Source organism: Canis aureus, chromosome 38, assembly GCF_053574225.1.
Source record: "Canis aureus isolate CA01 chromosome 38, VMU_Caureus_v.1.0, whole genome shotgun sequence".
Classification (NCBI taxonomy): domain Eukaryota; kingdom Metazoa; phylum Chordata; class Mammalia; order Carnivora; family Canidae; genus Canis; species Canis aureus.
In genome coordinates, this window is record NC_135648.1 from 557,493 (window position 1) to 628,281 (window position 70,789).

The following is a 70,789-nucleotide window of genomic DNA, read 5'->3' on the forward strand; positions in this document are numbered from 1 at the left end:
GACAAAATACAACATCCATTATGATAAAATCTCTCAACCAAATATATTTAGAGGTAACATACTCAATATAATAAAGGTCACATATAAAAACCCCACAGCTATCATCATATTTAATGGCTAAAAACAGAGAAGTTTTGGGGTTCTTGGGTGGCTTAGTTGATTAATTGCCTGACTTTTGGTTTTGGCTCACGTTGTGATATTGTGGTCATGGGCCTGAGCCCTGTATCAGGCTCTGTGCTCAGCATGCAGGCTGCTTCAGTTTCTCTCTCCCTCTCTTTCCCATTCATTCTCACACTATCTCTCTCTCTCATAAATAAATAAGTAAACAAACAAACAAATCAAATCTTAAAAAAAGAACAGTGAACTTTCCCCTGAAGGTTAGCAATAAAACACGGATGTCCACTCTCACCACTTTGGCCCCAGTCAACATAGTATTGAAGTCCCAGACACAGCAATCAGACAAGAAAAGAGAATAAAAGTCATCTTTGGTAAGGAAGATAAGGAAAGAAGCAAAACTGGTAAGGAAGAAGCAAAATATTCTTCTGCAAAAAATATTTGCAGAAAACCCTAAAGACTCTCCCCAAACTACTACAACTGATAAATGAATTCAGTAAGTCTAAGGGTACAAAATTAATATAGAGAAACCCTTTATATTTCTATACACTAATAATTAAGCAGCAGAAAGAGAAATTAAGAAAACCATTCCATTTACAATTGCACTAAAAATAATAAAATACCTAGGAATACACTTAACCAAATAGGTTAAAGGCCTATACTTGGAATCTATGAAAACACTGATGAAAAATGTTGAAGGTAACACAAAGAAATGGAAAGATATCCCATGCTCCTTGATGGGAAGAATTAATACTGTTAACATATCCATACTACCCAAACCAATCTGCAGATTTAATTCAATTCCTTCAAAATACAAAAGCATTTTTCACAGATTGAGAGTAAGTAATCTTAACCACAGACGATTGAATGGCCAAAGCGAACTTGAAAAAGAAAAACAAAGCTGGATGTATCACAATTACAGATTTCAAGTTACCCTACAAAACTGCAGTAATCAAAAGACTACGGAACTGGCACAAAGTAGACACATACATCAATGAAACAGAGTTCAGAGACGAGGGAAAAATAAACCACGATTTCCTGTTCAATTAATCTTTGACAAAGGAGGCAAGAATACGCAATGGGAAATAGTCTTTTCAATAAATGGTACAGTGAAAACTGGACCACTACATGTGAAAGAAAGAAAGTTGACCACTTTCTTTTTATTTTATTTTATTTTTTTAAATAAATTTATTTTTTATTGGTGTTCAATTTGTCAACATACAGAATAACACCCAGTGAGTTGACCACTTTCTTATACCACAGACAAAAGTAAACTCAAAGTCTATAAAAGACCTAAATGTAAGGCTTGAAATAATAAAAATCCTAAAAGAGAGCAAAGACAGTAAGGTCTCTGATGTTGGCCCCAGTAACATTTTTTCCAGATATGTATCCACAGGTAACGGAAACAAAAGGAAAATCAAACTGTTGGGACTACATGAAAATGAAAAGCTTTTGGACAATGAAGGAACCAGTCAAGAAAGGTAAAAGACAACCTATGGAACGGGAATATTAATTTGCAAGTAACATATTCCATACGGGGTTAGTATCCAAAATATAAAAGGAATGTGGACAATTCAACATGTCAAAAATCAAATAATCCAATTAAACAATAGACAGAAGACATGAACAGACATTTCTCCAAAGAAGACACCTAGATGGCCAACAGACACATGAAAAGGTGCTCAACATCACTCATCAGGGAAATGCAAATCAAATCTCAATGAGATATCACCTCACATCTGTCAGATTGGTGTTATATATATAATATATATATATATATATATATATATATATATATATATATATAAAGAAACACATACAAGAAACAAGTGTTGGAGACGATGGAGAGAAAAAAAGAACCGTTGCACACTGTTGGTGGGAATGCACACTGGCGCAGCCACTGTGGAAAAGAGCATGGAGGTTCCTCAAAACGTTAAAAACAGAGTTACTTTATGATCCAGTGTTTGTACTACTTGCTATTTACCCAAAGAATGTGAAAACACTAAAATGAAAAGATATGTGCATTCTGATGTTCACAGCAGCATTACATTCGACAGCCCAATGTCCATAGACAGACGAACCAAGAAAAAAAGGTGTGGTGTGTATGCACAATGGACTGTTAGCCATAAAAATGGATGAAATCCTGTCAAGTGCAACAACCTGGATGGAGCTAGAGAGTATGATGGGAAGTGAAGTAAGACAGCCAGAGAAAGATAAATCCCATATGGTCTCACTCATATGTGGAATTCATAAACAAAATGAAGAAAGAAAAAAGAAACAAAGGATAAAACAGGCTCTTGTGTATAGAGAACACATGGCTGGTTCTCAGACGGGAGGTTGGTGGGGGAAGGTAAGCAGGTGATGGGATTAGCATTACACTTAGGTTCATGAGCACTAAGTAATGTGGGGAATTACTGAATCACTATATTGTACACCAGAAACTAATTTAATGTGGCATGCTAACTATAGCAGAAAAACCAACCAAACAAAGAAGAACTAACAGAGCACACAAAACTGTATAGTTTTTGGTTTATGCGTTTTTCTTCCCAGATAGACTCAATGCTCCTTGAATACAGTGCCTGCCCTGCGCACACTGTACTTTCATGAGTGCTTGGGTCCAGGCAGGTGCTAAGTGGCTGGTGGTGAGTGAATATGTATTAATGCCAGTCAGATGGAGGGGGGACTCTTCAGATGTTTCCATGTCCTGTGGTCTCTGTGATGCCTGCTGGTTCCTCCCAAAGAATAATGGAGGACTGGGGGTTGCTGAGGCTGCTACAATCATCGGGAATCTGGACAAGCAAATAGAGCATCTGTTGAAAAGAAACCCTTCCCTTGGGCCCAAATGGCACTTTGGTCCAGACCAAGTCCCCAGATCTGGCTTAATCCCTAACCAACTGCAGTTCCCACCTCCCCCAGAGAGGGAAGTCTTCACCATCAGTGAGGGATTCTCTGGTTTGGCCCAGGGAGGTTCTCTGTCACATGCGCCCTCTCCATCAACACAGAGGGGAGGTCATCCGCATGGTTAGACCCCCTGCTCTCCCAGTTGAGGGTAAGGGACCTTCCCTGGAACACTCCTTTCTCTTCTCTCACCAACTTCCTTCCTATGAAACCCTCCATTTGCGCCACAGATCAGAGCTCCCCTTACCTGCCAGGTGGGAGGCTGCCCCATTCTTGAATCACTTAATAAAACCAGATAGATCTTCAGATTTTCCTGGCTGATTAGTTTTTTGGCACAAGCAGTGAGAAGTCAGAGATGTGAAGGAGCTGGGGTGGGGGTGGGACAGGGAAGGAAATACCTGGGTTGGGGGATCACAAGGCAGGAGGGACAGAGGGACAGCAGGTCCAGGGCTGGTGCTGGGAGCTGGGTGTTTTCCTGGGTTACTGTCTGGGTGAGAAGAAAGGGCTGAGAGGTGGGGCCACTTTTCCAGGCCACACAGGACTTGTTCTGTAGCATCTGAATCAGGGGGCGGGGGCGGGATGGACGCTGGTGACAGGGAGAAGCTGGAGGCCAGAGGGGAGGCAGAGCAGGAGGGGAAGTGAGACTGAGTAGGTGTCCAGGAGCACATTTGCGTTGTCGCAGAGACTCAGGGAAGGGTTGTGTGTGGAGAGGAAGTCAGAGGAGAGGGGCTGGGAGGGGGTAGGTGTGTGAGGACAGACGTCAAAGAGTGACTTTGCAAGAGAAAGAACATCTGCAAACACGATGCTGTTCCTGCAACTTGTGCTGTTGGCGGTTCTCCTCCCGGGGGGTGACAGAGAAGATGGTGAGAGCTCGGGTCCGGCCCAGTGACTTCAGTTGTGTATATGAGTGTGTGTGTGTGTATGTGTATGTTTTTAAGTGCTTTTGTGCATCTGTGTGTTTGTGCATGTGAGGAACTGGGAGTATGCATGTTTGTATATCTGTGTTTGTATATGCATATGGGTGTGCTTGTCTGTGTGTGGGTGTGTGTGCTTGTGGCATGTGTTTCCACACATACCTGAGGATGAGAGAGTCAGCCTGCTTCCTCCCCGAGCATCCCCTGCCCCAGGGCCCTGTGCTCTCCTGAAGGATGGGTGCGAGGCTCAGGCTCTGGGGCAGCACGTGTCTCCTGAGATGACTATGGCTTCTCTGTCCTCCAGATTCTGGGTCCCGTCCCAAGCACCTACCCATTCCCTCTCCTTCCCAATGTCCTCCTCTTCCTCAGTCTATCTGTCCTTTCCCACATACTTCCAGGAGCCAATCTCCTTCCAGATCATCCTGACCACATCCTTTTACAGCCTTTCCTGGACACAAAATCTTGCCTCAGCTTGGCTGGATGAACTGCAGACTCACAGCTGGGACAGTGACTCTGGCACTTTCACATGCATGTGGCCTTGGTCCAGGGGCAATTTCAGCAACAAGGAACTGATGGAAGAACAAAGATCATTCCATACATTCTCCATTAGATTTCCTCTGATATTTCAGGATCATTTCAGTGAATGGCAGCTTGAATGTGAGTTCAGTTCCCTCCAGGGTGAGATGGAAGAGGCTGGTTATATGTCTTTTGTGTCCTGTCTTCCTGAAGGAAAGAGCCTCCACTGCCTTCTGAACCTCATATCTCTCCATTTTGAAACTGAGTTACACCTTTTAGGGGAGGAGGTGGAAGCCAGACCCCGATTCTTGAAAAGCTTCACATCTTCTGCTCCATCCCACTCCTCTCATTGACCACAGGCTGGGCTCTCCTGTCCCACTAGTGTCTCCCATGAACACTCCTTTCCCTGGCCTCCAACCAAGCACCTCTGGTCCTCACTCTGTGACTGACTCCTTGAACTGTACTTTTCTCCCCATTCTATCCCACCAGCATGTCTACCTATGTGTTCCCTATACCCCATTGTTCCTTGACCGTAGATTGTTTTACCCCAATTTGTTGATGAGCCCTTCCATATTTTCTGCCCATACCTTTCATGCCCCTCCTCCAGCATTAACTCCTTCCTCAATTATTGACCTCTTCCTCTGCTTCCAGTGACTACCACTTCCCCTTTGTGTGAGCCTCTACTAAAACCAAGCTTTGTTCCATTCTCTAAAATCCCCTGAACTTCTCTCTCTGCTCCCATCATCCTTGGCTTCCACTCATTCAATTCATCTCTTTCAATCCCGCTGTGCTAAAACTCACAGTCTCTTTTCCCCAGATCCCTTTCAGGTACAAGCAGCAAAAGGCTGTGAGCTGCACATTGGAGAAACATCAGTAGGATTTATGTGAATTGCCTATCAAGGGGAAGATCTTGTGAGTTTCCAGAACAAGTCAGGGTGGCCATCTCCAAACGGAGGAAGGAGGGCTTAGCAGGTGTCCAGACTATTCAATCAATACCATGTGATCAATGTAAGACTGCAAACACACATCAGTGACTCCTGCCCCCCGTTCCTGTTGGGTCTTCTTGATGCAGGGAAGACACATCTGCAGCGACAAGGTCAGTCCTGCTTCCTCCCCCAAGAACTCTACAATCATAAATTTGCATCATTCCCTCAAAGTCAAGGTAAGAAGAGAGTTGGGGGAGAGAGACAATGATGGTGGCAGATTTCTAGAGGCAGAAAGGTATGTCTGTCTAAAGTGATAGGAGGACCTTCCCTCACTCTGTGAATTCCTGTCTTGTCTCCACAGTGAGGCCCGAGGCCTGGCTGTCCGCTGGCCCCAGCCCCGGGCCTGGCCGGCTGCAGCTGGTGTGCCACGTCTCCGGGTTCTACCCCAAGCCTGTGTGGGTGACTTGGATGCGGAGTGAGCAGGAGCAACAGGGCACCCAGCTGCCCCATGCTGATGGGATGTGGTACCGTCAGGTGTCCTTGGATGTGAAAGTCAAAGAGACAGCTGGCCTGTCCTGCTGGGTGACACACAGCAGTCTAGGAGGCCATGGTCCTCCACTGGGGTGAGAAAGAGCTGGGCCCGGCTGGGAAAGGGGGTGAGTGGTGCTATAGCAGAGCAGGAGCCTGATGAAAAATTTGGGAATCTAGGAAATCTACACCAAAAGGACAAAATATGAGTAATCCATGAAATGAAAGATCTGAGGGTGAAGGCCCTGTAAATGTGGGAGGATGCATAGGGTTAGGTGAAGTGTCCATCTCTGAGGAGGGATGGGAGAAGAGAGAGTTGGAAGGGTGGCAGGTGAGGCAGAGGTTTTCAGGAACATAGAGGATCAGGGTGGTGCAGTTCAAGCCGGGGTGGATGGGAAATGACACCCTCTGTGCCCAACCCCACAGAGCAGCCCCCCTCGGTGGGCTTGGTCTTCCTGGCAGTTATTGTGCTCCTGGTGTTCCTGGCAGGCCTGGCGTGGTGGCTCTGGAAGCGCTGTGAGTCTCTGGGGCCCCCTTCCTGCTCTTTCCCACGTGTCTCCCCACCTTTCAGTGTGTCCTCAGCCCTCCTGCCACCTGTGCCCTTCCCCCCTGAAGCCCTCCCCTCCACCTGCTGCAGAAAGATTCCTCCTCTCTTCCTCCCAGGAAAGCCCACTGGAGACCATAGTGCACTGGCTTCCATTTAGAGTGAGAATCCAGGAGCCCATGGACCAAAATATACCTAAACTCAGCTCAGTGGTGATGTCCTCGCAATCTTCTGTGTGTAACTTTATCTTTCATTTGTGCTTAATGATTAGTCGACAATAAAAACTAAGTGTAATTTAGCTGGATTTGTTGTTCAACTTCATTTGCAACTTAAATCTCAAAATTGAACTTAGGGTAAAATGAATTCTCAGCAACTTCCATGGTTTGCAAGCATCAAATATCATTTCCTCCAGTGACAATTCCCTGTTTCACAAATAGAATCAGTGTATTTTTTTAAATTTATTTTTTATTGGTGTTCAATTTGCTGACATATAGAATAAAACCCAGTGCTCATCCCATCAAGTGCCCCCCTCAGTGCCCGTCACCCAGTCACCCCCACCCCCCTCCCACCTCCCTTTCTACTACCCCACGTTCGTTTCCCAGAGTTAGGAGTCCCTCATGTTCTGTCTCCAGAATCAGTGTACTTTGTAAGAAATTCCACCACCTTGATGTGCACTCTGTCTAATTTATTGCTGTCCTGCAGCCCTTGATCCCTCCTATAGTTTCTTTTCCCTTCTAACTCTTAAGCCTCTTCAGGGCAAAGTCCATGTCTTTTAAATATTTCTACCTTTGCAAAGTGTCTCATTTGCATGGAATAAGTTCTCAATAAAAATATGGGTGATTCAGGATGCCTGGGTGGCTCAGTGGTTGGGCAGCTGCCTTTGGTTCAGATCGTGACTCCAGGATCTGGGATCGAGTCCTGCATTGGGCTCCCCGTAGGGAGCCTACTTCTCCCTCTGCCTGTGTCTCTGCCTCTCCTCTCTCTCTCTGTGTCTCTCATGAATAAATAAATAAATCTTTAAAAAATATTGGTGATTTATGCCAAATTTATAGGTTTTTCTTTCCTTTTGGTTAGTGACATGCTCCACATAGACCTCACAAATTTCCTGTTCTTTCTCCTGGATTTACTGCATTGTTGAATCATTACCACTGAACTCATGGCCTGCAACTCTGCATCCCAAGCCTGAGAGGGCCTTATGTACACTGGTGTTTTGTTTGTGAGGAGCATCCTACCCTCTTGTGCTTAAGAACACTAGTCATCCCTGTAGCTCTAGCTTCAGGGCCATTTTGAACAATGAAATAACCAAGAAGGAACATGTAAATGCAGAAATTGCAGCAGAATGGCCCAACCAGAAATTGGGCCATGAATAAGACGCATGCTTACAGTGTAGGAATTAAAACAGGAAGGCAGAGAGGCCCCTGGTTCTGCCTCAACTGGGAACATGTGTGATGGGTGACATATGTTGGGCCAATCTAAGTATACCATGAACATGGTGAGCATGTGTGTCTGGGGCTACAAATCAATGTCTGCAGGTATGTCAATCAGCACAGACTCTGAATAATGAAGATAGATCCTTTGTGAGTAATGACCCTCATGGCAGTGCGAGTGGAGACATCCATGGCTAGACTTCAGTTATTTTAGGTTTCACTAATTAACTCAAACCATTCTCAAGCCCTGACCATGCAGCAGGGATACTTTGAATGTCAAGGAGTAGGGGAGGAAGAAGTCATCACTGTTTTTGGAGCTTGAAAGTTTTGCTTTCCTGCCTTGACTATGGTTTTCATTGTTTCTATCCAGTTAGTACAGCTTCTTATTTTAATTGAACAAGGGAAAAAGCACTTTGTTCTACTTTGTTTAGGGGTCGAGGAGGGGAGCATCCAGAGGGGCCAAGTGTAAACAGCCACTTCTGCACATGAGGATATTTCTGGAAAATGACATTGAGATGGGAGAGGTGGCAAAAGTGAAAAGACAGGAAGAGGGGAGAGCAAATCATGGGACTTCCACAATCTTCTCACCTGGATCAGACTGTGCGGCTGCTTCTCTATGTTCCAGGCCTCCTTATCATCCTTGCATGACTATCACGTGGTTTTTGGTTAGTTTACTCCAACCTCATGGGTATCCCTGGGCTCTCATCAGCCTGAAGCCATCAGGAGAAAGCATCCTTGACAATGAAACAGGCTGAAGGATGGACAAGAGGTAACCTACAGTTCAGTCCAATAATCAGACAGGTGTCACTTGTCCTGACCCAGAGTGATGGTTCAGATCAAGTCACCTGCTCCAGCTGGCACAGATCATACAAAGCCTGATTTTTGTCACAAATGGAGAAAAATGAGATGCTCTCTCTTTGCCTGGATATTAAGGTTTGATGTATAAAACATGAAACATCTACTGTCCATTTTTCAGCACCAGAGAAGCAAGTCTGAGGATGAAGTCTGCCTGCAAGAAGGCAGAGAAGTTATATATGTGAAATTTACCAAGAAGGTAGATCCCAAGTGTTCTCACCACAAGAAAGATAAAGAAAGGAAAAGAAAGAAGAAGGTTGTGATGGAAGAGCTAAGATGGCAGAGTAATAGAATGGTCTAGGGCTTGCTTCATCCCTTGAACATAGCTGTATAAATATCATATCATTCTGAATACCCATGAACTCAATCTGATGATCAAACAAACTGTACAACTAGAGGGAGAGAAGATGCCACATTGTGAAAGGTAGGAGGGGTGGAATTGTGGTTTGGGGAAGAAACAGATCACAGGTGTGGTGGATGGGAGGAAGCCGTGGTCACAAACAGAGGAGAGGGAAAGAGAGAAGAGAGAGTGCAGAGCCTTCAGGGGATCACAGAAAGAGAACTCTTCCCCGCCTCCATTGTCTGGGAAAAGGAGTGGGGCTGATTTTCATGAGTTGCTACAACCAGTGGGGCTTAAAGAGTAGAGTCTTAGATTCCTACTACTGGCCAGGGTAGAGTTGGTGGGCACTACAATGCTCCTATGAAAAAGGAAGGCAGAAGCCTGGGGGCAGACAGCATGATCTGAGGATGCCCTGGGATACACAGGAGAGATGCTTAGTCCTTCTTGGAGCATATCTGGGAGAGGTGGTACTGAATCACCAGGGACGCAAAAGCCAGGGGAGATCACCATTACCTTTCACCACATCAGAGCATGGTACAGACACTTGCAGAGGGTGCCCTACCTGGACACCAGCTATTTGCTGCCCTTTAGTCCAAACCATAAGCCCCTGTGCTTTGGTGTGACTGCTGTTCTGGAACAAATCTGCACCAGTTGCATCCCGATGAGACCTTCCCCAAGGACCAGTGGGAGCCTGCACCATGCCACCCTAAAGTTTGGAGCTTTAAAACTCAGCCAGACTTGTTGAGTTAGGACACAGGGGGCACTGTCCTGTTGGGTAAAAGATGGTTTGGACACAGACAGGGTGAAGGAAGGGATCTGAGGGACACCTGGGACACATGAGGGAAGATTGTTCACTCTTCTGGGTATGCTTTCTTCAGGGAAATAGTACAGGATCTCCTGTCTATGGATGAGGAAGTAGGCTGGCACCACTTCCCTCTCTTGCCCTTCAGCATAAGCTAAATTCAGTAAGCAGACAATGATAACAGTGGTAGCCTAAACCACTTCATCAATCCCTCCCCCTGAGCTCTGCAGGTGCCTATTTTCAGACAAGTGTGCCCAAGAACCAGGGTAGGGAGCCCTCCCTAAAAGACCAGCAGTAACCACAACATGCATCACATCTACCAACCACAGACTTCTGCAAAGCTTCATTTCTGGTGAAAGTTACATCAGGTCTCATTTAACAAGCAGACAAGGGCACACCTAGTTAAAACCCACCACACTCTGACAAGCTGCAAACACTCCTCGCTGCAGCCTAGGAGATCTTCTGTAGATGACTGATCTGAGGGAAAGGGCAGCCAAAACACAGCAGCAGAGTGCACACAGCACAAGAGATACTTCCTGAAGCTCCAGGCCCTGGACAGTATAAGATCTATTAATAATAATGCCATTACTCTCAGGAATAGGAAACACAACAGGCTTTCATAACACAGAGAAAAAGACAGAGACCTAGACAAATTGTCAAAATGGAGGAATTCATCCCAAAAAGAAGAACAACAACAAAAAAGTCACAGCTAGGGAATAACTGAAACAGATAAATAATATGTCTGATCCAGAATTTAAAGTAACAATCTTAAGGATACTAGGTGGGCTTGAGAAAAACACAGAAGACACCAGGAAGTCTCTTACATTAGAGATAAAAGACTTGAAAACTGGTTGGGCTGAAATAAAAATGCTATAACTGAGATTTAAACCTGACTGGATGTAATGATCACAGGGATGGAAGAAGCAGAGGGATGACAAAGTGATAAAGAAGATAAAGTTATGGAAAATATTGAAGCTGAAAAACAAAGGGAAAGAAAAACAATGGTTCAGAAACATAAACTTAGGGAACTCAGTGGCTCCTTAAAACACAGTAACATTCACATTATAGCAGTCCCAGAAAAAGAGAGGGAAGGGGGGGGGCAGAAGATTATTTGAGCAAATTAAAGCTGAAAATTTCCCTAATCTGGGGAAGGAGACAGATATCCAAATCCAGGAGGCACAGGGAACCCCCATCAAAATCACCCAAAGCAGGATAACACCAAGATATATCATAGTTAAATTTGAAAAACATAGAGGTAAAGAAAAAATCCTAACAGCAGCAAGAAAAAGAAGTCCCTAACTTACGAGGGAAGACAAATAAGGTTAGCAACAGATCTTTCCATGGAAACATAGCACACTGGAAGAGGGTGGCATTAAATATTCAACATCCTGAATGGGAAAAATCTGCAGCCAAGAATACTCGATCCAGCAAGGCTGTCCTTCAGAATAGAAGGAGAGATGAAGAGTTTCCCAGACAGAAAGGAGAGAAAATGAATGGGAAATATCAGAGAGGGAGACAGAACATGAGAGACTCCTAACTCTGGGAAATGAACAAGGGATAGTGGAAGGGGAGGTTGGTGGGGGGTGGGATGACTGGGTGATGGGCACTGAGGGGGGCACTTGATGGGATGAGCACTGGGTGTTATGCTATATGTTGGCAAATTGAACTCCAATAAAAAAAAAAGGATGGGAAAATTCTTCAAATATTTGACCATAATGGTATAGTTTTATATTGGATTCCAAACTTAAACGTGGATGGGTACTTGTCATTTAGTTGTGAAATCCACCAACTTGCCTGAATACAGCCTTTTCACATTTAGGCAGTAAACTGTTTGATAGTGAGATTTGAGCCAATGTTTTATAATGAATTGTATTGATAAATATGTTAAAAAATGTTTCCCAGACAAACAAAAAGTAAAGGAGTCTGTGACCACAAAGGCAGCCCTGCAAGAAATATTAAAGGGAACTCCTTGACTGAGAAAGAAAGACCAAAAGTGACAAATACTAGAAAGAAGCAGAGAAAATCTCCAGAAACAATGACAAAACTAGTAATAAAATGGCACTAGATTCATATCTATTAACAATCTCTCTGAATGTAAATGGACTAAATGCTTCAATCAAAAGACATAGGGTGTCGGAATGGATGAAAAAACAGGACCCATCTATATGCTGAGAAAGAGAGATTCATTTTAGACCTAAATACACCTGCAGATTGACAGGGAGGGGATGGAGAACCATCTATTATACTAATGAACATCAAAAGAGAGCAGGAGTAGCCATATATCAGTTTATCAGATAAACTAATATTTATTTTATTTTATTTTTTTAATTTATTTTTTATTGGTGTTCAATTTGCCAACATATAGAATAACACCCAGTGCTCATCCCATCAAGTGCCCCCCTCAGTGCCCGTCTAAACTAAAATTTAAAACAAGGCCTATAACAAGAGATGAAGAAGGGCACTATAACATAGCAAAGGGGTCTATCTAACAAGAAGATCTAACAATTGTAAATATTTATGTCCCCAAATTGGGAGCACAAAATATGCAAAAGAATTAATAACAAAATTACAGGAACAGATTTATAATAATACAATAATAGTAGGGGGCTTCAACACCTCACTTACAGCAATGGACAGATCATTAAGCAGAAATCAAGAAGGAAATAATGGCTTTGATTGACACACTGGCCAAGATGGACTTAACAGACATATTCAGAAAATTTCATCCTAAAGCAGTGGAAGACACATTCCTTTGGGCTGCACACGGGACAACCTCCAGAATAGATCATAAACCAGGTCACAAATCAGGCCTTGAGAAGTACAAGAAGGTTGAGATCATATGATGCATATTTTTCAATCACAATGCTGGGAAAGTTGATGACAATCACAAGAAAAAAAATGGAAAGACCACAAATACATGGAGGTTAAAGAACATCCTAGTAAAGAATGAGTGGGTCAAACAAGGAAGAAATCTTTAAAAAGGAAGCAATTGGAAACGAAAACATGACAATCCCAAACTTTTGGGATGCAGCAAAGTAGTCATAAGAGGAAAATATGTTGCAATACAGGCCCACCTCAAGAAGCAAGAAAAATCTCAAATATGCAATGGATCTTACACATAAAGGGTACGGAAGATATGGTGTATTCACACAAGGGAAGATTTACTCCGGCATAAGAACGAATGAAATCTTGGCATTTGTCATGTTGGGAGTGGAGCTAGAGGGTATTGTGCTAAGCTAAGTAAGTCAGTCAGGGAAAGACAAATACCATAGGACTTCACTCATATGTGGAATTTAAGAGTGAAACAGGTGAACATAGTGGGGAAAAGAAAGAAACAGAAGGCGGTCATAAAGGACGCTTTTCACTACAGCAGTTAAACTGAAGGTTGCTGGAGGGGAGGTGCGCGGGGATGGGTTAAATGGGCGGTGGGTATTAAGGAGGGCGCTTGTTATAGTGGGAACTGGGTGTTGTATGTAACTGATGAACCACAGACTACTACTCTTGAAACTACTACTACTACTACTACTACTACTACTAATTCTAGAAACATATAAATCACCAAATCTGAAACAGGAAGAAATACAAAACTTGAACATATGGAAAACCAGCAAAGTAATTGAATCACTAATAAAAAATCTCCCAACAAAAAAAGTCTGGGCTCAGATGGCTTCCCATAGGAATTCTACTAAATATATACTTAGCTATTATTAAATTTTTATTTGAATTTTATTTAGCACATAGTGTACTATTGGTTTCAGGCATAGAATGCAGTGATTTATCACTTAGATACAACACGCAGTGCTCATGACAAATGCCTGCTTTAATACCCATCCCCCCCACCTAGCCCATCCCCCAACCACTGCCTTCATTAACTCTCAGGTGCTCTCCAACATTAGAGCCTCTTTTTTTTGGTATACTTTTTTGTTGCAGTTCGATTTGCCAACATAATGTAACACCCAGTGCTCATCCCATCAAGTGCCCCCTGAAGTGCCATTCTCACTGGTATGAGGTGGGATCTCATTGTGGTTTTGATTTGTATTTCCCTGATGGCCAGTGATGCGGAGCATTTTCTCATGTGTGTGTTGGCCATGTCTATGTCTTCCTTGGTGAGATTTCTGTTCATGTCTTTTGCCCATTTCATGATTGGATTTTTCCTTTCTTTACTGTTGAGTTTGAGAAGTTCTTTATAGATCTTGGATACTAGCCTTTTATCTGATACATCACTGCAAATATCCTCTCCCATTCTGTAGGTGTCTTGTAGTTTTGTTGACTGTTTCTTTTGCTGTGCAGAAGCTTCTTATCTTGGTGAAGTCCCAATAGTTCATTTTTTGCTTTTGTTTCCCTCCCCTTCATGGATGTATCTTGCAAGAAGTCACTGTGGCCAAGTACAAAAAGGGTGTTGCCCATGTTCTCCTCTAGGATTTTAATGGATTCTTGTCTCACATTTAGATCTTTCATCCATTTGAGTTTATCTTTGTGTCTGGTGTAAGAGAATGGTCCACTTTCATTCTTCTGCATGTGGATGTCCAATTTTCCCAGCACCCTTTATTGAAGAGACTGTCCTTTTTCCAGTAGATAGTCTTTCCTGCTTTGTTAAATATTAGTTGACCATAGAGATGAGGGCCCATATCTGGATTCTCTATTCTGTTCCATTGATCTATGTGTCTGTTTTTGTGCCAGTACCACACTGTCTTCATGAGAACACCTTTGTAGTACAACTTGAAATCCGGCATTGTGATGTCCTCGGCTCTGGTTTTCTTTTTCAATATTCCCCTGGCTATTCGGGGTCTTTTCTGACTCCACACAAATCTTAAGATCATTTGTTACAACTCTCTGAAGAAAGTCCATGGTATTTTTTAAAAGATTTTATTTATTTATTCATGAGAGACACAGAGACAGAGAGAGAGAGAGAGAGAGAGAGGCAGAGACACAGGCAGAGGGAGAAGCAGGCTCCATGCAGGGAGCTTGATGTGGGACTCGGTCCCAGATCTCCAGGATCATGCTCCAGGCCAAAGGTAGCGCTAAACTGCTGAGCCACCTGGCTGCCCTCCATGGTATTTTGATATGGATTGCATTGAATGTGTACATTGCCCTGAGTAGCATTGACATTTTCACAATATTAATTCTTCCAATCCATGAGCATGGAATATTTTTCCCTCTCTTTGTGTCTTCCTCAATTTCTTGCAGAAGTGTTCTGTGATTTTTAGGGTATAGATCCTTTACCTTTTTGGTTAGGCTTATTCCTAGTTATCTTATGCTTTTGGGTGCAATTGTAAATGGGATTGACTCTTTAATTTCTCTTTCTTCAGTCTCATTGTTAGTGTATAGAAATGCCACTGACTTCTGGGCATTGATTTTGTATCCTGCCACACTGCTGAATTGCTGGATGACTTCTAGTGGTCTTGGGGTGGAGTCTTTGGGTTTTCTATGTTTTCATGTCATCTGTGAAGATGGAGGGTTTGACTTTTTTGCCAATTTGAATGTCTTTTATTTCTTTTTGTTGTCTAATTGCTGAGGCTTGGACTTCTAGTATTATGGTGAATAGCAGTGGGGAGAGTGGACATCCCTGTCTTGTTCCTGATCTTAGGGGAAAGGCTCCCAGTGTTTCCCCATTGAGAAGGATATTTGCTATGGGCTTTTCATAGATGGTTTTTAAGATTCTGAGGAATGTTCCCTCTATTCCTACACTCTGAAGAGCTGTGATCAGGAATGGATGCTGTATTTTGTCAAATGCTTTCTCTGCATCTATTGAGGGGATCATATGGTTCTTGTTTTTTCTCTTGTTGATGTGATCTATCATGTTGATTGTTTTATGACTGTTGAAGGAGCCATGCATCCCGGGGATAAATCCCACTTGATCATGGTGAATAATCTTCTTAATGTATTGTTGGATCCTATTGGATAGTATCTTGTTGAGAATTTTTGCATCTGTGTCCATCAGGGATGTTGGTCTATAATTCTCCTTTTTGGTGGGGTCTTTGTCTGGTTTTGGAATCAAGGTGATGCTGGCCTCATAGAACGAGTTTGGAAGTATTCCGTCCCTTTCTATACTTTGGAACAGCTTTAGTAGAATATGTATTATTTCTTTAAACATTTGATAGAATCCCCCTGGGAAGCCATCTGGACCTGGACTTTTGTGTCTTGGGAGGTGTTTGATGACTGCTTCAATTTCCTCCCTGGTTATTGGCCTGTTCAGGTTTTCTATTTCTTCCTGTTCCAGTTTTGGTAATTTGTGGTTTTCCAAAAATGCATCCATTTCCTCTAGACTGCCTAATTAATTGCCTATAGCTGCTCATAATACGTTTTTAAAATTGTTTGTACTTCCTTGGTTGTGATCTCTCCTCTTTCATTCATGATTTTATTAATTTGAGTCTTTTTTCTTTTTAATAAGACTGCTAATGGTTTATCTATCTTATTAATTCTTTCAAAGAACCAACTCCTGGTTTTGTTGATCTGTTCTACAGTTCTTTTGGTCTCTAGTTCATTGAGTTCTGCTAAAATCTTTATTAACTCTCTTCTTCTTCTGCTGGGTGTAGGTTTTATTTGGTGTTCTCTCTCCAGTCCTTTAGGTGTAAGATTAGCTTGTGTATTTGAATTTTTTCCAGTTTTTTGAGGGAGGCTTGTATTGTGATATATTTCCCTCTTAGGACTGCTTTTGCTGTATCCCAAAGATTTTGAACAGTTGTATCTTCATTTTCATTAGTTTCCATGAATCTTTTTAACTCTTCTCTAATTTCCTGGTTGACCCTTTCATCTTATAGTAGGATTCTCTTTAACTTCCACTAGAGGTTTCTTCCAAATTTCTTCTTGTGGTTTAGTTCTAGTTTCAAGGCATTGTGGTCGGAAAATATGCAGAGGATGATCCAAATCTTTTGGTTGGTTGAGACCTGATTTGTGACCCAGTATGTGGTCTATTCTGGAGAAAGTTCCGTGTGCACTTGAGAAGAATGTGTATTCAGTTGCGTTTGGACGTAAAGTTCTGTAAATGTCTGTGAAATCCATCTGGTCCAGTGTATCATTTAAAGCTCTTGTTTCTCTGGTGATGTTGTGCTTAGAAGATCTGTCATTTTCAGAAAGAGCTCTGTTAGAGTCTCCTACTATTAGTGTATTATTATCTAAGTATGTCTTTACTTTGGTTAATTGATTGATATACTTGGCAGCTCCCACATTAGGGGCATAAATATTCATGATTGTTGGGTCATATTTTTGGATAGACACTTTAAGTATGATATAGTGTCCCTCTTCATCTTTTACTATAGTCTTTGGGATAAATCTTAATTTATCTGATATGAGGATGGCTACCCTTGCTTTCTTTGGAGGACCATTTGAGAGGTAAATGGTTTTCCAACCTTTCATTTTCAGGCTGGAGGTGTCCTTAGGTCTAAAATGAGCCTCTTGTAGACAGCAAATAGATGGGTCTTGCTTTTTTATCCAGTCTGAAACCCTGCGCCTTTTGATGGGATCATTAAGCCCATTCATGTTCAGAGTAACTATTGAAAGAAATGAATTTAGTGTCCTCGTAATACCTATTCAGTCCCTGTTTTTGTGGATTATTTCTTTGGGCTGCCTCTTTCTTTTACAGGGTCTCCCTTAATATGTCTTGCAGAGCTTGTTTGGTGGTCACATATTATTTCAGTTTCTGCCTATCTTGGAAGGTCTTGATCTCTCCTTCTATTCTGAATGAGAGCCTTGCTGGGTAACGTATTCTTGGCTGCATGTTCTTCTCGTTTAGGACCCTGACTATATCCTGCCAGCCCTTTCTGGCCTGCCAGGTCTCTGTGAAGAGGTCTTCTGTTAATCTAATATTTCTTCCCATATAAGTTAGGGATCGCTTGTCTCTTGCTGCTTTAATGATTTTCTCTTTATCTTTGGAATTTGCAAGATTCACTATTATATGTTGAGGTGTTGAACGGTTTTTATTGATTTTGGGGGTCATATTCTCTATCTCCTGGATCTGATTGCCTGGATCTGAATTTACCTCCCCAAATTAAGGAAGTTCTCAGCTATGATTTGTTCAAATACACTTTCTGGTCCTCTGTCCCTGTTGGAGCTTTCTGGAACCCCAATTATACGTAGATTTTTCCTTTTGAGGCTATCATTTACTTCCCTCTATCTTTCCTCATGGTCTTTTAATAAATTTTCTTTTTTTTTCCTCAGCTTCCTTCCTTGCCATCAACTTGTCTTCTATGTCACTCTTTCTTCCACCTCATTAACCCTCACCGTTAGGACCTCCAATTTGGATTGCATCTCATTTAATTGATTTTTAATTTTTGCCTGATTAGATCTAAATTCTGCAGTCATGATATCTCTTGATTCCTTTATGCTTTTTTTCCAGAGCCACCAGTAGCTTTATAATTGTGCTTCTGAATTGGCTTTCTGACATCAAATTGAAATCCATATTCTGTAACTCTGTGGCAGAGAGTACTGTTTCTGCTTCTTTCTTTTGTGGTGAGTTCTTCTTTCTACTCATTTTGCTCAGTGCAGAGTGGTTGTATGACCGAGCTGAGTCAAGAATATCAACCACGACCTAAGTAAATTTTACCCTAGATGATTCTGACTAGGTCAGAGACCTGAAATTGAAAACAAAGATCAGAATGAAATAAAACAAAAGTACCACTAAACTGAAAAACACATTTTAAAACAAAGTAGTAATAAAAGGCCACGAATCCCAAAGAAGAATAAAAAAAAGAAAAAAAGATACAAGAAGAGAGAAAAAGCAAAAGTTAAGAAGAAAAAAGAAAAAAGAAAGAGTAGAAAAAGTGGGGGGGGGGCTGGGAGATGGTGGTGGTGAAGAATTTGTAGTGGAGGAAGAATGTAGTCTACCTGAGGGGTCCTAGAGGGTGATCCTCTTGGTTCTGAGTTTATTAAGGTCTGTATGTTAGAATATGCTCAAATTTATATAAACCAGAAATACTTGTAGAGAGCCCCAACATTGACCACAAAAACATAAATGAGATAAAAGAGGGGAGCAGTATGGGAATGAAGAGAGAATATAATCTCACAGAATGAACCAGCACAGTGTTGTACTTGGTCTGGGTGCATGCTGGTCATGTTTTAGAAGGTATTACCTTCTGCCATTGGAGAACAAAATGAGACACAGAGAACAAAAAATACAAAACAAAAAAGTATATCTTGTGTATCTCCAAAACTGAATTGAGTATGTTGAAGGCAATCTAGAAGTGGAAAATATATCTAGGACCCGTAATTGTAGATATGTGAAAGTCAAAAAGGAAGAAACTTAAAAATGAAGAGGTGGTAAAATATTGTAGTTAAGGTGGGAAAAGAGAAAAAAATTGGAAATTTATAGCCTGATATAAAAACGAGTTGTACTGGAAAAAGGGGAAAAAGTCGGAAGGGCACCCTCTGGTTCTATATGCTGTAAATCGCTGGACTTCTGGAGCTTCCCAGGGCTGTTTGGTCAAGAACTTGCTCTTCCTCTGTCCTTCCAGCTGGTCTTCTGTGGGATGGGCTGCTGTCTGATTCTCAGGTGCGTGCACCTGCGTGAGCTGCCCTGCACCCTGCCAGGTGCCGGGCTCAGTGAGAGCTGTGTATCCCGGGAGACTTCTGTTCCCTGGGGCCGCCCCCTCCCAGGCACAGGGTGACACCAGGATGAACAACCACACGGTGGTTGGCCAGCTCTCCAGCTGGGCGGCCAGCTCTCCAGCCCTAGAGTCAGCTCCCGCAGTAACTCCCGCAGCTCCCAGTGGACACTGGCCTGGATGCTCCCGGGGTGGCGGGGGGCGCTGACCTGCACAAAGGGGGGGTGCCTGGGGTCAGGAGCATCCTCACTGTCCTGTGCCCTCCCCCATCCCCTGGGGGCACCTGGTGGCAGGAGGGTCCCCCAACCCGGTGGGAGGGCAGGATCCTGGGCTGTGTCCCCCGGCGCCCTGGGATCCGGGACCTGTACTGCTGGAATCGTGCTCCCGAAGGCAGCAGGGCGCAGCCTCTTCCCCCGGACCCCCCCCCCCCCCGCAGCTTCTCCCCGAGGCCCCCCTGGTGTGCGCTCCAGCCCTTACCCAGACCAGCTGCGGTGTGTGGGTGCGCTCCCTCTGGGCGCCCCTCCTCTAACAGGTACCCTGGGGACTGGAGGTGACCCCGCCCCCCCTGCGGTCCGGCCCGAGTTCTCTGATGAGCACCTTTCCTTCCCGGAAGAATCCAGTGCAAAGTTAAAGTTCCCACCTCTCCGGGGCGGGACTCTCCTGTCCCCGAGGCCCCGCCCCCTCGGCCCGGCTCTTCATGCCCCACCCCCACTTGATTCTTTTTTGTCTTATTCTTTTCCACCTTCCCACCTTGTTAGAAGCGAAAACCCTTCTCTCTGTAGCATCTGTCTGTTCTCTCTACATCTTAGGTCGGATTTGCAGGTGCTCAGGATGGTGTGAAAGTCATCCAGGTGAGCTGGGGGCCAGGTGTGGTGCGGACCCTGCTCCTGCGCCAGCTTGCCCCACCATCCACGTTCCAGTCTCTGATGGTCTGTTTTCCTCTTTCCCTTCATTTCCCCCCTTATCATATGTTCATCTGTTTTGTCTCTTAAATTTCACGCCTGACCGAGATCATATGGTGTTTGTCTTTCTCTGATGGACTTGTTCCACTTAGTATGACACCCTCCAGCTCCATCTACCTTGCTGCAAATGGCAAGATTCCATTATTTTGATGGCTGAGTAAAGTCCCTGGTATCTACAGCACATCTTCTTTATCCATTGATCATTGATGGACATCTGGGCTCTCTCCAGAGTTGGTAATGCTGCAGTAAGCTTTGGGGTGCCTGTACTCCTTTGATTCTGTGTTTTTGCACCCTTTGGGTAAGTACCTCGTAGTGAAACTGCTGGATCACAGGGCAGCTCTATTTTGAACTTCGTGAGCGATCTCCAGAGCGTCCCTACTAGTTTGCATTCACACCAACAGGGCTGGAGGGCTCCCCTTTCTCCACATCCTTACCAAAGGCAGGGTTCCTTGTGTTGTTGACTTTAGCCATTCTGACAGGTGCAAGGTGGTTCTCATCATGGTTTTGATGTGTATTTCCCTGACGTTGAGCATCTTTCTATGTGACTGTTAGCCATCTGGGGTTCTTCTTTGGAAAAGTGTCTACTTAGGTCTTTCACCTGTTCCATAACTGGATTATTAGTTTTTTTTGGATGTTGCATTAATAAGTTCTTTATAGATTTATTTATTTATTTATTTATTTATTTATTTATTTATTTATTGGAGTTCAATTTGCCAACATTTAGCATAACACCCAGTGCTCATCCCATCCAGTGCCCCCCTCAGTGCCCGTCACCCAGTCACCCCAACCCCCTGCCCACCTCCCTTTCCATCACCCCTTGTTCATTTCCCAGAGTTAGGTGTCTCTCATGTTTTGTCACCCTCACTGATATTTTCACTCATTTTCTCTCCTTTCCCTTTATTCCTTCTCACTAATTTTTATATTCCCCAAATGAATGAGACCATACAATGTTTGTCCTTTTCCGATTGACTTACTTCACTCAGCATCATACCCTCCAGTTCTATCCACGTCGAAGCAAATGGTAGGTACTTGTAGATTTTTTTATAGATTTTGGATAGTGACCCTTAATTAGATATGTCATTTGCAAATATATTCCATTCTGAGGGTTGTCTTGTAGTTTTGTGGTTTCCTTCACTGTGCAGAAGCTTATCTTTATGAAATCCCAGTAGTTCATTTTCAGTTTTCTTTTGCCTTCAGTGATGTGTGTAGTAAGAAGTTGCTGTGGTCCAGATCACCGAGATTGCCACCTGTGTTATCCTCTAAGATTTTGATGATTTCTGATCTACATTCAGTTATTTCATCCATTTTAAATTTATTGTCATCTATGCATAAGAAAGTCACCTAGATGGACAGTTCTGCATGTGGCTGTCCGATTTTCCCAGCATCATTTGTTAAAGAGACTATTTTCCCATTGGATATTCTTTCCTCCTTTGTCAAATATTAGTTGACCACATAACTGTGGTTCCATTTCTGGGTTCCTGGTTCTGTTCCTTTGACCCATGTGTCACTATAGCATTGTAATAGAGCTTGAAATCTGGAATTGAGATGTCTCCATTTTTGTTATTTCTTTTTCAGGATTACTTTGGCTATTTTGAGTCTTTTGTGATTTCAAAAATTTTGTCTTTAGTGATTTCAAAAATATTTGTTTTTGCTTTATGAAAAATGCTGGTGGTATTTAGAAAGGGATTGCATTAAATGTGAAGATTACTTTGGGTGGTGTAGACATTTTAATAATTTTTGTTATTCCAATCCATGAGCATGCAATGTTTTTCTATTTCTTTGTGCTCTCTTTAATTTCATTCGGAAGTGATCTGTAGTTGTCAGAGTACAGATCCTCTACTCCTTCAGTTATGTTTATTCCTAGGTATATCTTATGCTTTTGGTACAATTGTAAATGGGATTTACTCCATGATTTCTTTTTCTGCTGCTTCATTATTGCTGTATAGGAATGCAAAAGGTTTCTTTTTTATATTTAAATTCAATTAATGAACACATAGAGCATCATTAATTTCAGACCCAGTAGAGTTCAGCAATTCTTCAATCACATTTAACACCCAGTGCCCGACACATCACATGCTCTCCTTAATGTCCATAATCCAGTTACCCTATCCATTCACCCACACCCCTCCAGAAACCATCAGTTTCTTTCCTATAGTTTAAGAGTCTGTCATTGTTTCTTTACCTCTCTGATTTCTTCCCATTCTGTTTGTCCCTCCCGTCCTGTATGATCCTCTGCACTGTTTCTTATATTCCTTATATGGGTGAAACTGAATGATAATTTTCTTTCTGGGATTGACTTACTCCACTCAGCATAATATCCTCCAGTTCCATCCATGTTGATGTAAATGGTAAGATTTCATCCTTTCTGATGGCTGAGTAATATTCCATTGTATATACACCACATCATCTGTCAAAGGACATCATGGCTTCTTCCGCAGTTTGGCTATTGTGGACATTACTGCTGTGAACATCCGAAGGTGCCCCTTCAGATCACTCCACTTGTATCTTTGGAGTAAATACACCGTAGTGCAATTGCTGGGTCATAGTGTAGCTCTATTTTTAGCTTCTTGATGGGCCTCTATATTGTTTTCCAGAGTGGATGCACCAGCTTGCATTCCCACCAACAATGTAAGAAGGTTCCCCATTCTCCACACCCTCACCACTACCTGGTATTTCCTGATTTGTTAATTCCAGCCATTCTGACCAGTGTGAGGTGATATCTCATTGTGGTTTTGATTTGAATTTCCCTGATACCAAGGAATGTGGAACATTTTTTCAGGTGTCTGTTGACCATTTTTAGGTCTTCTTGAAGAATTGTCTGTTCATATCTTCTGCCTATTTCTTAACTGAATTATTTGTTTTGGGGGTGTTGAATTTGATATGTTCTTTGTCGACCTTGGATACTAGCCCTTTATATGATGTCATTTGCAGATATTTTCTCCTGTTAAATAGGTTGCCTCTTAGTTTTGTTGACTATTTCCTTTGTTGTGCAAAAATTTTAATCTTGATGATTCCCAAAAGTTCATTTTTGATTTTGTTTTCCTTGCCTTTGGAGATGTGTCTAGCAAGAAGTTGCTGTTCCTGAGGTCAAAGACATTGTTGCATATGTTGTCCTCTAGGATTTTGATGGATTCCTCTCTCACATTGAGGTCTTTCACCATTTTGAGTTTATCTGTGTATGGTATAAGAAAATGGTCCAGTTTCATGTTTCTACATGTGGCTGCCCAATTTTCCCAACACCATTTATTGAAGAGATTGTCTTTTTCCATTGGATAGTCTTTCCTCCCTTGTCAAATATTGGTCGACCATAGAGTTGAGCGTACATTTCTGTGTTCTCTATTCTGTTCTATTGATCTATGTGTTGGTTTTTGTAACAACACCTACTGTCTTGATGATCACAGCTTTGTAATAGCGCTTGAGGTCTGGCATTGTGATGCCCCCGCTTTGGTTTTCTTTTTCAACATTCCTCTGGCTATTTGGGGCATTTTCTTGTTTCATACAAATTTTAGGATTATTTGTTCTAGCTCTGTGAAAAATGCCAATGGGATTTTGATAGGGATTGCACTGGGTGTGTAAATTGCTCTGGGTAGCATAGACATTTTAGCAATATTTGTTCTTCCAATCCATGAGCATGAATGTTTTTCTATCTCTTTGTGTCTTCCTCAATTGCTTTCAGAAATGTCCTGTAGTTTTTAGAGTATAGATCCTTTATCTCTTTGGTTAGGTTGATTTCTAGGTATCTTATGGTTTTTGGCACAACTATAAATGGGATCCAGTCCTTAATTTTTCTTCTGTCTCATTGTTAGCGTATAGAAATGCCACTGACTTCTGGGCATTGATTTTGTATCCTGCCACACTGCTGAATTGCTGTATGAGTTCCAGCAATCTTAGGGTGGATGCTTTGGGGTTTTCTATGTACAGTATCATGTCATCTGTGAAGAGGGAGAGTTTGACGTCTTTTTTGACAATTTGAATGCCTTTTATTTCTTTTGTTGCCCGATTGCTGAGGCTAGGACTTCTAGTACTATGTTGAATAGCGATGGTGAGAGTGGACATCCCTGTCTTGTTCCTGATCTTAGGGGAAAAGGTCTCAGTTTTTCTCCACTGAGAATGATATTTGCTGTGGGCTTTTCATATATTGTTTCAAAGTATTGTTGTATGAAAATATGTAGGGAATGACCCCAGTCCTTTGGTACTAGTTGAGACCTGATTTGTGACCCAGTATGTGATCTAGTCTGGAGAATGTTCCATGTGCACTTGAGAAGAATGTGTATTCTGTTGTTTTAGGATGAAATGCTCTGACTATATCTGTGAAGTCTATCTGGTCCAGTGTGTCATTCAAAGCGCTTGTTTCCTTGTTGATCTGCTTAGATGTTCCGTCCATTGCTGTGAGTGGGATGTTAAAGTCCCTCTACTATGGCAGCCCAGTGGCTCAGTGGTTTAGCTCTGCCTTCAGCTGACGGCCTGATCCTGGAGACCCGGGATCAAATTCCATGTCGAGCTCCCTGTATGGAGCCTGCTTCTCCCTCTTCTTTTTTTTTTTTAATTTTTATTTATTTATGATAGTCATACAGAGAGAGAGAGAGAGAGGCAGAGACACAGGCAGAGGGAGAAGCAGGCTCCATGCACCGGGAGCCTGATGTGGGATTCGATCCCGGGTCTCCAGGATCGCGCCCTGGGCCAAAGGCAGGCGCCAAACCGCTGCGCCACCCAGGGATCCCTGCTTCTCCCTCTTCCTGTGTCTCTGCCTCTCTCTCTCTCTCTCTCTCTCTCTCTCTGTCTCTCATGGATAAATAAATAAAATCTTAAAAAAAGAAAACACATCTAAAGTACATAGCCAGGCCCTGGCACATAGTAATCACTCAGGAAATTAAAGTCCCTGTACTATTATATTAGGATCAATGTGTTTCTTTAATTTTGTTATTAATTGGTTTATATAATTAGTTGCTCCCAAGTTAGGAGCATGAATATTTATAATTGTTAGATCTTCTTGTTAGACCTTTTAATTATGATATAGTGTTCCTCTTCATCTCTTTTTATAGTTGTTGGTTTAGAATCTAGTTTGCCTGATATAAGGATTGTTACTCCAGCTTTCTTTTGTTGTCCATTAGCATACAAATCTGGAGGTGTCTTTGGGTCTAAAATGAATCTCTTGTGGACAGCATACAGATGGATCTTGCTTTTTAAACCCAATCTGATACCCTGTGTCTTTTGAGTGTAGCATTTAGTCCATTTACATTCAGAGTAACTATTAAAATATATGATTTTAGTGCCATTGTATTCCCTGTAAAGTCACTATTTCTGTAAATTGTCTCTGTTTCTTTCTGGTCTATGTTACTTTTGGGCTCTCTCTTTGCTTACAGGATCCCCTTTAATGTTTGTTGCAGGGCTGGTTTAATGATCACAAATTAGTTTTAGTTTCTGTTTTTCCTGGAACTCTTCATCTCTCCTTCCATGCTGATTGACAGCCTTGTAGATAAAGTATTTTTGGCTGCATGTTTTTCTCATTTAGTATCTTAAATATATCACCCCAGTCCTCTCTTGCCATGCAGGTTTCTGTCGATAAATCTGCTTCCAGTCTAATGTTTCTTCCCATATAGGTTAAGGACCTCTTGTCTCAAGCTGCTTTCAGGATTTCTCTTTATCTCTGAAATTTGCCAGCTTCACTACTATATGGCAAGGTGTTGACATATTTTTATTGATATTGAAGGGAGTTCTCTGTGCCTTTTGGACTTGAATACCTGTTTCCTTCCCCAGATTAGTGAAGTTCTAAGCTATAATTTGCTCAAATGTATCTTCTGTCCCTCTTTCTCTCTTTCTTATTCCTCTGGGACCCCAATTATTCTAATAGTTTTGCTTTATGGTACCACTGATTTCTTGAAGCATTCCTTTATGATCCAGTAGTTGCTTTTCTCTCTTTTCCTCAACTTCCTTACTTTCCATCATTTTGTTTTCTATGTCACTGACTCTTTTTCTGCCTCATTTACGCAAGCCATTAGAGCATCCATTTTATATTGCATCTCAGTTAAAGTATTTTTAATTTCAGCCTGATTAAATTTTAGTTCTTTTATTTCTGCACTAAGGAATTATCTAGTGTCTTTTATGCTTTCTAAAGCCCAGCTAGTATCTTTATAATTGTTATTCTGAATTCCAGGTCTGACATCTTAATTATATCCATAGATTAAATCTATGACAGAGTATTACCTCTGGTTCTTTCTTCTGTTGTGAATTTCTCCTTCTAGTCATTTTGTCCAGAGAAGAATAGATGAATGGGAGTAAAAAATAAAAAATATCAACCGCTTCCTCAGCAAAATATACATTAGACAAATCTGAAGAAATCAGAAACCAAAAAGAGGGGAAAAAAGAATATAATCTAATATGTGGACAAAATAGGGTGATACACTTGGTCTTGGGTATATTTTGGTCTGTTTGTTAGAAGACACTAGTCCCAAAATTGTAAGGAAAGAAAAAACTTATATTTATACAAAAATAAATTCGAATATAGTGAAAGGAAGCCAAAAATGAAGAATATTCCTAGAAAATGTAAATAAAAATGAAAATTTAAAAATGGCTTTAAAAGAGTTGATAAAACAAGAAACTAGTTGATAAAGATAAAAAGGAAAAGAGAAAAAAATTCAAACCGAAAGACTAAAGAATCGTAAGAAAAAATCTCGAATTCTATATACTATTTTCTCCTAGTACAAGAGTTTTTCAGTTCTGGGTGATCTGTAAATTTGGTATTAGCCTGATGTTCCTGTTGGTCTCCTGGGGAGGGGCCTCTTGCACTGATTCTCAGGTGTCTGCCTGGGCAAAGTTGCACCACCTCTTGCCAGGGGGCTGGGGCAGGGTAACGTGCTTTGGGTTGCTCTATGTGGCTTTCATTCCCTGAAGGCTTTCCAAGCTGCCTTGGACGAAGAAAAAATTAAAATAACAATGGTGGCACCCCAATCTCCAGCCTAGAGTTGAAAGATCGTGGCCTCCGCTCTCCACTGCACCCTCAGGGATAAGCAGGCAATCACTTTTGTGTGTGCCAAACTGCAGACTCCTAGATTGCACAGCCACACCAGTCCTCTTTGGGGAAGGAGATGGGTCTCATTGTGGTTCTACCACTTTCTGGGCCCCTGTTCTTAGAATGATCACTGGATCATGCACACAGCCCTGCTGTTTCTTCTGGGGACAGGAGGGTCTTGCTGCATTTCTATCACTTGCTGGGCCCCTGCTTGGACAGCAGTTGCCTGATGGTGCCACAGTTTGTGGTTTATGGCAACAGAAAGCTGAGAGCCCTCCCCTGGCTCATTGATGGTAGCCAGCTTCTCTGCTCCAATGCTTAGGAACTGTGCTGCACTCAGGCATCCCTGCTCTTTCTGTGACCCCAGGGATCCTGAGACTACATTGTCCCACTTAGGATTTTGCCCTGCTTTTCCACCTGAGCACCTTTCAGGCAGAGTGCTGTCCCTCCACAGAGCAGACTTCTGAAAGTTCTAATTTTGCACTCGCTGCTATATCACCTCCCCTAGCTGCCTTAACAGTCTCCCTCCTCCGCCACCCCCCGCAGTTTACCTTCTGATATATCCACTCACCTTCACGTATCTGCACCTTCCACCTTGCACAAAGTGGTCACTTTTCTATTTGTAGAATTGCCGCAACCCTTTTCTTAGATCTCAGGTCGAATTGACAGGTGTTTAGAGTGATTTGATAGCTAGCTAGCTGAATTCAAGGGACCAGATGAAATGAGGTCCTCTACTCTTCCATCATCTTCCCTCCTAGAAATGCAACAGATTTCTGCATGTTGATTATATATCCTGCAACTTTGCTGAATTCTTCTATCAGTTATCATTTTTTTTTTTTTGGTGGAATCTTTTAGGTTTTCTACACAGAGTATCATGTCACCTCCAAATAGTGATAGTTTGACTTCTTCCTGGTCAATTTGAATGCCTTTTAATTATTTTTGTTGTCTGATTGCTGAGGCTAAGATTTCCAGTATTGTGTTAAATAGGGATGGTGAGGGTGGACATTTCTGTCTTGTTCCTGACCTTAGGGGAAAGGATCTCCGTTTTTCCACACTGATGATGATATTAACTATTTGTCTTTCATATGTGGCCCCTATGATGTTGAACTATGTTCCATCCATCCCTACTTTCTTGAGAGTGTTTTAAAAAATATTTTTTTTATTTATTTATTTATTTATTTATTTGAGACACACACACACACAGAGGCAGAGACATAGGCAGAGGGAGAAGCATACTCCCTGCAGAGAGTCTGATGTGGGACTCGATCCCGGGCCCCTGGAATCACACTCTGAACCAAAGGCAGGTGCTCAACCACTGAGCGCCACCCAGGTGCCCTGTTGAGAATTTTTATCAAGAATGGATGCTGTGCTTTATCAAATGCGTTTTCTGCAGCTATTGAGAGGATCGTATCATTCATATCCTTTCTTTTATTAACATGGTGTATCCTACTGATTAATTTGTAGACATTGAACCACTCTTGCAGCCCAGGAATAAATCTCAGTTGATCATGGTGAATAATTCTTTTAATGTACTGGTGAAAATGATAATGAAAATTTTTGCATCCATGTACACCAGGAATATTTGCATGCAATTTTTTTTAAGTAGGGTATTTGTTTGGTTTAGGAATCAAGGCAATGCTAGCTTCATAGAATGAGTCTGGAAGTTTTCCTTCCATTTCTACTTTTTGGAACAGTTTGGAAAGAATAGGTATTGACTCTTTTTTAAATGTTTGGTAGAATTCCCTTTGGAAGTCAACAGGCCCAGGATTTTGTTCATTGCAAATTTTTTGATTACTGTTTCAATTTTTTTGCTTGTTGTGGGTCTTTTCAAATTTTCTATTTCTTATTTTTTCACTTTTAGTAGTTTGCAAGTTTCTAGGAATTTGTCCATTTCTTCCAGATTTTGCAGTTTGCTGGAGTGCAGCTTTTCATAGTTTTCTATTGTAATTGTATTTCTGAGCTATTATTTGTGATCTCTCATCTTTCATTTGTAACTTTATCTATTTGGATCATTTCTCCTTTTTTTTTTTTTTTTGCTAAGTCTCTCTAAGGGGGTTTATCAATGTTATTAATTCTTTTGAAGGACCAGTCTTTAGTTTTGTTGATAGGCTCTAATGTTTTGCTTTCCTTTCTTTTTTTTCTATGTCATTTATTTCTGCCATAATCGTTATTATTTCCCTTCTTCTGCTTTCACTAGCCTATCATTACTGTCCCTTTTGTAGCTCTTTTAGGCATAAATTTAGGTTGTGTCTTTGAGGCTTTTCTTGCTTCTTGAGGTAGGCCTGTAGTAGAATATATTCCCTCTTAGAACTGTCTTTGTTGCATCCCAAAGGTTTGGTTACCAGTTTCCATTTTCATTTGCTTCCATGAAATTTTTTATTTGCTCTCTATTTCCTGCTTAACCCATTCATTACTTAATAGGATGCTCTTTAACCTCTATATATTTGTGGTCTTTCCAAATTTTTTCTTGTGGTTGACTTCAAGTTTCATAGTGTTGTGGTCTGAAAATATGCATCATATGATCTCAATCCTTTTGTACTTGTTGAGGGCTCATTTTGATCAGGTACATTATCTACTCTGGAGAATGTCCCATCTGCATTTGAGAAGAATGTGTATTCTATTGCTTTAGGATGAAATGTTATGAATATATCTATTAAGTTCATCTGGCCCAGTGTATCACTCAAACCCAGTGTTTCCTTGTTGGTTTTCTTTCTTTATTTTCTTCTTTTTTAAAGAAAGTATCTGGAAGGGGGCAAGAGGGTGGAGGAATAGGGTCCTCACTCACCTGGTCCCACAAACTTACCTAGATAACCTTCAAAACATCCTGAACACCTATGAATTCGACCTGAGATTTAAAGAGAGAACAGGTGAAATGCTACAGAGAGAAAAGTTTCTGCTTTTAACAAGTCAGGAAGATGAAAAAAAAAGTGGGGGAGGGTAACTGAGTAGCCAGGCTAAAGCAGAGCAGTGAAAGCGTCCTGGGCAGGAAAGCTCAACCACTGCGAAGCGGGAACTTTAAAAATCCTCACCAGAGTTTTCCCTGATGGAAAAGTGCTTAGTAGGGAAATCAGGGAAAATCTCAGGAGGGGTAGTGAAGCCTCAAGATTCCAGGAGTCACTATAAGAGGAGGGGTGCCCTGGGGAAATATCACAGAAAACTGCGGTCCATTATTGGTAAAAGGCTGGAGGGCCACAAACTCTCTGGGGCATTTGGAAGAAGCCAGTTGGTTAGGCGGACCACCTCTGGGTGGAGGTGGCTGTCCTCCATTCCCTTTGGGAGAGGTGGTCCCCAGGAGCGCTAGTCTAGTGGCACAGGGCCCTGGATCCCAGTGTGCCAAAGCAGACAAAGCCAGCGATCCTGCATTCCCCTGGGACTGGCAGAAGCAGGGAGGGCACAGGACAGTGAGAACTCTCTGCCCCTGGGCACCCTGCAAGCTGTCCAGATCAGTGCACCTGCCCTTGCCCCGGGAGCATCTAGGCCAGCGTGGATGGGGAGACTGTGGTTAGTTACTCACAGGGAGCTGCCTCCAGAGCTGGAATTCTGGCCGCCACCATTGTTGTTTTTCTTCCTTGTTTCACCTTGTGTCTGGGAGAGGCGGGGCCTCCAGGGAACACAGGCCTCACAGGAGAAAGCGCTCACACTGAGCTGGCACCTGGCAGGGGGCGGGGCAGCTCTCACCAGCACAGACACCTGAGAATCCACACAGTGGACTCTCTCCCAGAAGATCAGCTGGAAGAACAAGGGAAGAGCAAGTTTATTGACTAGGCAGTGCTGGAAAGCTCCAGGACCAAAGGAAAATAGTATGTAGAACTAGAGGGTCCCCCTTTTCTTTTTCTTCCCCTCCCCTTTCCCATTATGACTCATTTTTATATCAGACTAAAAATTTCCAATATTTTTTCCTTTCCCACATTGGCTAGAGTATTTTACCAGTTCTTCATTTTAAAGTTTTTTTTTCCTTTTGACTTTCATATCTCTACAATTACACGTCTTAGATATATTTTTCACTTCTGGATTCCCTTCAACGTATTCAATTTAATCTTGGTAGATATATGAAATATAGGTTTTTGTTTTTTGTTTTTTTCTGCCTTGTTTTGTTCTACAATAGTGGAAGTTAGTGCCTTCTAAAACATGACCAGCATGCACCCAGAACCAAGTGGAATGCTTTCTGGTTTATTCTGTGAGATTATATTCTTTCTTCCTCCCCATTCTGCCCCTTTCTTTTATCTTGTTTATGTTTTTGTGGTAAATATTTGGGCTTTATATAAGTATTGCTGATTTATGTAAATTTGGGATTGAGCATCTTCTAACATACAGAACAAAATATACTCAGAGCCAAGAGTATCACTCTCTAGGACCCCTCACGTAGACTAGGTTTTCTCTCCACTACCACTTCCTCACCACCACCATCCTCCACCCCCACTTTTTTCCTCTTTTCTTTACCTTTTTCTTTTTTCTCCTCCTTTGTGATTTTTGGCCTTGTATTTTTACTACTTTGTTTTAAATTTTGTTTTTCACTTTAGTGGTTCTTTTGTTTTATTTTGTTCTGTTCCTTTTCTTTTATTTTCTCGTCTCTGACCTCTTCAGAATCATCTAGGGTGTATTTTACTTAGGTTGTGTTTGATATTCTTGACTCAGCCTGCTCATACAGCCACTCTGCACTGGACAAAATGAGTAGAAGGAAGAATTCACCTCAAAAGAAAGAATAAGAAACAGTACTTTCTGCCGCAGAGTTACAGAATTTGGATTTCAATACAATGTCAGAAAGTCAATTCAGAAGCACAATTATAAAGCTACTGGTGGCTCTGGAAAAAAGCATGAAGGACTCTAGAGACTTTATTACTGCAGAATTGAGATCTAATCAGGCTGAAATAAAAAATCAATTAAAAGAGATGCAATCCAAACTGGAGGTCCTAACTGCTAGGGTTAGTGAGGTGGAAGAGAGAGTAAGTGAAATAGAAGACAACATGATGGTAAGGAAAAAAGTTGAGGAAAAAAGAGAAAAACAATTAAGAGCCCATGAGGAAAGACTTGGGGAAAAAATGATAGTTTGAGAAGGAGGAATATACATATAATTGGGATTCCAGAAGAGGCTGAGAGAAAGAGCACCACAAAGTATATTGGAACAAATCATAGCTGAGAACTTCCCTAATCTGGTGAAGGAAACAGGCATTCAGATCCAGGAGATAGGATGACCCCCAAAATAAAAAAAAAAAAGCTGTTCAACACCCTAACATGTAATAGTGAAACTTGCAAATTCCAAAGATAAAGAGAAAATCATTAAAGCAGCAAGAGACAAGCAATCCTTAACTTATTTGAGGAGAAATATTAGATTATCAGCAGACCTCTCCACAGAGACCTGGCAGGCCAGAAAGGGCTGGTAGGATATATTCAGGGTCCTAAATGAGAAGAACATGCAGCCAAGAATACGTTACCCAGCAAGGGTCTCATTCAGAATAGAAGGAGAGATCAAGAGCTTCCAAGATAGGCAGAAACTGAAAAAATATGTGACCACTAAACCAGCTCTGTAAGACATATTGAGGGGGACCCTGTAAAAGAAAGAGGCAGCTCAAAGAAATAATCCACAAAAACAGGGACTGAATAGGAACAATGACACTAAATTCATTTCTTTCAATAGTAACTCTGAATGTGAATGGGCTAAATGAGCTCATCAAAAGATGCAGGGTTTTGAACTGAATAAAAAAAGCAAGACCCATCTATATACCGTCTACAAGAGACTCATTTTAGAATTAAGGACACCTCCATCCTGAAAATGAAGAGGTAGAGAACCATTTACCTCTCAAATGGTCATCCAAAGAAAGCAGGGGTAGCAATCCTCATATCAGGTACATTAAAGTTTATCCCAAAGACTATAGTAAAAGATGAAGAGGGATACTATGTCATACTTAAAGGGTCTATCCATCAAGAAGACCTAACAATCATGAATATTTATGCCCCTAATGTGGGAGCTGCCAAGTATATCAATCAATTAATAACTAAAGTAAAGAGACACTTAGATAATAATACACTAATAGTAGGAGACTTGAACATGGCACTTTCAGTGAATGATAGATTTTCTAAGCAGAACATCACCAAAGAAATAAGGGCCTTAAATGATACACTGGACCAGATGGATTTCACAGATTTTTACAGAACTTTCCATCCAAACACAACTGAATACATATTCTTCTCAAGTGCGCATGGAACTTTCTCCAGAATAGGCCACATACTGGGTCACAAATCAGGTCTCAACCGATACCAAAAGATTAGGATTGTCCTCTGTATATTTTCAGACCACAATTTTTTGAAACTAGAACTCAATCACCAGAATAAATTTGGAAGAAACTCAAACACAAGGAGGTTAAAGAGCATCCTACTGAAAGATGAAAGGGTCAACCAGAATATTAGAGGGATGCCTGTGTGACTCAGTGATAGAACATCTGCCCTTGGCTCAGGGCATGATCCTGGGGTTCAGGATCGAGTCCCACATCAGGCTTCTTGCAGGGAGTCTACTTATCTTTCATCCTGTGTCTCTGCCTCTCTCTCTATGTCTTTCATTAATAAATAAATAAATAAAATCTTTAGAAAAACCCCTGGGAAATTAGAGAAGACTTAAAAAGATTCATGGAAACTAATGAAACGAAGATACAACCATTCAAAATCTTTGAGATACAGCAAAAGCAGTTCTAAAAGGGAAGTACATTGCAATACAAGCCTCCCTCAAAAAATTGGAAACAACTCAAATACACAAGCTAAACTCGTACCTAAAGGAATTGGAGAAAGAACAGGAAGTAAAACTTACACCAAGCAGAAGAAGAGACATAATAAAGATTCGAGAAGAACTCAATGAAATAGAGACCAGAAGAGCTGTAGAACAGATCAACAAAACCAGGAGTCGGTTCTTTGAAAGAATTAATAACATAGCTACATCTCTAGCCAGCCTTCTTAAAAAAAAAAGAAAAAAGACTCAAATTAATAAATCATGAAAGAGGAGAGATCACAACCAATACCAAGGAAGTACAAACGTTTTTAAAAATGTATTATGAGCAGCTCTATGTCAAAAAATTAGGCAATCTAAAAGAAATGAGTGCATATCTGGAAAACCACAAATTACCAAAACTGGAATAGGGAGAAATAAAAAGCAGATCAAGCCAATTACCACCGAGGAGACTGAAACAGTCATCAAAAACTTCCCAAGAAACAAAAGTCCAGGTCCCGATGGCTTCCCAGGGGGATTCTATCAAACATTTAAGGAGGAAATAATACAAAAAAAGGAAAACATACCTATTCTACTAAAGCTGTTCTGAAGGTTAGAAAGAGATGGAATACTTCCAAACTCGTTTTATGAGGCCAGCATCACCTTAATTCCAAAATCAGACAACGACCCCACCAAAAAGGAAAATTATAGACTAATATCCCTGACAAACACAGATGCAAAAATTCTCAACAAGATACTAGCCAATAGGATTCAACAGTATATTAAGATTATTCAGGATAACCAAGTGGGATTTACCCCTGGGATGCAAGGCTGGTTCAACACTAGTAAAACAATCAATGTAATAGATCACATCAGCAAGAGAAAAAACAAGAAGCATAGTATCCTTTCAATAGATGCAGAGAAAGCATTTGACAAAATACAGCATCCATTCCTGATCAAAACTCCTCAGAGTGTAGGGATAGAGGGAACATTCCTCAGAATCTTAAAAGCCATCTACAAAAAGCCCACAGAAAATATCCTTCTCAATGGGGAAATACTGGGAGCCTTTCCCCTAAGATCAGGAACAAGACAGGGATGTCCACTCTCACCACTGCTATTCAACATAGTACTGGAAGTCCTAGCCTCAGCAATCAGGCAACCAAAAGAAATAAAAGGCATTCAAATTGGCAAAGAAGACGTCAAACTCTCCTTCTTCTCAGATGACATGATACTGTACATAGAAAACCCAAAAGACTCCACCCTAAGATTGCTGGAACTCATACAGCAATTCGGCAGTGTGGCAGGATACAAAATCAATGCCCAGAAATCAGTGGCATTTCTATACACTAACAATGAGACTGAAGAAAGAGAAAGGAAGGAGTCAATCCCATTTACAATTGCACCCCAAGCATAAGATACCTAGGAATAAACCTAACCAAAGAGGTAAAGGAGAGGGGGAGGAGCAAGATGGCGGAGGAGTAGGGTCTCCAAATCACCTGTCTCCACCAAACTACCTAGAAAACCTTCAAATTATCCTGAAAATCTATGAATTCGGCCTGAGATTCAAAGAGAGACCAGCTGGAATGCAACAGTGAGAAGAGTTCGCGCATCTATCAAGGTAGGAAGACGGGGAAAAAGAAGTAAAGAAACAAAGGCCTCCGAGGGGGAGGGGCCCCGCGAGGAGCCGGGCTGAGGCCGGGGCGAGTGTCCCCAGGACAGGAGAGCCCCGTCCCGGAGACGCAGGAGCTGCACCAACCTTCCCGGGGGAAAGGCGCTCGCAGGGAGTTGGAGCAGGACCCAGGAGGGCGGGGATGCCCTCGGGCTCCCGGGGACAGTAACAGCAACTGCGAGCCCAGGAGAGTGCGCCGAGCTCCCTAAGGGCTGCAGCGCGCACGGCGGGACCCGGCGGGACCCGGAGCAGCTCTGGGGGCTCGGGCGGCGGCTCCGCGGAGGGGGCTGCGCGGCCCCGGGAGCAGCTCGGAGGGGCTCGGGCAGAGGAAGAGGCTCCGTGCGGAGGGGGCTGCGCGGTTCCAGGAGCAGCTCGGAGGGGCTCGGGCGGCAGCTCCGCGGAGGGGGTTGCGCGGCCCGGGAGCGCGAATCCACCAGCGCAGGCTCCGGAGCACAGGGCGCCGGGACACAGCCCAGGATCCGGCCTCCCCCGGGACAGGCAGAGGCCGGGAGGGCCCAGGACAGCAAGGACGCTCCTGCCCCAGCTGAGCAGATCAGCGGCCCCGCCCGGAGCCTCCAGGCCCTGCAGACGGAGTTCCTGCCGGAGCTGAATCCAGGTTTCCAGAGCTGCCCCGCCACTGGGGCTGTTCCTCCTGCGGCCTCACGGGGTAAACAACCCCCACCGAGCCCTGCACCAGGCAGGGGCACAGCAGCTCCCCCAACTGCTAACACCTGAAAATCAGCACAACAGGCCCCTCCCCCAGAAGACCAGCTAGACGGACAACTTCCAGGAGAAGCCAAGGGACTTAAAGTACACAGAATCAGAAGATACTCCCCGGTGGTTCTTTTTTTGTTTGTTTGTTTTTGTTTTTGTTTTTGTTTTTGTTTTGTTTTGCTTTTTGATTTGTTTCCTTCCCCCACCCCCTTTTTTTCTCCTTTCTTTTTCTTTCCCTTTTTCTTCTTCTTTTTTTTTTTTTTTTTCTCTTTCGTTTTTTTTTTCTTTTTCTTCCCTTTTTTTTTCTCTTTCTCTTTTCTTTCCTTCTTTCTCTCCTCTCTTTTTCTCTTTTTCCCAATACAACTTGCTTTTGGCCACTCTGCACTGAGCAAAATGACTAGAAGGAAAACCTCACCTCAAAAGAAAGAATCAGAAACAGTCCTCTCTCCCACAGAGTTACAAAATCTGGATTACAATTCAATGTCAGAAAGCCAATTCAGAAGCACTATTATACAGCTACTGGTGGCTCTAGAAAAAAGTATAAAGGACTCAAGAGACTTCATGACTGCAGAATTTAGAGCTAATCAGGCAGAAATTAAAAACCAATTGAATGAGATGCAATCCAAACTAGAAGTCCTAACGACGAGGGTTAACGAGGTGGAAGAACGAGTGAGTGACCTAGAAGACAAGTTGACAGCAAAGAGGGAAACTGAGGAAAAAAGAGACAAACAATTAAAAGACCATGAAGATAGATTAAGGGAAATAAACGACAGCCTGAGGAAGAAAAACCTACGTTTAATTGGGGTTCCCGAGGGCGCCGAAAGGGACAGAGGGCCAGAATATGTATTTGAACAAATTCTAGCTGAAAACTTTCCTAATCTGGGAAGGGAAACAGGCATTCAGATCCAGGAAATAGAGAGATCCCCCCCTAAAATCAATAAAAACCGTTCAACACCTCGACATTTAATTGTGAAGCTTGCAAATTCCAAAGATAAGGAGAAGATCCTTAAAGCAGCAAGAGACAAGAAATCCCTGACTTTTATGGGGAGGAGTATTAGGGTAACAGCAGACCTCTCCACAGAGACCTGGCAGGCCAGAAAGGGCTGGCAGGATATATTCAGGGTCCTAAATGAAAAGAACATGCAACCAAGAATACTTTATCCAGCAAGGCTCTCATTCAAAATGGAAGGAGAGATAAAGAGCTTCCAAGACAGGCAGCAACTAAAAGAATATGTGACCTCCAAACCAGCTCTGCAAGAAATTTTAAGGGGGCCTCTTAAAATTCCCCTTTAAGAAGAAGTTCAGTGGAACAGTCCACAAAAACAAAGACTGAATAGATATCATGATGACACTAAACTCATATCTCTCAATAGTAACTCTGAATGTGAACGGGCTTAATGACCCCATCAAAAGGCGCAGGGTTTCAGACTGGATAAAAAAGCAGGACCCATCTATTTGCTGTCTACAAGAGACTCATTTTAGACAGAAGGACACCTACAGCCTGAAAATAAAAGGTTGGAGAACCATTTACCATTCGAATGGTCCTCAAAAGAAAGCAGGGGTAGCCATCCTTATATCAGATAAACTAAAATTTACCCCAAAGACTGTAGTGAGAGATGAAGAGGGACACTATATCATACTTAAAGGATCTATTCAACAAGAGGACTTAACAATCCTCAATATATATGCTCCAAATGTGGGAGCTGCCAAATATATAAATCAATTATTAACCAAAGTGAAGAAATACTTAGATAATAATACACTTATACTTGGTGACTTCAATCTAGCTCTTTCTATACTCGATAGGTCTTCTAAGCAAAACATCTCCAAAGAAACGAGAGCTTTAAATGATACACTGGACCAGATGGATTTCACAGATATCTACAGAACTTTACATCCAAACTCAACTGAATACACATTCTTCTCAAGCGCACATGGAACTTTCTCCAGAATAGACCACATATTGGGTCACAAATCGGGTCTGAACCGATACCAAAAGATTGGGATTGTCCCCTGCATATTCTCGGACCATAATGCCTTGAAATTAGAACTAAATCACAACAAGAAGTTTGGAAGGACCTCAAACACATGGAGGTTAAGGACCATCCTGCTAAAAGATAAAAGGGTCAACCAGGAAATTAAGGAAGAATTAAAAAGATTCATGGAAACTAATGAGAATGAAGATACAACCGTTCAAAATCTTTGGGATGCAGCAAAAGCAGTCCTAAGGGGGAAATACATCGCAATACAAGCATCCATTCAAAAACTGGAAAGAACTCAAATACAAAAGCTAACCTTACACATAAAGGAGCTAGAGAAAAAACAGCAAATAGATCCTACACCCAAGAGAAGAAGGGAGCTACTAAAGATTCGAGCAGAACTCAACGAAATCGAGACCAGAAGAACTGTGGAACAGATCAACAGAACCAGGAGTTGGTTCTTTGAAAGAATTAATAAGATAGATAAACCATTAGCCAGCCTTATTAAAAAGAAGAGAGAGAAGACTCAAATTAATAAAATCATGAATGAGAAAGGAGAGATCACTACCAACACCAAGGAAATACAAACGATTTTAAAAACATATTATGAACAGCTATACGCCAATAAATTAGGCAATCTAGAAGAAATGGACGCATTCCTGGAAAGCCACAAACTACCAAAACTGGAACAGGAAGAAATAGAAAACCTGAACAGGCCAATAACCAGGGAGGAAATTGAAGCAGTCATCAAAAACCTCCCAAGACACAAGAGTCCAGGGCCAGATGGCTTCCCAGGAGAATTTTATCAAACGTTTAAAGAAGAAATCATACCTATTCTCCTAAAGCTGTTTGGAAAGATAGAAAGAGATGGAGTACTTCCAAATTCGTTCTATGAAGCCAGCATCACCTTAATTCCAAAGCCAGACAAAGACCCCGCCAAAAAGGAGAATTACAGACCAATATCCCTGATGAACATGGATGCAAAAATTCTCAACAAGATACTGGCCAATAGGATCCAACAGTACATTAAGAAAATTATTCACCATGACCAAGTAGGATTTATCCCTGGGACACAAGGCTGGTTCAACACCCGTAAAACAATCAATGTGATTCATCATATCAGCAAGAGAAAAACCAAGAACCATATGATCCTCTCATTGGATGCAGAGAAAGCATTTGACAAAATACAGCATCCATTCCTGATCAAAACTCTTCAGAGTGTAGGGATAGAGGGAGCATTCCTCGACATCTTAAAAGCCATCTATGAAAAGCCCACAGCAAATATCATTCTCAATGGGGAAGCACTGGGAGCCTTTCCCCTAAGATCAGGAACAAGACAGGGATGTCCACTCTCACCACTGCTATTCAACATAGTACTGGAAGTCCTAGCCTCAGCAATCAGACAACAAAAAGACATTAAAGGCATTCAAATTGGCAAAGAAGAAGTCAAACTCTCCCTCTTCGCCGATGACATGATACTCTACATAGAAAACCCAAAAGTCTCCACCCCAAGATTGCTAGAACTCATACAGCAATTCGGTAGCATGGCAGGATACAAAATCAATGCCCAGAAGTCAGTGGCATTTCTATACACTAACAATGAGACTGAAGAAAGAGAAATTAAGGAGTCAATCCCATTTACAATTGCACCCAAAAGCATAAGATACCTAGGAATAAACCTCACCAAAGATGTAAAGGATCTATACCCTCAAAACTATAGAACACTTCTGAAAGAAATTGAGGAAGACACAAAGAGATGGAAAAATATTCCATGCTCATGGATTGGCAGAATTAATATTGTGAAAATGTCAATGTTACCCAGGGCAATATACACGTTTAATGCAATCCCTATCAAAATACCATGGACTTTCTTCAGAGAGTTAGAACAAATTATTTTAAGATTTGTGTGGAATCAGAAAAGACCCCGAATAGCCAGGGGAATTTTAAAAAAGAAAACCATATCTGGGGGCATCACAATGCCAGATTTCAGGTTGTACTACAAAGTTGTGGTCATCAAGACAGTGTGGTACTGGCACAAAAACAGACACATAGATCAGTGGAACAGAGTAGAGAATCCAGAAGTGGACCCTGAACTTTATGGGCAACTAATATTCGATAAAGGAGGAAAGACTACCCATTGGAAGAAAGACAGTCTCTTCAATAAATGGTGCTGGGAAAATTGGACATCCACATGCAGAAGAATGAAACTAGACCACTCTCTTGCACCAGACACAAAGATAAACTCAAAATGGATGAAAGATCTAAATGTGAGACAAGATTCCATCAAAATCCTAGAGAAGAACACAGGCAACACCCTTTTTGAACTCGGCCATAGTAACTTCTTGCAAGACACATCCACGAAGGCAAAAGAAACAAAAGCAAAAATGAACTATTGGGACTTCATCAAGATAAGAAGCTTTTGCACAGCAAAGGATACAGTCAACAAAACTCAAAGACAACCTACAGAATGGGAGAAGATATTTGCAAATGACATATCAGATAAAGGGCTAGTTTCCAAGATCTATAAAGAACTTATTAAACTCAACACCAAAGAAACAAACAATCCAATCATGAAATGGACAAAAGACATGAACAGAAATCTCACAGAAGAAGACATAGACATGGCCAACATACACATTAGAAAATGCTCTGCATCACTTGCCATCAGGGAAATACAAATCAAAACCACAATGAGATACCACCTCACACCAGTGAGAATGGGAAAAATTAACAAGGCAGGAAACAACAAATGTTGGAGAGGATGTGGAGAAAAGGGAACCCTCTTACACTGTTGGTGGGAATGTGAACTGGTGCAGCCACTCTGGAAAACTGTGTGGAGGTTCCTCAAACAGTTAAAAATATACCTGCCCTACGACCCAGCAATTGCACTGTTGGGGATTTACCCCAAAGATACAAATGCAATGAAACGCTGGGACACCTGCACCCCGATGTTTCTAGCAGCAATGGCCACGATAGCCAAACTGTGGAAGGAGCCTCGGTGTCCAACGAAAGATGAATGGATAAAGAAGATGTGGTTTATGTATACAATGGAATATTACGCAGCTATTAGAAATGACAAATACCCACCATTTGCTTCAACGTGGATGGAACTGGAGGGTATTATGCTGAGTGAAGTAAGTCAGTCGGAGAAGGACAAACATTATATGTTCTCATTCATTTGGGGAATATAAATAATAGTGAAAGGGAAAATAAGGGAAGGGAGAAGAAATGTGTGGGAAATATCAGAAAGGGAGACAGAACATAAAGACTGCTAACTCTGGGAAACGAACTAGGGGTGGTAGAAGGGGAGGAGGGCGGGGGGTGGGAGTGAATGGGTGACGGGCACTGGGTGTTATTCTGTATGTTAGTAAATTGAACACCAATAAAAAAAAAAAAAAAAAAAAGAAATAAATAAAATAGAAAACAAAAAAAAAAAAAAAAAAAAAAAACAAAGAGGTAAAGGATCTATACCCTAAGCCCTACAGAACACTTATGCAAGAAATTGAGGAAGATGCAAAGAGAGGGAAAAACATTCCATGCTCATGGATTGGCAGAATTAATATTGTGAAAATGTCAATGCTACCCAGGGCAATGTACACGTTAAATGGAATCGCTACCAAAATACCATGGACTTTCTTCAGAGAATTGGAACAAATCATCTTAAGATTTGTGTGGAATCAGAATATTCCCCGAATAGCCAGGGGAATATTGAAAAAACAAATCAGAGCTGGGGGCATCAAAATGCTGGATTTCAAGTTCTACTACAAAGCTGTGGTCATCGAGACAGCGTGGTCCTGGCACAAAAACGGACACAGATCAATGGAACAGAATAGAGAATCAGGAAGTGGACCCTCAACTCTATGGTCAACTAATATTCAACAAAGCGGGAAAGACCATCCATTGGAAAAAAGGCAGTCTCTTCAATAAATGGTGCTGGGAAAATTGGACATTCACATGCAGAAGAATGAAACTAGACCATTCTCTTACACCAGACACAAAGATAAACTCAAATGAATAAAAGATCTAAATGTGAGACAAGAATCCATCAAAATCCTAGAGGAGAACACAGGCAACACCCTTTCTGAACTTGGCCACAGCAACTTCTTGCAAGATACATCCACGAAGGCAAGAAAAACAAAAGCAAGAACGAACTATTGGGACTTCATCAAGATAAGAAGCGTTTGCACAGCAAAAGAAACAGTCAACAAAACTACAAGACAACCTACAGAATGGGAGAAGATATTTGCAAATGACGTATCAGATAAACGGCTAGTATCCAAGATCTATAAAGAACTTATTTGACTCAACAGCAAAGCAGGAAAAATCTAATCATGAGATGGGCAGAAGACATGAACAGACATCTCACCGAAGAAGACATGCACATGGCCAACAAGCACATGAGAAAATGCTCCGCATCACTGGCCACCAGGGAAATACAAATCAAAACCACAATGAGATCCCACCTCACGCCAGTGAGAATGGGGAAAATTAATAAGACAGGTGACAACACATGTTGGAGAGGATGTGGAGAATGGAGAACCCTCTGCACTGTTGGTGGGAATGTGACCTGGTGCAGCCACTCTGGAAAACTGTGTGGAGGGTCCTCAAAGAGTTAAAAATGGATCTGCCTTACAATCCAGCAATTGCACTGCTGGGGATTTACCCAAAGATACAGATGCAGTGAAACGCCGGGACCTCTGCACCCCGACGTTTATAGCAGCAATGTCTACGATAGGCAAACTGTGGTGGGAGCCTCGGTGTCCATCGAAAGATGATGGATAGAGAAGATGTGGTCTATTTATACAGTGGAATATTCCTCAGCCACTAGAAATGACAAATACCCACCATTTGCTTTGACATGGATGGAACTGGAGGGTATTATGCTGAGTGAAGTAAGTCAATTGGAGGAGGACAACAATTATATGGTTTCACTCATACAGGGAATATAAGAAATAGTGAAGGGGATTAAAGAGGAAAGGAGGAGAACCGAGTGGGTAAAAATTAGAGAGGGAGACAAACCTTGGGAGACTCCTAACTCTGGGAAATGAAGAAAGGGTTGCAGAAAGGGAGGTAGGTGGTGGTGGGGTTGGGGTAACTGGTGATGGGTGCTGCGGAAGGCACTTGATTGTATGAGCACTGGGTGTTATAGCATCTGTTGGCAAATCAAAGTCCAATAAAAACAAATTTAAAAAAAAAGAAAGTCTCTTCAACAAATGGTGTTGGGAAAACCAGGCAGCTACATGTAAAGGAAGGAAATTGGACCTCTTTTTTACACCATAGAAAAGTAAAGTCAAAGTAGATTAAGGACCTAAGTGTGAGACCTGAAATCATAAAAATCTTAGAATGCAGCAGAAGCAATAAGGTCTTTGTCATTAGCAGTAGAAGCATTTTTCTAGATATGTCTCCTCAGGATAAGGAAATAAAATTAAAATAGAAAACAAAATAGACAAACACAAAACTGTTGGGAGCACATCCAAATAAAAAGCTTCTGTACAGCAATGGAAATAATCAACAAAACTAAAAGACAATCTCCTGAATATGAGTAGGCATTTTAATAACATATGTGGTAAGTGAATAGGATGCAAAATATATAACGAACTTGTACATCTCAACACCTAAGAGAGCAAATAATCCAATTAGAAATGGACAGAGTACATGAATAGCCATTTCTCCAAAGAAAACATGCAGATGTCCAACACACAGATGAAAAAATGCTCAGCGTCACTCATCATCAGAGATATAGAAATTGAAAACCACAATGAGATGTCATCTCACACCTGTCACACTGGATAAATTAAAAGCAAACAAGACAAAAACCATGAAAGAAACAAATGTTGATGAGTCTGTCGAGAAAGAAGAACACTTGCCCACTGTTGGGAGGAGTGTAAACTAGTATGTCCACCATGGAAAGCACTACGGAGGCTCCTCAAAAAAATTAAAAACAGAATTACTATTAGATACGGCAATTTTACTACTGGATTTTTTTGTGTGTTATTGAATATTTACCCAAAGAATGTGAAAACAGTTCATTGAAAAGAATCATGCCTCCTGATGTATACTGCAGCCTTATGTACTAAGTGGGCAACATACGGAAGCAACCCAAGCATCCATAGATAGATGAATAAAAAGAAAAGGTGTGGTATGTACACACAATGGAATATCACTCAGACATAAAAATAACTGATCTCTCCACTAGCCACATGAATCGAACTAGAGAACATGATGGGAAGTGATGTAAGTCCATGAGATCAAGACAAATGCCAAATGGTCTCATTCACATGTGGAATTTAAAGAACAAAACAAAAGAACAAAGAAACAAGTGACAAAAACAGACTCTTATCTACAGAGAACACACTGCTGGTTCCCAAAGGGAGGTGAGTGGAGAAGGTGGGGGAAACAGGTGAAGGGGCTTAGGATTCCATTAACATTGATGAGCACTGATAAGGTATAGAATTGCTCAATCGCTCTATTCTACACCGGAAACTCAAATAACATTGTTAACTAGAGTGGAATTAAAAAAATAACCAAACAAAGAAAACCTAACCCAGCATTCTAAAATGTATATTCTTAGTTTATGCGTTTTTCTTCCCAGGTAGACTCAATGCTCCTTGAATACCGTGCCTGCCCTGCGCACACTGTACTTTCATGAGGACGGCAGAGTGCTTGGGTCCAGGCAGGTGCTAAGTGACTGGTGGCAAGAGAATATATATTAATGCAGGTCAAACGGAGGGGGTATTCTTCTGATGTTTTAAGGACTGGAGGTTGCTGAGGCTGCTACAATCATGGGGAACCTGGACAAGCAAATAGAGCATCTGTTGAAAAGAAGACCCTTCCCTTGGGCCCTAATGGCACCTTGGTCCAGACCAAGTCCCCAGATCTGGCTTAATCCCTAACCAACTGCAGTTCCCACCTCCCCCAGAGAGGGAAGTCTTCACCACCAGTGAGGGACTCTCTGGTTTGGCCCAGGGAGGTTCTCTGTCACATGGGCTCTCTCCATCCCCACGGAGGGGAGGTCATCCGCGTGGTTAGACCCCCTGCTCTCCCCGTTCAGGGTAAGGGACCTTCCCTGGAACACTCCTTTCTCTTCTTTCACCAACTTCCTTCCTATGAAAACCCTCCATTTGCACCACAGCTCAGAGCTCCCCTTACCTGCCAGGTGGGAGGCTGCCCCATTCTTGAATCACTTAATAAAACCAGGTGGATCTCTGAATTGAATTCTTTGGTTGGTTTTTTGGCACAAGCAGTGAGAAGTCAGAGATGTGAAGGAGCTGGGTGGGGGTGGGACGGGGACAGAAATACCTGGGGGGGTAGTGTCACAGGGCAGGAGGGACAGAGGGACAGCAGGTCCAGGGCTGGTGCTGGGAGCTGGGTGTTTTCCTGGGTTACTGTCTGGGTGAGAAGAAAGGGCTGAGAGGTGGGGCCACTATTCCAGGCCACACAGGACTTGTTCTGTAGCATCTGAATCAGGGGGCGGGGGCAGGGGCAGGATGGACGCTGGTGACAGGGAGAAGCTGGAGGCCAGAGGGGAGGCAGAGCACGAGGGGAAGTGAGACTGAGTAGGTGTCCAGGGCTGAGGGAGGAGCACATTTGCATTGTGGCAGAGACTCAGGGAAGGGTTGTGTGTGAAGAGGAAGTCAGAGGAGAGGGGCTGGGAGGGGGTCTGTGTATGAGGACAACGTCAAAGAGCCACTTTGCAAGAGAAAGAACATCTGCAAACACGATGCTGTTCCTGCAACTTGTGCTGTTGGCGGTTCTCTTACTGGGGGGTGACAGCGAAGGTGGTGAGAGCTCGGGTCCTGCCCAGAGGGCGCACGTGTGTGTGTGTGTGTGTGTGTGTGTGTGTGTGTGTACATGTGCTTTTGAGTCTACCTGTTCCTGTGTGTCTCTGTGCATTTCCCTCAGTCTGTGTGTCTGTAAGTCTGTGTGTCTGTTATGTGTGTCCATGTGCTTGTGTGCATTCGAGTACGTGTATATGTACGTGTGTACCGGTGCCTGTCTGGTGTCCGTGCACATGTGTGGGTAAGTGTCTGGGTGTCTCTAGTGTAGATGTGCATATGTGGGTGCGCATGTGTGATCCCTGTGTGGTTGTGTGTGTGCAATTGTCTCTGTGTGTGTGCTCGGGTGGTGTGGGTTCCCGGCACAGACCTGGGCAGGCAGAGAGTCAGCTGGGTCCTTCCCAAGCATCCCCGGCCCCAGGGCCCTGTGCTCTCCTGAAGGATGGGTGCGAGGCTCGGGCTCAGGGGCAGCACGTGTCTCCTGAGTCGACTACGGTTTCTCTGTCCTGCAGATTTAGGGTCCCGTCCCCGGCACCTTAGTCTCCACTCCCTTTCCTTCTCCAGGCCTTGCACTCTCAAAGCTTATGTCCTTCCCCACAGATTCCCAGGAGCCGATCTCCTTCCGGATCATCCTGACCACATCCTTTTACAGCAGTTCCTCGACGCAGAATCAAGGCTCAGCTTGGCTGGATGAGCTGCAGACTCACGGCTGGAACAACAAGACAGGAGCTTTCCGTTACCTGCAGCCTTGGTCCAAGGGCAACTTCAGCAACGAGGAGCTCCTGGAAGTGCAGAACTTATTCTACACATACACCATCCGATCCCCTTCCACATTTCATAACCACATCCGTGACTGGCAACTTGAATGTGAGTTCTGTTCCCTCGGGCTTGGGTGGCAGGTGGCAGGTGCGTGTGTGTCTCCCTGAGTTCCTTCTTCCTCTAGGAAATGAGCTCCACCGGACTCTGAACCTCTTGTTTCTCTGCCGTATAAAGGTTCACACTCATCTGGGCAGAGGATGGAGCCAGACCCCGATTGTTGAAAAGATCCACATCTTCTGCTCCATCTCGCTCCTCTCATTGGCCACAGGCTGGGCTCTCCCGTCCCACTAGTTCTCCCACGACCACCCCTTTCCCTGGCCTCCAACCAGGCAGCTCTGGTCCTCGCTCTGTGACTGACTCCTTGATCTGTGTGCTTTTCTCCCCATCCTATCCCAGCAGCGATGTCTGTCTATGCGACCCTGTCACCTCCTGTGCTCCCTTCACCCTCGGTTGTATCTAGCCCAGCTCTCTCGCCGAGCCCTTCCCTTTTTTATGCCCACATCCTTCATGTTTCTCCTCCAACTTTTGCTCCTTCCTCTATCAATCAGCTCTTCCTCTGCTTCTGGTGACCACCACTTCCCCTTGATGTGAGGCTCCCCTCAAACCAAACTGTGCTCCATTCCTTTCAATCCCCTGAACTTTCCCTCTGCTTCCACCATCCATGGCTTCCACTCGTCTCATGTCATCTCTTTCACTCCCGCTGTCCTATCACTCACATCTGTCTTCCCCAGATCCCTTTCAGATTCAGCTGGTATTAGGCTGTGATTCCCACTTTGGAGAAGCATCAGCAGGCTTCCTGCAGTTGGCTTATCAGGGATCTGATCTCCTGAGCTTCCAGAACACGTCATGGAGGCCATCTCCAGAGGGAGGAAGTAGGGCTCAGAAGGTCTGCAGTCTATTCAACCAGGACCATGTTTCCCATGAAATAGTACGCAAGCTCCTCAATGAGATCTGCCCCCGGATCTTGTTGAGTCTTCTTGATGCAGGGAAGGTGGATCTCCAGCGACAAGGTCAGTCCTGCTCCCTCTCTCCAAACTTTCTGTATCCTGCACTCAGAAATCTGTACTGTGCCCTCAAATTCAGAGTTATAGAGTCAAGAGGGAGAAGGGGTGATGGTGATGGGCTTCAAAGGCAGAAAAGTGTGTCTGTCTAACGTGATATGAGCACCTCCCCTCAGTCTGTGAATCCCTGTCCTGTCTCTCCAGTGAGGCCTGAGGCCTGGCTGTCCACTGGCCCCAGCCCCGGGTCTGGCCATCTGCGGCTGGTGTGCCACGTCTCCGGCTTCTACCCCAAGCCTGTTTGGGTGATGTGGATGCGGGGCGAGCAGGAGCAGACAGGCTCCCAGCGAGGTGACGTCCTGCCCCATGCTGATGGGACATGGTACCTTCAGGTGTCCTTGGATGTGAAAGCCAAGGAGGCAGCTGGCCTGTCCTGCCGTGTGAGACACAGCAGTCTAGGAGGCCAGGACATGGTCCTCCACTGGGGTGAGGAAGAGCTGAGGCCAGGCTGGGCAAAATGGTAAATGGTCATCCATCAGAGCTGGGAGCCTGATGAAACATTTGTTCTGGTGGCTCCAGACCAAAGTGGACTAAAATACTCAGTAATCCAGAAATGGAAGAGCTGAGGGTGGGGGTCCTGCACATGTGGGAGGATGTGGAGGGTTAGGTGAAGTGTCCATCTCTGAGGAGGGATGGGAGAAGGGAAAGGGGGAAGGGCAGTTGGTCAAGGAGAGGGTGACAGGAGTGGAGAGGAGCAGGGAGGTGCAGTTCAACCCGGGGTGGACGGGAAATGACACCCTCTGTGCCCAACCCCACAGAGCAGCCCCCTTCCATGGGCTTGGTCTTCCTGGTGGTGATCGTGCCCCTGGTGCTCCTGGCAGGCCTGGTGTGGTGGCTCTGGAAACGCTGGTGAGTCTCTGGAGCCCCCTTCCTGCTCTTTCCCACGTGTCTCTCCACCTTTCCCTGTGTCCTCAGCCCTCCTGCCACCTGTGCCCTTCCCCCCTGCAGCCTCCCCTCCACCTGCTGCAGAGAGCCTCCTCCTATTTCCTCCAGGAAAGCCCATTAGAGGCCTCAGTGGAAGGACTTCCCTTCGGAGCAGGATCCCAGCAGCCCAGGCTCCAGCACTTACCTAAACCCAGCTCAGCGCTGATGTCCTGGCCACTCCCCGTGCACAACTCTGTGTTCATTTCTTCTTAATGATCAGTTGTCAATATAAGCTAAGCATAATTTAGTGAGTTTTGTTGTTCTGACTTAGTCCTGGAATTTAAATCTCAAATTTATCTCTGAATGGAATGAAGTTCCAGCACCTACATGGATCGAGAGACATCAAATGTCATGTCCTCCAGAGGGCCCTCCCTGCTTCACAAGTAGAAGCCGTCTCTGCCTGTTGAGAATCTCTACCCCCTTTTCCTGACCTTTTGTAAAACTGTGTTTCCCAGCCCACTCCTCATTACTTCCAGTTATGTTCCTTTTCTCCTCTAATATTAGGATTCTTTTTTTTAAATAATAAATTTATTTTTTATTGGTGTTCAATTTGCCAACATACAGAATAACACCCAGTGCAATATTAGGATTCTTAAGAACTAAGTCCATGTCTTTTTAGTATTTGTATTCTTGGCGAGGTGTCTCACTACATGGCATATGTCCTCAGTAAAAATCTGTGTTGACTCTATCCCACAGTTATACGTTTTTCTTCTTTTGCTTCTTGACATGTTTATGGTAGTTGGGATGTTTGATAATCTTCCTGTTAAAAGTTGTCTCCTGGCCTAGGGAACTCACACTCCTCTGGGTCTTTGCTGATGTATCTGAGCCCTTGAGGAGAAACAGTTTTGGCTGTGACCATTCCAGTTATTTAACTGCAGACACTTATGGGAGTGTGGCCTGTTGCCTATTTCTTGTGGTTGATGGCAGGGGAATGAGATGCTCATTCTTTTCCTGGATGATAAGGTCAGGGCAAGAAACGTGAAAGAAGTACAACCCATTTTTCTGCACCAGAGAATCAAGCCCGAAGATGAAAGCTGCCTCCAAGAAGGCTGAGAAATTGTATAGATGAAGTTTTGCATAAATATCAAATCATTCTGAATACCCCAGAAATCAACCTGAGGCCTGTAGAAAAGTGCACAGCTAGGGCAGTGAAGAGGGCACATCATGGAAGGTAGGATGTCCAGAACTGTGATTTGGAAGATATATGGATTGTGAGTGCTGTGGAGTGGAGGGAACCCTGGTCAAAGACAGAGGAGAGAGAGAGAGAGAGAGAAAGAAAGAGAGAGAGAGAGAGAGAGAGAGAGAGATCAGAAGATCACACAAGGAAAACAGTTCTCCAAAGCCAATGACTGGAAAAACAAGAGGGGCTGATTTTCATGAGTTTTTACAACCAGTCGACTCAAAGACTGGATGGAGTTTTAGAGGTCTCACCACTCAGACACGTAGGAATATATTTTGCCTATAGATCAAGGTGGTGGCTGCACCCACAGGAACAAAGGAATAAAGGGATGAGAGCTGAAGAAGGTAAGGTGGCTGAGTCAGCCAAGGTCCCTAAATGATCCTAACTGAGTCTGTAATGTGTACAGATTTGCCCTAGATGAGCTGCCGCTGGAAGATTTCCTTACATTGGAAATGGGAACCTCAGAGAGACAGAGTGGGAAAGAGGAGAAAAAGGTATTTTTCACCCTCATACGCGTGGACCGTCTGACCTGCTTGCTGTCAGACTTTCAAACCGACCTGGAGAGCTGCACTGGCCAGACATGTTCAGTTGTCTGGGAATTACCAGGGGTAGGTTGCAGAAAGGCCAAAAGGCAAAAGGAGAGGGATAGAAGGATCCCTCTGAAGGGCAAGAGGGTAAAATCCGTCACCCTTTGGGCAAGGGAGGTCTGCTGGTTCCTCCAGTGGCTTCGGATATTCACCAAGAAGTGACCTTGGCTACAGGTCATCAGTTCTCCAAGAAGTAACTGGAGTTAGTCCATTAAGGGCAAGTCTCAAGAAATTCCGAGAGAATCTGGCGAGAGCCCAGAGCCAGCCAGGTCTTCTCATTCAGGCCACCACATCTGGGCTGATCCAATAGGGTGGAGGGCAGTGGCACAAGAGATAGAATTAACAAAGAAGATAGAAATTTATTGAATAAACTGTCAAGGAGCTGTGGGCAGGACGATAATGGAGTGACTGGGAGGAGGCAGTGAGGGGCAGCTGCAGTTAAGGGGAAGGTGAGCAGGTATGAGACCATAAGGAGTTTTCCCTTGTTGGTACCTGGTCTGGGTGTAACTAACCCATTGGTCAGCTAAGGCTAATGGGTGTTTTGAGGTGGGTCACCTAATGGGCCTATTTATATTCACCAGGAGGTACAGGGTCACTGTGGGCTCTCCTACCTTGCTTAGGTTTCTGTTGCTCAGGTTCATTGCCTAAAAGTGGCCTGTATACACATCCTGTTGCCTGGCGGGACTTTGTATTTCCCTAGATTTTGGGTTAACAAGTTGCCCTGGTTCTTCAGCTGCCTGATGGATTCAAGAAAAGTGATGCTGATTATCCAGCTTTTGGTAATCTTAAGTATGGGAGTGATTTCCTCCTAGCTTTCTATGTTCCAATCCATACTTTCTAAAAAATATTTCCTTCCTTTCATTAGACTGAGATTATTTACGGTTATTGGTCAACTAAGAAGTAACCAGGTAAATAGCCCAAACACATATATCCAGATGATATAAAGCATAACAACATATTGAGGAGCCTTTAAATACTTAGGAACACCATGAAAGAGGAAGGTCAGTTGTCCAGCATAGGCCAGCTCACGATTAAACAGAATGGAACATTTCATTAGGAACAGTAAGAAGGGAATCTGGATCTGTGAATCCAGAATGCTACTTAATCCACTTGGTACAAATTCTCAGTGGTTTCTTACTTCAAATAATGGAAGATTTGCAGTAGGACTCTGTGTGTGAACTTCTTGATCATTAGCACACGCTTGTGTCCTAAAGGAACCAGTGTAAGATTCTCATTTCCTCAAATAGGGTTAAAACTAGTGTTTGCTGATCCTTAATGGCAAAAAGTAGTGATAAAGGAGAATTTTAAAACCAACAAAAGAAAAGAAGACATGCAAGGGAAAGCCATGAAGCTGATTTTTCAGCAGAAACTTTGCAGGCTAGAAAAAAATGGCATGATGTATTCAAAGTACTGAAAGGAAAAACTGCAGCCAAAATTACTCTAGCCACCAAGACTGTCATTCAGGATAGAAGGAGGGATAAAGAGTTTCTCAGACGCTTAAGTGTTAAAGGAATTCATGACCACTAACCCAACACTGCAAGAAATGTTAAAGGGGACTCTGAGTGGAAACCAAAGATCAAAAGGAAAGGAAGCATAAAAGCAATAAAAATAAGGATATTCGTAAACGTCAGTTAAGGGACTCACAAAATAAAAGGTTGTAAACTATGACAAAATATACCTAAAACATATGTGAGGGTCAGGAAAGGAATAAAAGGTGCGTAAAGTGACCTTAACTTGATACTGACTGCTATATACAAAAGCTGTTCCATACAAACCGATTAATAACTAGAAATTGAAAATTAGTAATATGTATGTAAAAATTCAAGAGACATAATCCACATATATCACTGAAGAAGCCAACTAACCATTGGAGAAAAGAGCAAAAAAAGAGAAAAGAACAGAGAACTACAAATAGAGTCATAGAACAAGTAACAAGGGGACAATAAGTACATACCAATCAATAATTGCATTGAATGTAAATGGATTAAATGCTCCAATCAAAAGACATAGGGTGATGGGATGGATAAAAAAGCAAGATCCATCTATATGCTGCCTACAAGAGACTCATTTCAGACCTAAAGGCACATGAGATTCAACTGAAGGGGTGGAGAAACATTTATCAAGCAAATGGCTTTGAACTGAAAGCCAAGATAGCAATGCTTCTATCCTACACGATGGACTTTACCAGAAAGACTAACATGAGGCAAAGAAGGACTCTATATAATAATAAAGGGAACAGTCCAACAAGAAGATATAATAAAGGTAAATATTTATGTGCCTAACATGGGAGCGCTCAAAAACCGGTAACAAACACGAAGGAGGTAATCCATAGTAATGCAATAATAGTAGGGGACTTTAATTCCCCACTTGCATTGGTAAACAGATCATCCAAGCAGAAAATTAACAAAGAAACAATCACCTTGAGTGATGCATTGAGCCGGATAGATAAATGATATTTCAGACCATTCCATCCTAAAACAGCAGACTACACATTCTGATATTTCTATGCACTAATAGTGAAGCAGCATAAAGAGAAATTAGGAATATTGACCAATTTCAATTGCACCAAAAGTAATGCAATACCTAGGAATACAGTTATCCAAAGAATTGAAAGATTTGGATTCTGAAAACTATAAAACATTGATGAAAACATTGAAAGGGACACAAAGAAATGGAAAGACATTCCATGTTCATGGATTGGAAGAAGAAATATTGCTGACATATCCATACTCCCCAAAGGAATCTACAGATTTTTGTAATCTCTTGAAACTATCAATAGCATTTTTTCACAAAGCTAGAGCAAACAACCGTAAACTTTGTATGGAACCACAAAATAATCTGAATGGTAAAGCAATCTAAAAAGAAAAATAAAGCTGAAGGAGTCATAATTCCAGATTTCAAGTTATACGAAAAAGCTGCAGTAATCAAATATTATAGTACTGACATAAAAGTAGACGCATAGATCCATGGAACAGAGGAGAGAGCCCATAAACAAACCCATGATTTTATGGTCAATTAAACTTTGACAAAGGAGGCAAGAATATACAATGGGAAATAGAAAGTCTCTTCAACAAATGATGTTGGGAAAACTGGATACTAAATGCAAAAGAATGAAACGGGATGACTTTTTTATACCAGACAGAAAAATAAATTCAAAGTGGATTAAGGACCTAAATGTGATACTTAAAGCCATAAAATCCTAGAAGAGAGCACAGACATTAAGGTCTCAGACATTAGCATCATTTTTCCAGATATGTCTCCAGAGGTGAAAGAAACAAAAGCAAAAATGAACTATTGGGAATATATCAAAATAAAATTCTTTTGTACAGAAAGAAGAATCAATAAAGCTAAAGAGCGATCACTGAATGTCAGTAGGTATTTCCTAATTACATATTCAATAAAGGGCTACTACCCAAGATATATAAAAAACTTGTACAACTCAACACCACAAGAACAAATATAAGGAAAAAAATGGGTAGAAGACATGAATAAACATTTTCCTAAAGAAGACACCCAGATGGCCAACAGACACAGGAAAAAAGGCTCAACGTCACTCATCACCAGGGAAATGCAAATCAAAACCACAATGAGATATCACCCCACACCTGTCACATTGGTTGAATTCAAAAGTACACAAGAAACAAGTGTTGTAGAGGGAGTGGAGCAAAGGGAATTCTTGTGCACTGTTGGTGGGAACGTAGACCGGTGCAGCCATGGTGGAAAACAGTGCGGTGGGTCCTCAAAGAATTAAAAACAGGGCAGCCCGGGTGGCTCAGCGGTTTAGCACCGCCTTCGGCCCAGGGTGTGATCCTGGAGACCCACACCCTGGGATCGAGTTCCACGTCGGGCTCCCTGCATGGAGCCTGCTTCTCCCTCTGCGTGTGTCTCTCATGAATAAATGAATAAAATAAAAAAAATTAAAAACAGAATTATCATCTGATTCAGTAATTCTACTATTGACTATTCACTCAAACAACGTAACAGCACTAAATGAAAAGAAACATGCACCTCAATGTTACTCCAGCATTATTTACCGTAGTCAATGTATGGAACCAGCCCAGGTGTCCATAGAGAGATGAACACGGAAGAAAGAAAAAGGTGTGGTATCCACGCTCAATGGAATATTACTCAGCCATAAAAATGACTGAAGTCTTGCCATTTGCACCAACATGGATGGAGCTAGAGAGTATGATGGTGAGTGAAATAATCAGAGAAAGATTAATGCCATATGATATCTTCATACCTGGAGTTTTTTAAAAAAAAATATTTATTTTTTTCATGAGAGACACAGAGAGAGGGGCAGAGACACAGGCAGAGGGAGAAGCAGGCTCCATGCAGGGAACCCGACATGGGACTTGATCCCGGACCTCGGGGTCACGACCTGGGCCAAAAGCAGATGCTCAACCGCTGAGCCTCCCAGTGGCCCCCTGCATATGAGGAATTGAAGAAACAAAGAAAAGTAACAGAAATAAATGACAAAGTTAAAAACAGACTGCTATCTATAGAGAACACACTTCTGGTTCCCCGAGGAGAGGGGAGTGGGGATGGGGAATAGGTAAAGGGGAGCAGGGTTGCTCCCACACTGAAGAGCACGGATAACATATAGAATTGCTGAACCCCTGTACTGCACACCTGAAACTAATCGAACACAGTATGTAAGCCATCTTGAATCCTAAAATAGACGAAATGAACAAGGGAAAAGGAATTCGGCCCCCCCAAATTTATACTTCCTGGTCTACGTGTTTTTCTTCCCTAAAAACTCTTTGAATACAGTGCCTGCCCTGTACACACTGTACCTTCACGAGGGCAGCACAGCGCTTGGGTCCAGGCAGGTGCTAAGGGACTGGTGGTGAGTGAATATGTATTAATGCCAGTCAGATGGAGGGGGAACTCTTCAGATGTTTCCATGTCCTGTGGTCTCTGTGATGCCTGCTGGTTCCTCCCAAAGAATAATGGAGGACTGGGGGTTGCTGAGGCTGCTACAATCATGGGGAATCTGGACAAGCAAATAGAGCATCTGTTGAAATAAACCCTTGGGCCCTAATGGCACCTTGGTCCAGACCAAGTCCCCAGATCTGGTTTAATCCCTAACCAACTGCAGTTTCCACCTCCCCCAGAAAGGGAAGTCTTCACCATCAGTGAGGGATTCTCTGGTTTGGCCCAGGGAGGTTCTCTGTCACATGGGCCCTCTCCATCCCCACGGAGGGGAGGTCATCTGCATGGTTAGACCCCCTGCTCTCCCCGTTAAGGGTAAGGGACCTTCCCTGGAACACTCCTTTCTCTTCTCTCACTGACTTCCTTCCTATGAAACCCTCCATTTGCACCACAGCTCAGAGCTCCCCTTACCTGCCAGGTGGGAGGCTGCCCCATTCTTGAATCACTTAATAAAACCAGGTGGATCTCTGAATTGAATTCTTTGGTTGGTTTTTTGGCACAAGCAGTGAGAAGTCAGAGATGTGAAGGAGCTGGGTGGGGGTGGGACGGGGACAGAAATACCTGGGGGGGTAGTGTCACAGGGCAGGAGGGACAGAGGGACAGCAGGTCCAGGGCTGGTGCTGGGAGCCAGGTGTTTTCCTGGGTTACTGTCTGGGTGAGAAGAAAGGGCTGAGAGGTGGGGCCACTATTCCAGGCCACACAGGACTTGTTCTGTAGCATCTGAATCAGGGGGCGGGGGCAGGGGCAGGATGGACGCTGGTGACAGGGAGAAGCTGGAGGCCAGAGGGGAGGCAGAGCAGGAGGGGAAGTGAGACTGAGTAGGAGTCCAGGGCTGAGGGAGGAGCACATTTGCATTGTGGCAGAGACTCAGGGAAGGGTTGTGTGTGAAGAGGAAGTCAGAGGAGAGGGGCTGGGAGGGGGTCTGTGTATGAGGACAGACGTCAAAGAGCCACTTTGCAAGAGAAAGAACATCTGCAAACACGATGCTCTTCCTGCAACTTGTGCTGTTGGCGGTTCTCTTACTGGGGGGTGACAGCGAAGGTGGTGAGAGCTCGGGTCCTGCCCAGAGGGCGCACGTGTGTGTGTGTGTGTGTGTGTGTACATGTGCTTTTGAGTCTACCTGTTCCTGTGTGTCTCTGTGCATTTCCCTCAGTCTGTGTGTCTGTAAGTCTGTGTGTCTGTTATGTGTGTCCATGTGCTTGTGTGCATTCGAGTACGTGTATATGTACGTGTGTACCGGTGCCTGTCTGGTGTCCGTGCACATGTGTGGGTAACTGTCTGGGTGTCTCTAGTGTAGATGTGCATATGTGGGTGCGCATGTGTGATCCCTGTGTGGTTGTGTGTGTGCAATTGTCTCTGTGTGTGTGCTCGGGTGGTGTGGGTTCCCGGCACAGACCTGGGCAGGCAGAGAGTCAGCTGGGTCCTTCCCAAGCATCCCCGGCCCCAGAGCCCTGTGCTCTCCTGAAGGATGGGTGCGAGGCTCGGGCTCAGGGGCAGCACGTGTCTCCTGAGTCGACTACGGTTTCTCTGTCCTGCAGATTTAGGGTCCCGTCCCCGGCACCTTAGTCTCCACTCCCTTTCCTTCTCCAGGCCTTGCACTCTCAAAGCTTATGTCCTTCCCCACAGATTCCCAGGAGCCGATCTCCTTCCGGATCATCCTGACCACATCCTTTTACAGCAGTTCCTCGACGCAGAATCAAGGCTCAGCTTGGCTGGATGAGCTGCAGACTCACGGCTGGAACAACAAGACAGGAGCTTTCCGTTACCTGCAGCCTTGGTCCAAGGGCAACTTCAGCAACGAGGAGCTCCTGGAAGTGCAGAACTTATTCTACACATACACCATCCGATCCCCTTCCACATTTCATAACCACATCCGTGACTGGCACCTTGAATGTGAGTTCTGTTCCCTCGGGCTTGGGTGGCAGGTGGCAGGTGCGTGTGTGTCTCCCTGAGTTCCTTTCTTCCTCTAGGAAATGAGCTCCACCGGACTCTGAACCTCTTGTTTCTCTGCCGTATAAAGGTTCACACTCATCTGGGCAGAGGATGGAGCCAGACCCCGATTGTTGAAAAGATCCACATCTTCTGCTCCATCTCGCTCCTCTCATTGGCCACAGGCTGGGCTCTCCCGTCCCACTAGTTCTCCCACGACCACCCCTTTCCCTGGCCTCCAACCAGGCAGCTCTGGTCCTCGCTCTGTGACTGACTCCTTGATCTGTGTGCTTTTCTCCCCATCCTATCTCAGCAGCGATGTCTGTCTATGTGACCCTGTCACCTCCTGTGCTCCCTTCACCCTCGGTTGTATCTAGCCCAGCTCTCCCGCCGAGCCCTTCCCTTTTTTATGCCCACATCCTTCATGTTTCTCCTCCAACTTTTGCTCCTTCCTCTATCAATCAGCTCTTCCTCTGCTTCGGTGACCACCACTTCCCCTTGATGTGAGGCTCCCCTCAAACCCAACAGTGCTCCATTCCTTTCAATCCCCTGAACTTTCCCTCTGCTTCCACCATCCATGGCTTCCACTCGTCTCATGTCATCTCTTTCACTCCCGCTGTCCTATCACTCACATCTGTCTTCCCCAGATCCCTTTCAGATTCAGCTGGTATTAGGCTGTGATTCCCACTTTGGAGAAGCATCAGCAGGCTTCCTGCAGTTGGCTTATCAGGGTTCTGATCTCCTGAGCTTCCAGAACACGTCATGGAGGCCATCTCCAGAGGGAGGAAGTAGGGCTCAGAAGGTCTGCAGTCTATTCAACCAGGACCATGTTTCCCATGAAATAGTACGCAAGCTCCTCAATGAGATCTGCCCCCGGATCTTGTTGAGTCTTCTTGATGCAGGGAAGGTAGATCTCCAGCGACAAGGTCAGTCCTGCTCCCTCTCTCCAAACTTTCTGTATCCTGCACTCAGAAATCTGTACTGTGCCCTCAAATTCAGAGTTATAGAGTCAAGAGGGAGAAGGGGTGATGGTGATGGGCTTCAAAGGCAGAAAAGTGTGTCTGTCTAACGTGATATGAGCACCTCCCCTCAGTCTGTGAATCCCTGTCCTGTCTCCCCAGTGAGGCCTGAGGCCTGGCTGTCCACTGGCCCCAGCCCCGGGTCTGGCCATCTGCGGCTGGTGTGCCACGTCTCCGGCTTCTACCCCAAGCCTGTTTGGGTGATGTGGATGTGGGGCGAGCAGGAGCAGACAGGCTCCCAGCGAGGTGACGTCCTGCCCCATGCTGATGGCACGTGGTACCTTCAGGTGTCCTTGGATGTGAAAGCCAAGGAGGCAGCTGGCCTGTCCTGCCGTGTGAGACACAGCAGTCTAGGAGGCCAGGACATGGTCCTCCACTGGGGTGAGGAAGAGCTGAGGCCAGGCTGGGCAACATGGTAAATGGTCATCCATCACAGCTGGGAGCCTGATGAAACATTTGTTCTGGTGGCTCCAGACCAAAGTGGACTAAAATACTCAGTAATCCAGAAATGGAAGAGCTGAGGGTGGGGGTCCTGCACATGTGGGAGGATGTGGAGGGTTAGGTGAAGTGTCCATCTCTGAGGAGGGATGGGAGAAGGGAAAGGGGGAAGGGCAGTTGGTCAAGGAGAGGGTGACAGGAGTGGAGAGGAGCAGGGAGGTGCAGTTCAACCCGGGGTGGACGGGAAATGACACCCTCTGTGCCCAACCCCACAGAGCAGCCCCCTTCCATGGGCTTGGTCTTCCTGGTGGTGATCGTGCCCCTGGTGCTCCTGGCAGGCCTGGTGTGGTGGCTCTGGAAACGCTGGTGAGTCTCTGGAGCCCCCTTCCTGCTCTTTCCCACGTGTCTCTCCACCTTTCCCTGTGTCCTCAGCCCTCCTGCCACCTGTGCCCTTCCCCCCTGCAGCCTCCCCTCCACCTGCTGCAGAGAGCCTCCTCCTATTTCCTCCAGGAAAGCCCATTAGAGGCCTCAGTGGAAGGACTTCCCTTCGGAGCAGGATCCCAGCAGCCCAGGCTCCAGCACTTACCTAAACCCAGCTCAGCGCTGACGTCCTGGCCACTCCCCGTGCACAACTCTGTGTTCATTTCTTCTTAATGATCAGTTGTCAATATAAGCTAAGCATAATTTAGTGAGTTTTGTTGTTCTGACTTAGTCCTGGAATTTAAATCTCAAATTTATCTCTGAATGGAATGAAGTTCCAGCACCTACATGGATCGAGAGACATCAAATGTCATGTCCTCCAGAGGGCCCTCCCTGATTCACAAGTAGAAGCAGTCTCTGCCTGTTGAGAATCTCTACCCCCTTTTCCTGACCTTTTGTAAATCTGTGTTTCCCAGCCCACTCCTCATTACTTCCAGTTATGTTCCTTTTCTCCTCTAATATTAGGATTCTTTTTTCAAATAATAAATTTATTTTTTATTGGTGTTCAATTTGCCAACATACAGAATAACACCCAGTGCAATATTAGGATTCTTAAGAACTAAGTCCATGTCTTTTTAGTATTTGTATTCTTGGCGAGGTGTCTCACTACATGGCATATGTCCTCAGTAAAAATCTGTGTTGACTCTATCCCACAGTTATACGCTTTTCTTCTTTTGCTTCTTGACATGTTTATGGTAGTTGGGATGTTTGATAATCTTCCTGTTAAAAGTTGTCTCCTGGCCTAGGGAACTCACACTCCTCTGGGTCTTTGCTGATGTATCTGAGCCCTTGAGAGAAAGAGTTTTGGCTGTGACCATTCCAGTTATTTAACTGCAGACACTTTTGGGAGTGTGGCCTGTTGACTGTTTCTCATGGTTGATGGCAGGGGAATGAGATGCTCATTCTTTTCCTGGATGATAAGGTCAGGGCAAGAAACGTGAAAGAAGTACAACCCATTTTTCTGCACCAGAGAATCAAGCCCGAAGATGAAAGCTGCCTCCAAGAAGGCTGAGAAATTGTATAGATGAAGTTTTGCATAAATATCAAATCATTCTGAATACCCCAGAAATCAACCTGAGGCCTGTAGAAAAGTGCACAGCTAGGGCAGTGAAGAGGGCACATCATGGAAGGTAGGATGTCCAGAACTGTGATTTGGAAGATATATGGATTGTGAGTGCTGTGGAGTGGAGGGAACCCTGGTCAAAGACAGAGGAGAGAGAGAGAGAGAGAGAAAGAAAGAGAGAGAGAGAGAGAGAGAGAGAGAGATCAGAAGATCACACAAGGAAAACAGTTCTCCAAAGCCAATGACTGGAAAAACAAGAGGGGCTGATTTTCATGAGTTTTTACAACCAGTCGACTCAAAGACTGGATGGAGTTTTAGAGGTCTCACCACTCAGACACGTAGGAATATATTTTGCCTATAGATCAAGGTGGTGGCTGCACCCACAGGAACAAAGGAATAAAGGGATGAGAGCTGAAGAAGGTAAGGTGGCTGAGTCAGCCAAGGTCCCTAAATGATCCTAACTGAGTCTGTAATGTGTACAGATTTGCCCTAGATGAGCTGCCGCTCGAAGATTTCCTTACATTGGAAATGGGAACCTCAGAGAGACAGAGTGGGAAAGAGGAGAAAAAGGTATCTTTCACCCTCATACGCGTGGACCGTCTGACCTGCTTGCTGTCAGACTTTCAAACCGACCTGGAGAGCTGCACTGGCCAGACATGTTCAGTTGTCTGGGAATTACCAGGGGTAGGTTGCAGAAAGGCCAAAAGGCAAAAGGAGAGGGATAGAAGGATCCCTCCGAAGGGCAAGAGGGTAAAATCCGTCACCCTTTGGGCAAGGGAGGTCTGCTGGTTCCTCCAGTGGCTTCGGATATTCACCAAGAAGTGACCTTGGCTACAGGTCATCAGTTCTCCAAGAAGTAACTGGAGTTAGTCCATTAAGGGCAAGTCTCAAGAAATTCCGAGAGAATCTGGCGAGAGCCCAGAGCCAGCCAGGTCTTCTCATTCAGGCCACCACATCTGGGCTGATCCAATAGGGTGGAGGGCAGTGGCACAAGAGATAGAATTAACAAAGAAGATAGAAATTTATTGAATAAACTGTCAAGGAGCTGTGGGCAGGACGATAATGGAGTGACTGGGAGGAGGCAGTGAGGGGCAGCTGCAGTTAAGGGGAAGGTGAGCAGGTATGAGACCATAAGGAGTTTTCCCTTGTTGGTACCTGGTCTGGGTGTAACTAACCCATTGGTCAGCTAAGGCTAATGGGTGTTTTGAGGTGGGTCACCTAATGGGCCTATTTATATTCACCAGGAGGTACAGGGTCACTGTGGGCTCTCCTACCTTGCTTAGGTTTCTGTTGCTCAGGTTCATTGCCTAAAAGTGGCCTGTATACACATCCTGTTGCCTGGCGGGACTTTGTATTTCCCTAGATTTTGGGTTAACAAGTTGCCCTGGTTCTTCAGCTGCCTGATGGATTCAAGAAAAGTGATGCTGATTATCCAGCTTTTGGTAATCTTAAGTATGGGAGTGATTTCCTCCTAGCTTTCTATGTTCCAATCCATACTTTCTAAAAAAATATTTCCTTCCTTTCATTAGACTGAGATTATTTACGGTTATTGGTCAACTAAGAAGTAACCAGGTAAATAGCCCAAACACATATATCCAGATGATATAAAGCATAACAACATATTGAGGAGCCTTTAAATACTTAGGAACACCATGAAAGAGGAAGGTCAGTTGTCCAGCATAGGCCAGCTCACGATTAAACAGAATGGAACATTTCATTAGGAACAGTAAGAAGGGAATCTGGATCTGTGAATCCAGAATGCTACTTAATCCACTTGGTACAAATTCTCAGTGGTTTCTTACTTCAAATAATGGAAGATTTGCAGTAGGACTCTGTGTGTGAACTTCTTGATCATTAGCACACGCTTGTGTCCTAAAGGAACCAGTGTAAGATTCTCATTTCCTCAAATAGGGTTAAAACTAGTGTTTGCTGATCCTTAATGGCAAAAAGTAGTGATAAAGGAGAATTTTAAAACCAACAAAAGAAAAGAAGACATGCAAGGGAAAGCCATGAAGCTGATTTTTCAGCAGAAACTTTGCAGGCTAGAAAAAAATGGCATGATGTATTCAAAGTACTGAAAGGAAAAACTGCAGCCAAAATTACTCTAGCCACCAAGACTGTCATTCAGGATAGAAGGAGGGATAAAGAGTTTCTCAGACGCTTAAGTGTTAAAGGAATTCATGACCACTAACCCAACACTGCAAGAAATGTTAAAGGGGACTCTGAGTGGAAACCAAAGATCAAAAGGAAAGGAAGCATAAAAGCAATAAAAATAAGGATATTCGTAAACGTCAGTTAAGGGACTCACAAAATAAAAGGTTGTAAACTATGACAAAATATACCTAAAACATATGTGAGGGTCAGGAAAGGAATAAAAGGTGCGTAAAGTGACCCTAACTTGATACTGACTGCTATATACAAAAGCTGTTCCATACAAACCGATTAATAACTAGAAATTGAAAATTAGTAATATGTATGTAAAAATTCAAGAGACATAATCCACATATATCACTGAAGAAGCCAACTAACCATTGGAGAAAAGAGCAAAAAAAAAGAGAAAAGAACAGAGAACTACAAATAGAGTCATAGAACAAGTAACAAGGGGACAATAAGTACATACCAATCAATAATTGCATTGAATGTAAATGGATTAAATGCTCCAATCAAGACATAGGGTGATGGGATGGATAAAAAAGCAAGATCCATCCATATGCTGCCTACAAGAGACTCATTTCAGACCTAAAGGCACATGAGATTCAAACTGAAGGGGTGGAGAAACATTTATCAAGCAAATGGCTTATGAACTGAAAGCCAAGATAGCAATGCTTCTATCCTACACGATGGACTTTACCAGAAAGACTAACATGAGGCAAAGAAGGACTCTATATAATAATAAAGGGAACAGTCCAACAAGAAGATATAATAAAGGTAAATATTTATGTGCCTAACATGGGAGCGCTCAAAAACCGGTGACAAACACGAAGGAGGTAATCCATAGTAATGCAATAATAGTAGGGGACTTTAATTCCCCACTTGCATTGGTAAACAGATCATCCAAGCAGAAAATTAACAAAGAAACAATCACCTTGAGTGATGCATTGAGTCGGATAGATAAATGATATTTCAGACCATTCCATCCTAAAACAGCAGACTACACATTCTGATATTTCTATGCACTAATAGTGAAGCAGCATAAAGAGAAATTAGGAATATTGACCAATTTCAATTGCACCAAAAGTAATGCAATACCTAGGAATACAGTTATCCAAAGAATTGAAAGATTTGGATTCTGAAAACTATAAAACATTGATGAAAACATTGAAAGGGACACAAAGAAATGGAAAGACATTCCATGTTCATGGATTGGAAGAAGAAATATTGCTGACATATCCATACTCCCCAAAGGAATCTACAGATTTTTGTAATCTCTTGAAACTATCAATAGCATTTTTTCACAAAGCTAGAGCAAACAACCCTAAACTTTGTATGGAACCACAAAATAATCTGAATGGTAAAGCAATCTAAAAAGAAAAATAAAGCTGAAGGAGTCATAATTCCAGATTTCAAGTTATACGAAAAAGCTGCAGTAATCAAATATTATAGTACTGACATAAAAGTAGACGCATAGATCCATGGAACAGAGGAGAGAGCCCATAAACAAACCCATGATTTTATGGTCAATTAAACTTTGACAAAGGAGGCAAGAATATACAATGGGAAATAGAAAGTCTCTTCAACAAATGATGTTGGGAAAACTGGATACTAAATGCAAAAGAATGAAACGGGATGACTTTTTTATACCAGACAGAAAAATAAATTCAAAGTGGATTAAGGACCTAAATGTGATACTTAAAGCCATAAAATCCTAGAAGAGAGCACAGACATTAAGGTCTCAGACATTAGCATCATTTTTCCAGATATGTCTCCAGAGGTGAAAGAAACAAAAGCAAAAATGAACTATTGGGAATATATCAAAATAAAATTCTTTTGTACAGAAAGAAGAATCAATAAAGCTAAAGAGCGATCACTGAATGTCAGTAGGTATTTCCTAATTACATATTCAATAAAGGGCTACTACCCAAGATATATAAAAAACTTGTACAACTCAACACCACAAGAACAAATATAAGGAAAAAAATGGGTAGAAGACATGAATAAACATTTCCCTAAAGAAGACACCCAGATGGCCAACAGACACAGGAAAAAAGGCTCAACGTCACTCATCACCAGGGAAATGCAAATCAAAACCACAATGAGATATCACCCCACACCTGTCACATTGGTTGAATTCAAAAGTACACAAGAAACAAGTGTTGTAGAGGGAGTGGAGCAAAGGGAATTCTTGTGCACTGTTGGTGGGGACGTAGACCGGTGCAGCCATGGTGGAAAACAGTGCGGTGGGTCCTCAAAGAATTAAAAACAGGGCAGCCCGGGTGGCTCAGCGGTTTAGCACCGCCTTCGGCCCAGGGTGTGATCCTGGAGACCCACACCCTGGGATCGAGTTCCACGTCGGGCTCCCTGCATGGAGCCTGCTTCTCCCTCTGCGTGTGTCTCTCATGAATAAATGAATAAAATAAAAAAAATTAAAAACAGAATTATCATCTGATTCAGTAATTCTACTATTGACTATTCACTCAAACAACGTAACAGCACTAAATGAAAAGAAACATGCACCTCAATGTTACTCCAGCATTATTTACCGTAGTCAATGTATGGAACCAGCCCAGGTGTCCATAGAGAGATGAACACGGAAGAAAGAAAAAGGTGTGGTATCCACGCTCAATGGAATATTACTCAGCCATAAAAATGACTGAAGTCTTGCCATTTGCACCAACATGGATGGAGCTAGAGAGTATGATGGTGAGTGAAATAATCAGAGAAAGATTAATGCCATATGATATCTTCATACCTGGAATTTTTTTAAAAATTATTTATTTTTTTCATGAGAGACACAGAGAGAGGGGCAGAGACACAGGCAGAGGGAGAAGCAGGCTCCATGCAGGGAACCCGACATGGGACTTGATCCCGGACCTCGGGGTCACGACCTGGGCCAAAAGCAGACGCTCAACCGCTGAGCCTCCCAGTGGCCCCCTGCATATGAGGAATTGAAGAAACAAAGAAAAGTAACAGTAATAAATGACAAAGTTAAAAACAGACTGCTATCTATAGAGAACACACTTCTGGTTCCCCGAGGAGAGGGGAGTGGGGATGGGGAATAGGTAAAGGGGAGCAGGGTTGCTCCCACACTGAAGAGCACGGATAACATATAGAATTGCTGAACCCCTGTACTGCACACCTGAAACTAATCGAACACAGTATGTAAGCCATCTTGAATCCTAAAATAGACGAAATGAACAAGGGAAAAGGAATTCGGCGCCCCCAAATTTATACTTCCTGGTCTACGTGTTTTTCTTCCCTAAAAACTCTTTGAATACAGTGCCTGCCCTGTGCACACTGTACCTTCACGAGGGCAGCACAGCGCTTGGGTCCAGGCAGGTGCTAAGGGACTGGTGGTGAGCGAATATGTACTAATGCCAGTCAGATGGAGGGGGGACTCTTCAGATGTTTCCATGTCCTGTGGTCTCTGTGATGCCTGCTGGTTCCTCCCGAAGAATAATGGAGGACTGGGGGTTGCTGAGGCTGCTACAATCATGGGGAATCTGGACAAGCAAATAGAGCATCTGTTGAGAAGAAACCCTTGGGCCCTAATGGCACCTTGGTCCAGACCAAGTCCCCAGATCTGGTTTAATCCCTAACCAGCTGCAGTTCCCACCTCCCCCAGAGAGGGAAGTCTTCACCATCAGTGAGGGATTCTCTGGTTTGGCCCAGGGAGGTTCTCTGTCACATGCGCCCTCTCCATCAACACGGAGGGGAGGTCATCCGCGTGGTTAGACCCCCTGCTCTCCCCGTTAAGGGTAAGGGACCTTCCCTGGAACACTCCTTTCTCTTCTCTCACTGACTTCCTTCCTATGAAAACCCTCCATTTGCACCACAGCTCAGAGCTCCCTTTACCTGCCAGGTGGGAGGCTGCCCCATTCTTGAATCACTTAATAAAACCAGGTGGGGGATCCCTGGGTGGCGCAGTGGTTTAGCGCCTGCCTTTGGCCCAGGGCGTGATCCTGGAGACCCAGGATCGAATCCCATGTCGGGCTCCCGGTGCATGGAGCCTGCTTCTCCCTCTGCCTATGTCTCTGCCTCTCTCTCTCTCTCTCTCTCTGTGTGTGACTATCATAAATAAAAATAAAAAAAAAATTAAAAAAAAAATAAAACCAGGTGGATCTCTGAATTGAATTCTTTGGTTGGTTTTTTGGCACAAGCAGTGAGAAGTCAGAGATGTGAAGGAGCTGGGTGGGAGTGGGACGGGGACAGAAATACCTGGGGTAGGGTGTCACAGGGCAGGAGGGACAGAGAGACAGCAGGTCCAGGGCTGGTGCTGGGAGCCAGGTGTTTTCCTGGGTTACTGTCTGGGTGAGAAGAAAGGGCTGAGAGGTGGGGCCACTATTCCAGGCCACACAGGACTTGTTCTGTAGCATTCGAATCAGGGGGCGGGGGCGGGATGGACGCTCGTGACAGGGAGAAGCTGGAGGCCAGAGGGGAGGCAGAGCACGAGGGGAAGTGAGACTGAGTAGGTGTCCAGGGCTGAGGGAGGAGCACATTTGCATTGTGGCAGAGACTTAGGGAAGGGTTGTGTGTGAAGAGGAAGTCAGAGGAGAGGGGCTGGGAGGGGGTCGGTGTGTGAGGACAGACGTCAAAGAGCCACTTTGCAAGAGAAAGAACATCTGCAAACACGATGCTCTTCCTGCAACTTGTGCTGTTGGCGGTTCTCCTTCTGGGGGGTGACAGCGAAGATGGTGAGAGCTCGGGTCCTGCCCAGTGGGCGCACGTGTGTGTGTGTGTGTGTGTGTGTGTACATGTGCTTTTGAGTCTACCTGTTCCTGTGTGTCTCTGTGCATTTCCCTCAGTCTGTGTGTCTGTAAGTCTGTGTGTCTGTTATGTGTGTCCATGTGCTTGTGTGCATTCGAGTACGTGTATATGTACGTGTGTACCGGTGCCTGTCTGGTGTCCGTGCACATGTGTGGGTAACTGTCTGGGTGTCTCTAGTGTAGATGTGCATATGTGGGTGCGCATGTGTGATCCCTGTGTGGTTGTGTGTGTGCAATTGTCTCTGTGTGTGTGCTCGGGTGGTGTGGGTTCCCGGCACAGACCTGGGCAGGCAGAGAGTCAGCTGGGTCCTTCCCAAGCATCCCCGGCCCCAGAGCCCTGTGCTCTCCTGAAGGATGGGTGCGAGGCTCGGGCTCAGGGGCAGCACGTGTCTCCTGAGTCGACTACGGTTTCTCTGTCCTGCAGATTTAGGGTCCCGTCCCCGGCACCTTAGTCTCCACTCCCTTTCCTTCTCCAGGCCTTGCACTCTCAAAGCTTATGTCCTTCCCCACAGATTCCCAGGAGCCGATCTCCTTCCGGATCATCCTGACCACATCCTTTTACAGCAGTTCCTCGACGCAGAATCAAGGCTCAGCTTGGCTGGATGAGCTGCAGACTCACGGCTGGGACAACAAGACAGGAGCTTTCCGTTACCTGCAGCCTTGGTCCAAGGGCAACTTCAGCAACGAGGAGCTCCTGGAAGCGCAGAACTTATTCTACACATACACCATCCGATCCCCTTCCACATTTCATAACCACATCCGTGACTGGCAACTTGAATGTGAGTTCTGTTCCCTCGGGCTTGGGTGGCAGGTGGCAGGTGCGTGTGTGTCTCCCTGAGTTCCTTCTTCCTCTAGGAAATGAGCTCCACCGGACTCTGAACCTCATGTTTCTCTGCCGTATAAAGGTTCACACTCATCTGGGCAGAGGATGGAGCCAGACCCCGATTGTTGAAAAGATCCACATCTTCTGCTCCATCTCGCTCCTCTCATTGGCCACAGGCTGGGCTCTCCCGTCCCACTGGTTCTCCCACGACCACCCCTTTCCCTGGCCTCCAACCAGGCAGCTCTGGTCCTCGCTCTGTGACTGACTCCTTGATCTGTGTGCTTTTCTCCCCATCCTATCCCAGCAGCGATGTCTGTCTATGCGACCCTGTCACCCCCTGTGCTCCCTTCACCCTCGGTTGTTTCTAGCCCAGTTCTCCCGCCGAGCCCTTCCTTTTTTTATGCCCACATCCTTCATGTTTCTCCTCCAACTTTTGCTCCTTCCTCTATCAATCAGCTCTTCCTCTGCTTCTGGCGACCACCACTTCCCCTTGGTGTGAGGCTCCCCTCAAACCAAACTGTGCTCCATTCCTTTCAATCCCCTGAACTTTCCCTCTGCTTCCACCATCCATGGCTTCCACTCGTCTCATGTCATCTCTTTCACTCCCGCTGTCCTATCACTCACATCTGTCTTCCCCAGATCCCTTTCAGATTCAGCTGGTATTAGGATGTGATTCCCACTTTGGAGAAGCATCAGCAGGCTTCCTGCAGTTGGCTTATCAGGGATCTGATCTCCTGAGCTTCCAGAACACGTCATGGAGGCCATCTCCAGAGGGAGGAAGTAGGGCTCAGAAGATCTGCAGTCTTTTCATTGAATACCATGTTTTCAGTGAAATAGTCCACAAGCTCCTCTTTGACTCCTGCCCCCGGTTCCTGTTGGGTCTTCTCGATGCAGGGAAAGCATATCTCCAGCGTAAAGGTCAGTCCTTCACCCTCCTTCCAAGATTCTGCATCCTGCACTCAGAAATTTGTACCAGTCTCTCAAATTCAGAGTGAGATGGAGTCAGGAGGGAGAGGGGTGATGGTGATGGGCTTCAAGAGGCGGAAAGTTGTGTCTGTAAGGTGATGTGAGCACCTCCCCTCAGTCTGTGATTCCCTGTCCTGTTTCCGCAGTGAGGCCCGAGGCCTGGCTGTCCGCTGGCTCCAGCCCCGGGCCTGGCCATCTGCGGCTGGTGTGCCACGTCTCCGGCTTCTACCCCAAGCCTGTGTGGGTGTCGTGGATGCGGGGCGAGCAGGAGCAGCAGGGCACATTGTATAGCGATATTTTGCCCAATACCGATGGGACGTGGTACCTTCAGGTGTCCTTGGATGTGAAAGCCAAGGAGGCAGCTGGCCTGTCCTGCCGTGTGAGACACAGCAGTCTAGGAGGACAGGACATGGTCCTCCACTGGGGTGAGGAAGAGTTGGGTCCGGCTGGGAAAGGGGCACGGGGTCTTTCAGCAGAGTTGGGGAGCCTGATGAAAAATTTAGGTTGCTAGAGATTCTAGTCCCCAAAATTAAAATATCTGTATCCCAAGAAATGGAAGAGCTGAGGATGAGGGTCCTGCAAATGTGGGAGGATGCGGAGGGTTAGGTGGAGTGTCCATCTCTGATGAGGGATGGGAGAAGTGAAAGGACGAAGGGCGGTCAGTCAGGGAGAGGGTGACAGGGGCAGAGAGGTTGTGGGAGGTGCAGTTCACCCTCTGTGCCCAACCCCACAGAGCAGCCCCACTCCATGGGCTTGGTCTTCCTGGTGGTGATCGTGCCCCTGGTGCTCCTGGCAGGCCTGGCGTGGTGGCTCTGGAAGCGCTGGTGAGTCCCTGGAGCCCCCTTCCTGCTCTTTCCCACGTGTCTCCCCACCTTTCCGTGTGTCCTCAGCCCTCCTGCCGCCCGTGCCCTCCCCCCTGCAGCCTCCCCTCCACCTGCTGCAGGGGGCCTCCTCCTTGTTCCTCCAGGAAAGCCCACTGGAGACCTCAGCGTACGGACTTCCCTTCGGAGCAGGAACCCAGCAGCCCAGGCTCCAGCACTTACCTAAACCCAGCTCAGCACTGACGTTCTGGCCACTCCCTGTGGCCAACTCTTCCTTAGTCCTCCCTATTGACCGGTTCTCAGTGTCAGCTGAGCATGATTCAGGGGGATTTATTGTTCTGACTTGGTTCTGGAACTTAAATTTCAAAATTTAACTCAGCATAACCTGATGTCACAGCAACCTCATGGGTCACAGACATCATATCCTCCAGTGAGTCATCCTTTCCACCAGTGAGCCATCCCTGAGTCAGAAGTGAGGCCGTCTCTGCCTCAATTGCCACCACCTTTTCCCTCACTTTGACAATTCTATTCCTGACCCCCATCACTTGTTGCCCCCATCAGGCCCTTTTCCCTTCTAATTCTTAGGATTCTTGAGAGCAAAGTCCATGTCTTTTTAATA

General features: G+C 44.0%; 3 protein-coding genes across 6 annotated transcripts in view; all 3 read left to right on the forward strand.

Moving 5' to 3' along the window:
* The first annotated feature begins 3,738 nt into the window (after positions 1-3,738).
* Positions 3,739-49,694, forward strand: LOC144307029 (T-cell surface glycoprotein CD1a-like). 3 transcript variants are annotated; one of them, XM_077886578.1, is made up of 6 exons: positions 3,739-3,875; positions 46,806-47,072; positions 47,756-48,034; positions 48,230-48,508; positions 48,841-48,931; positions 49,076-49,694. In XM_077886578.1, the coding sequence occupies exons 1-6, from the start codon at positions 3,815-3,817 to the stop codon at positions 49,086-49,088; spliced, it is 990 nt and encodes a 329-aa protein (XP_077742704.1). In that variant the 5' UTR covers positions 3,739-3,814; the 3' UTR covers positions 49,089-49,694. The 3 variants fall into 3 exon arrangements, with proteins under 3 accessions (XP_077742704.1, XP_077742702.1, XP_077742703.1); XM_077886576.1 differs by lacking the exon at positions 3,739-3,875 and adding an exon at positions 46,087-46,211; XM_077886577.1 differs by lacking the exon at positions 3,739-3,875 and adding an exon at positions 46,088-46,208.
* Positions 49,695-56,513: 6,819 nt separating this feature from the next.
* On the forward strand, positions 56,514-60,222 carry LOC144307172 (T-cell surface glycoprotein CD1a-like). Of its 2 annotated transcripts, none has more exons than XM_077886703.1 (6): positions 56,514-56,749; positions 57,335-57,601; positions 58,285-58,563; positions 58,759-59,037; positions 59,370-59,460; positions 59,605-60,222. In XM_077886703.1, the coding sequence occupies exons 1-6, from the start codon at positions 56,692-56,694 to the stop codon at positions 59,615-59,617; spliced, it is 987 nt and encodes a 328-aa protein (XP_077742829.1). In that variant the 5' UTR covers positions 56,514-56,691; the 3' UTR covers positions 59,618-60,222. The 2 variants fall into 2 exon arrangements, with proteins under 2 accessions (XP_077742829.1, XP_077742828.1); XM_077886702.1 differs by having other exon boundaries at positions 56,515-56,752.
* A 7,108-nt stretch (positions 60,223-67,330) lies between these two features.
* LOC144307093 (T-cell surface glycoprotein CD1a-like) overlaps positions 67,331-70,789 on the forward strand; it is a 3,537-nt gene continuing 78 nt past the window's right edge. The window contains exons 1-6 of the mRNA XM_077886645.1: positions 67,331-67,488; positions 68,073-68,339; positions 69,023-69,301; positions 69,496-69,774; positions 70,083-70,173; positions 70,317-70,789. The exon at positions 70,317-70,789 is cut by the window's right edge and continues 78 nt beyond it. Of these exons, the coding sequence (XP_077742771.1) occupies positions 67,428-67,488; positions 68,073-68,339; positions 69,023-69,301; positions 69,496-69,774; positions 70,083-70,173; positions 70,317-70,413 (1,074 nt within the window). The 5' untranslated portion in view covers positions 67,331-67,427 and the 3' untranslated portion in view covers positions 70,414-70,789. The remainder of the gene's footprint in view (positions 67,489-68,072; positions 68,340-69,022; positions 69,302-69,495; positions 69,775-70,082; positions 70,174-70,316) is intronic.

Bases quoted from the DNA above. Each gene is read 5' to 3' on its own strand.
- LOC144307029 (XM_077886576.1), top strand. From the start codon at position 46,097: ATGAGGACAACGTCAAAGAGCCACTTTGCAAGAGAAAGAACATCTGCA. The intron at 46,212-46,805 runs GTGAGAGCTCGG...CCTTCCCCACAG, and splicing joins GGGGGGTGACAGCGAAGGTG to ATTCCCAGGAGCCGATCTCC. The intron at 48,509-48,840 runs GTGAGGAAGAGC...CCAACCCCACAG, and splicing joins GGACATGGTCCTCCACTGGG to AGCAGCCCCCTTCCATGGGC.
- LOC144307172 (XM_077886702.1), top strand. From the start codon at position 56,692: ATGCTCTTCCTGCAACTTGTGCTGTTGGCGGTTCTCTTACTGGGGGGT. The intron at 57,602-58,284 runs GTGAGTTCTGTT...TGTCTTCCCCAG, and splicing joins CCGTGACTGGCACCTTGAAT to ATCCCTTTCAGATTCAGCTG. The intron at 58,564-58,758 runs GTCAGTCCTGCT...CTGTCTCCCCAG, and splicing joins GGTAGATCTCCAGCGACAAG to TGAGGCCTGAGGCCTGGCTG.